Source organism: Schistocerca nitens, chromosome 7, assembly GCF_023898315.1.
Source record: "Schistocerca nitens isolate TAMUIC-IGC-003100 chromosome 7, iqSchNite1.1, whole genome shotgun sequence".
Lineage (NCBI taxonomy): Eukaryota > Metazoa > Arthropoda > Insecta > Orthoptera > Acrididae > Schistocerca > Schistocerca nitens.
Window position 1 is genome coordinate 20,929,177 of NC_064620.1, and position 72,089 is coordinate 21,001,265.

The window sequence follows — 72,089 nt, forward strand, 5'->3', positions numbered from 1 at the left end:
AACACGATCGAGCACCTGTCCATAATTCACGGCCTGTGGCGGAGTGGTTACACAACAATAACGTCCTTGTAATGGACTGGCCTGCACAGAGTCCTGACCGGAATCCTACAGAACACCTTTGGGGTGTTCTGGAACGCCGACTTCGTGCCAGGCCCCACCGATCGGCAGCGATACCTCTCCTCAATGCAGCACTCCGTGAAGAATGGGCTGCCATTCTCCAAGAAACCTTCCAGCACCTGACTGAATGTATGCCTGCGAGAGTGGAAGCTGTCACCAACGCTAAGGGTGGGCCAACACCATAGTGAATGCCAGAAGTACCGGTGGAGGGCGCCACGAACCTGTAAGTCATTTTCAGCCAGGTGTCCGGATACTTCTGATCATATAGTGTATATTCTGTCCGATCACGTACATCAGCTTATTCTGCAGCAACCCTTGAGCCGTCTGTAGCTTCTGCTAGGCGATCGACCGTGAGTCTTAACCGTGTATTAATCGTTTAAGGGAAACTGAATATGGACCTATGGATGTTTCTGTCGTCCATGTCTCAATCTGAAAGGGAAAATTTTGAATGCCATTAAGCAATCTGTGCGTGGCTTTGAGCCAACTCAGATCTATGTTCGTGTAATTTGGGCAGCGGCGGAGACGTCGTGAAGCAAGGGTGTTGACAACAGTTTCGTCGTCTCATAGGTACCATAAGAAATGATGTCGCCACAGCCATCATGAAAAAGGGGTGTCCATAATTCATTTGTTTCTTCTTGAATATGATACAATTATATTGTTTTCTCCGCTATTTTTGTCAACAGATCAGTTGTATGCAATCCGTTTGGTCGCGAAATGGAAACCAAAGTGAAAATCTGCTGAAACTTTACCCAAATGTGATGGGCAGTGTCTCTAGTATGCCCATCGACTGTGTCACGTGACTGTTTGCACTTCGTAGTGTACTACGAGCACCTAAAGGTGCGTAGAAAATAGCGCCTCCTGCCACTCATGAGACTTCGCTTGATTTCATGCAACCCCACACAAAGGAACTGTCGAGCGTTTCCAATGCAGTGAAGACGCTCTCGCAGCTTTCTCAATGGGAAGTGTCTGATCGCCCACTTCGTAGCCCGGATGTGGCTCCCTCAAATATTCATCTCTGCTCAGATGTACCTATAGTTATGGAGACAGGAGACATCATTATGACACAGACAACGAGCTACAGACCAACGTGGATAATTGGCGTTTACTCATTCCCGGCTGCCTTCTATGACGAGGGTACTGGAAAATTTGACACAACACTATGACCACTGTGAAAGTCGTAGCGGCGATGACGTTGAGAAGTACGTGGCTGAAAATTATTAGCTAACTGTCGCAAATAAAATATTGCTGATTTTCATTGTGGTTTCGCTACTAATCGGAACTTACTACCTGGACGAGCCTTGTAGATACAGTCATTATCTTCAGGCAGAAATCACTTTGTTCATCATAATATAAATTTTGAGGTAAAACAGCTGGTTCTGATGCAACGTAGCAAACGGTTTCAGCTACAACCTTAAATAGCTTCACTTTTCAATCCTTTTTCAGACCAGCTATTTTACTTACACACTGGTTGACAAAGAATGTGGTGCACATACAAGATACGGTCGGAAATGAATGTAACTCCGTACACCTTGTAAGTAGGCTGTTTATGTTTTTATGTTGGTAACGCCATGTAGCGCTCTATATGAAAATCACTGACTGTGCTGTGTGAAGGCTGTGGTTGGTTTGCATTGTTGGAGTATATGCTATTGTAGTGTTGGGCAGTTGGCTGTTAACAGCGCGTAGTGTTGCGCAGTTGGAGGTGAGCCGTCAGCAGTGGTAGATGTGGGGAGAGAGATGGCGGAGTTTTGAGAGCGGATGATCTGGACGTGTGTCCATCAGAGACAGTAAATTTGTGAGACTGGATGTCATGAACTGATATATATATATATATATATATATATATATATATATATATATATATATATATATATATATATATATATATAATGACCTTTGAACACTATTAAGGTAAATACATCTTTTGTTCTCTATCAAAATCTTTCATTTGCTAACTATGCCTATCAGTAGTTAGTGCCTTCAGTAGTTTGAATCTTTTATTTAGCTGGCAGTAGTGGCGCTCGCTGTATTGCAGTAGTTCGAGTAACGAACATTTTTGTGAGGTAAGTGATTTGTCAAAGGTATAGTTTAATGTTAGTCAGGGCCATTCTTTTGTAGGGATTATTGAAAGTCAGACTGCGTTGCGCTGAAAATATTGTGTGTCAGTTTAGTGTTGATCAGAATAGGTAAAGAGCGAAATGTGTGAGTACGTTAAGTTCTGCTCAGCTGTTTGAAAATCAAATAATGTAAGAGGTTTATCAGCACAATAATTCAATAATTTTTCTAAGGGGACGTTTCATAACCATTACATCCTCGGCGGATACGCGAATGAATGATTTAGAGTCACAGTTGTTTGTGACGGAGGACGGCCTCAAGAGTGCATTATTATTGTTCGTGTTTAGTGTCGTTACTAGGTTGGTAGAGTATATGGTTCAAATGGTTCTAAGCACTATGGGACTTAACATCTGTGGTCATCAAATGGTTCAAATGGCTCTAAGCACTACGGGACTTAACATCTGAGGTCATCAGTCCCCTATTAGAACTACTTAAACCTCACTAATGTAACGACATCACACACATCCATGCCCGAGGCAGGATTCGAAACTGCGACCGTAGCAGCAGCGAGGTTCCGGACTGAAGCATCTGGAACCGCTCAGCCGAAACGGCCGGCGGTAGAGTATATAAGAGGCGTGAACGGCATCACATCTCGAATGATCGTTGTGAAGGACACAGAGGTATCGCAGTGTACGGAGTTTGATGGGGACCTCATTGTGGATCTCATGTTGGCTAGCGGGTCCAATTGGCCAATATCCAGTTTTATGGGTCATTCGGAAGTGACAGCGGGCCCTTGTTGGACTGCATGTGAACGTGAGGGCAATCATACTGGTCACCAGGTTTAGGGTGAACCGCATCTCACCACCACAAGGGCCGATATCCGTGTTGTTCACCAAGCCCAGTATAACTCATTTACATCTGTGCCTACCATCCGAGAACAACGCGTGGACTCCCTGCAACATTCTGTGTCACCCCGCAACATTGGACCATCGTCACCGAGTGTAGCGGCGACCTGGGGAGAGGTCCCATTCTTTCAGGCACAGCGATGACGTCATGGTGTAGGAAGGCGTCGTGTTTGACGTCAGGTCACGGCTGATTGTAACTGATGCAGCCCTGACGACACAACGGTGTTTCACGGACATCCTTCGTTCTCATGTGCTACCTCTCACGTGACAGTATCGTGATGCATTTTTCAACAGTCCAATGCTCGTCAACGTGTGGTACGTGTCGCTACGAAATGTCTGCGTGATGTTGAGTTACTCTTGTGACAAGCAAGATTCCCAGATCTCTTCCAGATGGAACGTGTGCAGGATCAGCTAGGACTTCAGTTCTGTCCCAGTGCCAACAGCCAGGATATCAAGGACTACCTACAACTGTTGTGGACCGACTTGCATCAGGAGGGGATACAAACCTTCCAAACGAAATCACTACATGTATCCTGAACATTGTGGTTCACTGTCTTACTGGTAAGTGGACTCATAAAGCCAAGTTCTTTGTAATATTATGAGAAGGAAAGTTGCTACTCACCATATAGTGGAGATTCCGAGTCGCAGATATGCACAACAAAAAGACTCTCACAGTTATAGCTTTCGGCCGTTAAGGCAGTGTAGTTTCAGTTGCCTGTGATTGCAGTCGTGAGTGTGAGTTGCGTTTGCATCTGTGTGTGTGTGTGTGTGTGTGTGTGTGTGTGAGCCTATGTCTGTCTATTGTTGACGAAGCTATAATTGTGAGAGTCCTTTTGTTGTGCCTATCTGCGACTCAGCATCTCCGCTATATGGTGAGTAGCAACTTTCCTTCTCATAATAATATTACATTCCGTCCTGGATTTTCCATTCAAGTTCTTTGTAAGTTTGACTTAGTTTTGGAATCACTGAAGTTATATTTCGTTTTCTTCTGGGTGTTTCATTTTCTAGTCAGGCAGTATATTTTCTCTACCAGCTTTCATGCCTGATTTTAGTTTTCATTCTTTCCTTACAAATTATTCCTAACATTTTGTTTTTAAAAAATATTATGGTCACAACACTAACAGGAGCCATATTAATGAGATCCATATATATGTTTGCACTTTCTACGTTAAGAACACACAAAAATACCTATGAAGATTTTTGCTGTCGTTAAAATTATAGTATAACAACAGACATCAAATAATGCCGTGGATCTGTAACTCTGGTCAATGCAACATCAATAAGAATAAGAATTTTGGTGGTAACTGGGTCCACAGCTTACGTGATAATTTGAAATGAAATGGTTCAAATGGTTCAAATGGCTCTGAGCACTATGGGACTTAACATCTGTGGTCATCAGTCCCCTAGAACTTAGAACTACTTAAACCTAACTAACCTAAGGACCCCACACACATCCATGCCCGAGGCAGGATTCGAACCTGCGACCGTAGCAGTCGCGCGGCTCCGGACTGAGCGCCTAGAACCGCGAGACCACCGCGGCCGGCAAAATGAAATGATTGTGCTTTTGGCTGCTAAAATATTTATTGTGATAGCAATTTCGACATGTGTTCATTTTCAAGCATAGTAGGAATAAAAATCTGTGACATGCTGTGTAAGAGCTATTGCATGAGATTTTTTGAATTTATGTGCTGTTTCATGTACCATATACGTTGTAGAGCTGGTGAAATAATGATGTAAATACGGAAGTGTAAATTTCATGGTGTAGGCGTAGAAACTGGACAACAAAAGCAGCAAAAATGCCGCTTTCGTGAGCTTAAGTTTCATGTAGTTGACGTAGAAACTGGATCATAAAAGAGGTTGAGATGCCGCTTCTTGTGGTCCGTTTACCACGAATACTATATGAAATTTAAACTTCAGTGATTACATTGTTTTTTCACCAGCTCTACAACGTATATGGTTTATGGAACAGCATATAGATTCACAAAACCTCACACAACTGCTCTTACACAGCGTGTCACGTCTTTATATTATCGAGGGGGTTACAAAATCCCACAATACTTGAACATGACCACATGGTGAAACTCCAGTCACAATTAGTAACGTTTTAGCAACCAGAAATGGAGTGGTTTCATTACAAAAAAAAAAAAAAAAGAGTACTCACGAGAGTGGTGAATTTGGGTCTCCACTACTGGGGGGCGGTTAAATACCTGAAAACAAACGTGGTTAGATCTCAACAGAATTTCAAAAAATCCTTCGCTGATTAGCGGAGAAATTTTGGAGAATAGATGCCTTCAGATGTCACAGATACTGATTCGTTAACATTTTATTTTACTTCAGCAGTAACATTTTTACCTCGGGTAATGCAGAATGGTAGCGCATTTAGAGCCAGCGGCCTTGCCACAGTGGTAACACCGGTTCCCGTCAGTTCACCGAAGATAAGCGCTGTCGGGCTGGGCTAGCACTTGGATGGGCTGCTGGTCTCGGCGGAGGTTCGAGCCCTCCATCGGGCATGGGTGTGTTTGTCCTTAGGATAATTTAGGTTAAGTAGTGTGTAAGCTTAGGGACTAATGACCTTAGCAGTTAAGTCCCATAAGATTTCACACGCATTTTGAACTTGGATGGGTGACCATCCGGTCTGCCGACCGCTGTTGGCAAGCGGGGTGCACTCAGCCCTTGTGAGGCAAAGTGAGGAGCTACTTGACTGAGAAGTAGCGGCTCCGGTCTCGGAAACTGACATACGGCCGGGAGAGCGGTGTGCTGACCACATGCCCCTCCATACCCGCATCAACTGACGCCAGTGGGCTGAGGATGACACGGCGGCCGGTCGGTGCTGTTGGGCCTCCATGGCCTGTTCGGAAGGAGTTTAGTTAGTTTTTAGGACACTTATAGAGGCTGACATTGCTGATTTTAACGATGTTGTTAATGTCTATGCATGTAATGATTTCCGATATTCAAGTGTCAAATGGAGCATTTGTCTCTGTTATTTTAGCTGCAGTACAACGTTGTTTCGGAAGTGTTACAAATACAAATACAAGTAGCGATTGTGGAATCACTGTAAATCCTTCAAAGAAAATATACCTCTGTATTTGATGTACTTAATTATTTCAATGAAATATGGTATTCCTCAGATGAATCAACGTTAACGGAATGATATAAAAATATTTTATAGCCATAGATAATTTTATTTCACTTTACTAATACCGGCCGAGATGAATGTCTATAACTGGTTGAAATTAGTAATCGAATACCCAAAATCAAAATTCTACAATTTAAAACATTTGATGTTGTGCTTTCCGTAATGAACATGTTACTCATCAACATGTTGCAGTAATTTCATGCCGCACATCAACAAGTTGCAGTAATTTTTCCGACAACTGTTTTAAACGGCGCAGAGCAGTTCATCTCATTTTCTGATCTTTTAAACTTGAGGCGAAACAAACTTTGAAAGTAAATCCCTTGTTCCTTTCAGTTGCTTCCTCGTACCTAGTGGGTTACCATGGCCCTGACAATACTAACCTCTAACAAACAAAAAATAAACATCTTTAATACCCACGTCAGCTCTCGCCAGCATTAATTATTGTTTTCGTTTAAGTGAGTCCAAAGAGGCAACTAGTCATGGTAACTGTCGCAGGTACTGGTGCAAGCCGATTTGTATTCCCGAATATGTGGCTGCCCTCATTTCTTCTGGTTGATTGAGAGAGGAACGTGTAGATTGCAGATTACCTAGAGCGCTGATTATAGGCACCTGAACTTAACTCTTACGCATCCGAAATAAACTGATCTGAGCTGAACACAGGTCAAAGAAAATATGTTCATCATCATAATATGTTTTGTTTCGACGCTGCAGAGGTGAAAGACACTGAAAACTTCCTGCTCCTTTGAACTGATCTCAGCGTTATGTTCGCGAAGAAAGGGCGGACGTAGAAATACCTCTTTCGGAAAAACCCTTACGTTTCCACCTCTCCGGAGACCGAACTTCTTCCCGAGCATCGGGATAAATCAGGAAAGCGTGTGTGATGAGTCGGAAACGAAACGAGTAATCGAGCTATCGGTTGAACGGTTCCCTTGGCGCTATCAGACAGACCGTAATTACGCCGAGAAGGGAGTCTGGCGGAGTGAGATGAAGCGTTCCGGAAGGGCCAGAGGGTGACGGGGAGTGGGAAGTTCCAACCCGCGAGGGCGAGTTCTGATTGGCAGCGAGGGCGTACAAGAAAGGTCGCCGTCGGAGTTCCTCGCCACTGGACGGAATGATGCGTAAAATAAGCTAATAACGCGGCAGCGTTTCCAACGCGATTACATCTGGTGTTGCGTACTCACAGCGAATCTTCTGAGCGTAAAGGAGCCACTGAGCTCTTTCAGTTGTTGGAAAGATGTGGAGGAACAGCCGACAAATTATTTACTGTCCTGATATGCACCTGCCTCAATACGACGAATAGGTTTATTAGATTTTCATATAATCGTGTTGTATGAACGGTAGTCATGTGGAAATGCATGAGACAAACCAGTCTCAATTAGGCACCCTCTGAAACCACAAAGAAGGACGAAACCAAATCTAATATGTAAAGCAATTGATGACATTACACAGAAACAAACACAGTTGTTGTTCTTTTGATTCTAGGATTTGGCCCTCTGACTCATAGCCAAAAATATGTGGTAATGATACTGACGTGTTCAAAACCCTTACTAGCATTTTGTTACGTCAAATCCCAAATATTATGCATTTGTTGTTGTTGTTGTTGTTGTTGTGGTCTTCAGTCCTGAGACTGGTTTGATGCAGCTCTCCATGCTACTCTATCCTGTGCAAGCTTCTTCATCTCCCAGTACCTACTGCAACCTACATCCTTCTGAATCTGCTTAATCTCTGGTCTCCGTCTACGATTTTTACCCTCCACGCTGTCCTCCAGTACTAAATAGGCGATCCCTTGATGCCTCAGAACATGTCCTACCAACCGATCCCTTCTTCTAGTCAAGTTGTGCCTCAAACTCCTCCCCAACTCTATCCAATACCTCCTCATTAGCTATGTGATCTACCCATCTAATCTTCAGCATTCTTCTGTAGCACCACATTTCGAAAGCTTCTATTCTCTTCTGGTCTATACTACTTATCGTCCATGTTTCACTTCCATACATGGCTACACTCCATAAAAATACGTTCAGAAACGACTTCCTGGCACTTAAATCAATACTCGATGTTAACAAATTTCTCTTCTTCAGAAACGCTTTCCTTGCCATTGCCATCTACATTTTATATCCTCTCTACTTCGACCATCTCAGTTATTTTGCTCCCCAAATAGCAAAACTCCTTTACTGCTTTAAGTGTCTCATTTCCTAATCTAATTCCCTCGTCATCACCCGACTTAACTCGACTACATTCCATTATCCTGGTTTTGCTTTTGTTGATGTTCATCTTATACCCTCCTTTCAAGACACTGTCCATTCCGTTCAACTCCTCTTCCAAGTCCTTTGCTGTCTCTGACAGAATTGCAATGTCATCGGAGAACCTCAAAGTTTTTATTTCTTCTCCATGGATTTTAATACCTACTCCGAACCTTTCTTTTGTTTCCTTTACTGCTTGCCCAATATACAGATTGAATAGCATCGGGGAGAGGTCCCTCGACTCTTATAACTGCCATCTGGTTTCTGTACAAATTGTAAACAGCATTTCGCTCCCTGTATTTTACCCCTGCCACCTTCAGAATTCGAAAGAGAGTATTCCAGTTAACATTGTCAAAATCTTTCTCTAAGTCTACAAACACTAGAAACGTAGGTTTGCTTTCCTTAATCATTATATTATGCATTAAATAATTAAAATTATAGAAAAACACTAAAAACCAACCTTAATCCACTTAAAAAGTCTTATTTGTTTAGAAAGTGATATTTTCTTTTTTTATGGCATTAGATACACAACAATTGCCAGTCGAAATCACCTATAACCTTGTCTTATGAATGACTGAAATACTACAGATTATCGGCAGCAGTTGATGTTTCATTTATTAATCAGTCTACTTTGACCACCCACTTTGTATTTTTATTCAATCACCAGGGGTTTCACGATGCGTTTTGATTACAGTGATCAGATCTCTAGTTAAACACAAAGTGCAAAAGTACGTTCGAAGCGGCTCCCTTTAAATTAAACTGGAATGTAGCTGTTTAAAAGTAATCATTTGAGACCAACAAACTTAGCAAAATAAGAAAAGTACACATTAGTTGTCACATACAGTGCTTCACTGCGCATGAGTGTACGTCACAGACAGATACAAACAGCATACGAATATAAAGAAACAACTGGTACCATTAAACTGCGTTGCAACGAATCGTAGAAAACCGAACACTGCTAAAGAATGTACGGTTTCGTACAGGACAAAATAAACATGATGGGTATGAGTAACTCTCACTATTGCCAGAGGCACAAACACTGACTATATTGCTTGCGAAGAGTTCTCGGGCTTCCAGCCGGGTGGCGGTGTCTTCAAACTGCGACGCTTCGACGAGTGACATACTCATCATCTTGTGGCGACGATGATGAGTATGTCATTCGTGGAAACGTCGCAGTTTGAAGACACCGCCACCCGGCTGGAAGCCCGAGAACTGTTCGCCAGCTGTATACGCCGGGAAAGCATACATTCACATTTACTGACTATATTGTTACTAACACATTGATTGTAAAGTAAGAAAAAAGTTAATTACACTCAATATTCAAGAAAGTGGTGAAAGAGAAATGCGTCACATATGTTATGGATAACAAATATAGACATCGAACAAGTTACCGAATTTAGTCTGTTGTGCACACTAACACACATGGATCCTAGCGCAAACATTAGGAATCGGTATTTTATCTAGAACGTACTGTCCTACCAGGGAACTGAAAACAGGTCTAAGCTCCCTGTTCTGACGAAGGTTTCCTGGATGCTTTCCTTAGTTGTAAAGTGAGTGTCGGGTCTGCGAATCCACTTTCAAATATTTTCAGTTGCGAACCCCTCTACTCCACAACCAGCTCGTGGGGGATATGTCTGGAAAAGAAGAAAGAGATCCGGGTTCTACAATGGGCAGCGTTGTTTTCCGGAAACGATATTACACCGAGTGACGCGTAATTTTCTTACGTACTTAATAACGTTAGCCCTTGCATGAGCTCGGATACCGAAGCAAGTTGTGGTTCTTTTTATAATTTTAGGTATTGGGATGGTATATTTGAAAACTTTAGAAAGGACGAGTACGACGGTGTAAGGCAAGGCTTGATAGCGTTATCGTTGAAACACTTCGTTGCAGTATCTGAGACAGGTTCTGCTCTCACATTTCTTCTGATACTCAGAAAGCTGGCATAGAATACGATTTGCAAAAAAAAAAAAAAAAAAAAAAAAAAAAAAAAAAAAAAAAAGGATGCTGACTGTGTATTCTCTGTGGTATAAAGCAAGGTCACCAGGAAATAAGTTTTATCTAAGTACCCTGGTTTCTTTCACTGTCGCATATAACGACGGTAACTGGCATAGAAGTCCCGCTTGGCGATGTTTACACAGTAATAGCGAATTCCTAACGCTTTGCATCCAAATTTCACAACATTTCTCAGACGTCTGCGAAATGTAGGCACCAGAATGTTGATAGAAGAGCTTGTAGTAGAAACAAAAGAAATTTCATCGGGCCATCATTTGTCTAAAATCATGTTACAATATCTTGATCTGTTGCCGATCGGGAAGGCGCAGTGGTTAGCACACGGGACTGGGATTCGGGAGGACGACGGTTCGGATCCCCGACCGGCCATCGAGAATTCGGTTTTCCAAGATTTCTGTAAATATTCAGGGTTGAATAACACTTAGGAGGTTTTTTGTTCTACTGATTTTTATTTGTATGAACTAGTTTTCGGCTTATTAGGCCATCTTCAGATAACTACTGGCTATTGTTTACAAGGAGCTTGTGTTCTTACTAACCAAACATTCTGGACTAAGATGCAACGCACTTACGATCTTTAGTTGTGGTATTATCTTTGGAATTGTCAAACAGGTCTTTTGACTTTTTTGTTCTGTAAAACTGTTCTTTAACATAAGAAATCACATTTTATGGTTTGTCAGTACCATGTATGACAGCATTTAGAATTATTTACAATACACATTATTACAAAGTTACAAGTTTTTGGTATTTGTTGTGAACAGTTGCACTGGACATTAATTGTTGGTTGTACAATAGCAATGTTTTCTTGGGCCGTTACATTTTGTTATTAGAAAATTGTGCATTAATATATACCAAATATTACATTGTTACAGGTGAGTTGCAGTTAGGAATGTAAACACATAAGGGATATTACGTTATATTGAGGTGTGAATTTGTTTACTATTGGGACACTTTGTGGTTAGTAACAGGTTTACTTTATTGTGTAAAGTTTAAAAGTGGTCATGTGCTCAGTTGCAGTTGGTCATTTAGGACAAGCTGGGGATTTAGGGCTAAGTGTTTGTTAATTTCAAATGATTCTAGTAGGCTGCGTTTTCTGCCTTTGTTGGCTATATGTAGCACTTCTGTGTGTGTTAAATATTTGTGTACTTCTTTGAGCACATGTTCAGCAAAGGTGAAGTCTGATTTATTTAATCTTCAGCTGCGTTCATGTTCTGTCAGCCTTGTTGATATGGCCCGGCCAGTTTGACCAATGTACAGTTTATTGCCGTCAGTGCAGGCTATTTTGTAGACTCCAATGTTGCTTAGTATATCGGTTTTGTCCTTGCTGTTGAATGGTAGATTAGCTGTAGTATCTCTTGCATAAAATGATGTTTCATAGTTTAGGGCTTTCAGTATTTTGGCTTGTTTGTCTGATAGCTTACCTAGATATGGTATAATACACCAGTTGGTTTTTGGAGTAGTTGTTATTGCAGAGGGGACATAAATGTAGGGCAAGATCTCCCTTCTTTGTTTCTTGTGCAGGATTTTGTCTACTAATTCAGGGTTATAGCCAGCGTTATATGCAATATATTTAATGGTGTCTACTTCGCTTTGGAAATTCTGTTTTGACATTGGTATGGATGTGAGGCGATGTACCATGGAATGGGAGGCTGCACGCTAGTGTGTTGTTGGGTGTTGGGAACATGAGGGTATTACTGTGTCTGTTGTTGTGGGTTTTCTGTAAATTTTGAAAGTATGTGTATTTGTGGTGATATCTATTTTAAGATCTAAAATGTTAATGGATTTTTCACCTAGCCCCATGGAGAATTTTATGTTTTTGTGTTCTGAATTTAGATGTTCTAGGAATGTGTTCTGTTGTCTGTTGGTACCTGTCCACATACACAGTACATCATCTAGATATCTGTACCAGTATTTAATATTATTACTGAGGGCTCATTCTCTAGGAACTGTTTTTCGAAATTGTCCTTGAATATTTCAGTTAAGAGGGGACTGAGAGGAGACCCCATTGCCAATCCTTCTATCTGTTTGTAATGGCTACCTTCAATTTGGAAATAATTTTGTTTCAGACATGTTTGGGTAGCAAAATACACTCAACTAAAAATCGTATGTAAGTGCGTTGTATCTCAGTCCAGAATGTTTGGCTCGTAAGAACACAAGCTCCTTGTAAACAATAGCCAGTAGTTATCTGAAGATGGCCTGATAAGCCGAAAACTAGTTCATACAAATAAACATCAGTAGAACAAGAAACCGCCCAAGTGTTATTCAACCCTCAATACGGAATTGTTGTATCAAGAAGCGACGGAAGAATTCGGAAATATTTCTGTAAATCGCACCAGACAGATACCGGGATTGTTCATTAAAAAAAAGACATGACCGATTTTCTTCCCCCATCCTTTGGTAATCCGAGCTTGTGCTCCATCTGTAATGAGCACTCCAGTCTTCATTCCTTACTTCCTACTGGAACTGTTAGTGAATGAAAAGGATTCTTACGTCTTACATGACTCACTCTCTGTACGTTTGGAAAGCATAGAAGGGACAATCTGTTGTATACCACTTCATATACAGTGGTAAGGAGAGGTGGGGTATAGAGTGGTGGGGCAACTGTAGTCGGAGGAAAGCTGGACAGGAGCAGAACTGATTAGCGAACAAGTTAACGCACCAAACAGAAATTTACTTGTATTTCTCCAAGCGTGTGAAGACTCATTACAAATACTGCAGCAAGAAACAGAGCCCAGCTATCACAAAGTCCTCTAGAATGAGGCTCGTTGTGCTAAGCACGACCGATGGTGTCATAGCGAAGGCTCAAGCACAAGTGGCTGAGCAACTACCGCCGGCCATCCCACGAGGGTTGTCCAGGAAGTAAGATCCAATCGGTCGCGAAATGGAAACCACTGGGAAAATCTGGTAAAGCTTTGCACAGATGTGTTGGGCAGTGTCTCTAGTATGTCCATCGATCGTGTTGCGCCGCTCTTTTCTGTTTTGAGTGAACAGTGAGCACGTAAAGATGCGTAGGGAATAGCGTCTTCCGCCAGGTATGAGGGCCTGGTTAGAGATTTCGCCTGTGTCATGCAACCCACATAACACAACTGTCTAGCAGCTCCTTCTTCATACCAATTCTCGGCCGCACACTGCAGGGGCAATGAAGACGCTCCTGCAGCGCTTCCGATGAGAAGTGTTTGATCACCCACAATAAAGTCAGTAATTGGCTCTCCCTGAGTCTCATCTCTGCTCACAAGAACCGCTGACTATGAAGACAAAATTTTTCCACAGACAACGAGCTGCAGACCAGTGCAGATAACTGGCCGAAAGCGCAGGCGGCTGCTTTCTATGTCGAGGAAATTGGAAATTTGATACAACGCTACGAGAAAACTCGAAGTTGGAACGGCGACTATGTAGAGAAGTAGGTGGAAGATGTACCTAACTGTTGCAAACAAAACGTTTCTAGTTTTCACTGTCGTTTCCATTTCGCGACCGATCGGAACTTACTTTCTGGACAACCATCGTATGTCGCGGCAGCAGGGGCGCAGCTCGGCGGGCGCGCACCACTGGGTCCGCCAGATATTGCGCGACCGCTATCGACATCAGATGGACACTTGCCATTCCGTTACCAACCTTGCTACGCCGTGGGGTGGTGTCGGTATGATATACACGATAATGATAAAATGTAGCAGTTAACGCCAAAGCGAATACAGATATCTGTCTCTGTCGTTATTAGAAACTGATTTACAGTTAAAATGTAGTAGTGGCTAGTACTAGCATATAAGCTGGTCAACTGGTGTGGAAAATGGAAATGAACGTTTGGCGTCATTGGCCGGGAGGGCCCTTGCAGGGCAGGTCCGGTCGCGTTGGTGCAGGTCTTATTACATTCGACGCCAAATTCGGTGACCTGCGCGACGGATGGGGATGAAATGACGATAAATACAAGACACAGTCCCTGAGCGGAGAAAAATCTCCGACCCAGCCTGGAATCGAATCCAGGCCCGTAGGACGGCTATCGGTCATGCTGACGCTATCGGGGCGGACACTGGTGTGTAAGACAGCTACTCAGCCTTGTTTCGTATTACACTCACACCTGTTTCCGCAGTGCATCTCAGTCGCTGCCAAATTCGTCTGCAAGCGAGGTGTGTCTCCGCGCGCCACATCCAGGCATTTCTCGGGCCGTCACAAAGTTTCGCCCTGTGGCAGCAAATCAGGAGACTGGCCACTAAAATTTAGTTAGGTGGAAGAATGTTGTACAACAAAGCAGCAGTCGTGCTTCGAGTTCTGTTACAGGCGCTGGCTGCAGTTTCTTCGCCGAATGGGCTTGATGAAGACGCTTCCCTTGTGTGTTTCCACATGTGGTTCATTCAACACACTATTTAAAAGCATTGGCTATATAGCTGCATGACTGGTGCATTCGGATTTCATTTGCGTTGCTGGGAATTAACGTATGGCTTAAGCTATGCTACATCGAACTGTCTTTTCATGTCACGTTCGATTTACTGAGGGAACCAAGAATTATTTTGTGGTCTATCCGATTTCAGTCGTGCACGTGGAAGCCAGTACCAGGTTGTAGTACGTACAGTGTACTTCGTCTATCAGCTGTGGCTATAAATCTGGGACAAAGATGAAAAAAATAAGGAAAATACCAAGATATGAAGAAATTTTAATGTATTTTTAACCATGACATTAGGCTCAGCTTTAAAAAAAGTAGTATGTACGCCAGCAATCTGGCTGGTCAACAAACCAAACAGGTGGGTTCCTACCTACATCCCGGCCGGTGTGGCCGTGCGGTTCTAGGCGCTTCAGTCTGGAACCGCGTGCCCGCTACGGTCGCAGGTTCGAAACCTGCCTCGGGCATGGATGTGTGTGATGTCCTTAGGTTAGTTAGGTTTACGTAGTTCTAATTTCTAGGGGACTGATGGCCTAAGATGTTAAGTCCCGTAGTGCTCAGAGCCATTTTTTTCGTGTCAGTGTTTTCCACATATTCCTTTCCTCTCCGATTCTGCACAGATCCTCCTCATTCCTTACCTAATGAGTCCACCGTGCTTTCAATACTCGTATCTAGCACCACATCTAAAATGCTTCGATTCTCTTCTTTTCTGGTTATCCCACAGCCCATATTTCAATATCCTACAATGCTGTGCTCCAGACATACATTCTCAGAAATTCCTTCCTCAAACTAAGGCGTATGTTTAATACTAGTACTCTTCTCTTGGACAGGAATGCCCTTTTCGCCAGTGTGATTTGATGTCCTCCTTGCTTCTCCAGTCATTGGTTATTTTGCTAGCCCTAGGTACCAGATTTCCTTAACTTCATGGACGTCGTGACCGTCATCCTCGTGTCAAGTTTCTCGCTTTTCTCATTTCTGCTACTTCTCATTACTTTCGTCTTTCTTCGATTTACTCTCACTCCAAATTATCTACTCATTAGACTGTTCATTTCATTCATCAGCTCATGTAATTCTTCTTCACTTTCACTCAGGATAGCAATATCGTCAGCGAATCGTGTCACTGATATCCATTCACCATGAATTATAATTCCACTTCTTAACTTTCTTTTATTTCCATCATTGCTTCTTCGAAGTACAGATTGAACATTATGGGTGAAAGACTACATCCATATCTTACACCCATTTTAATCCGAGCACTTCGTTCCTGGTCGTCCACTCTTATTATCCCACTTGGCTCTTGTACATATTGCATGTTACCCGTGTATCACTACAGCGTACCCCTACTTTGCTCAGAATTTCGAACATCTTGCACCGTTGCACATTGTCAAACAATTTTTCTAGCTCGACGAAACCTATGTACGTGTCTTAATTTTTCTGTAGTCTTGCTTCCATTATCAACAGTAACATCAGAATTGTCTCCTTTGTGCCTTTACCTTTCATAAAGCCAAACTGATCGTCATGTAACAGAAGATCTATTTTCTTTTCCATTCTTCTCTATAATATTCTTGTCAGCAATTTGGGTGCACGAGCTGTTACGCTAATCACGCGATAATTCTCGCACGTGTCAGCTCTTGCCGAATGTCAGATGGTACGTCGCCAGACTCATACACTCCTGGAAATGGAAAAAATAACACATTGACACCGGTGTGTCAGACCCACCATACTTGCTCCGGACACTGCGAGAGGGCTGTACAAGCAATGATCACACGCAAGGCACAGCGGACACACCAGGAACCGCGGTGTTGGCCGTCGAATGGCGCTAGCTGCGCAGCATTTGTGCACCGCCGCCGTCAGTGTCAGCCAGTTTGCCGTGGCATACGGAGCTCCATCGCAGTCTTTAACACTGGTAGCATGCCGCGACAGCGTGGACGTGAACCGTATGTGCAGTTGACGGACTTTGAGCGAGGGCGTATAGTGGGCATGCGGGAGGCCGGGTGGACGTACCGCCGAATTGCTCAACACGTGGGGCGCGAGGTCTCCACAGTACATCGATGTTGTCGCCAGTGGTCGGCGGAAGGTGCACGTGCCCGTCGACCTGGGACCGGACCGCAGCGACGCACGGATGCACGCCAAGACCGTAGGATCCTACGCAGTGCCGTAGGGGACCGCACCGCCACTTCCCAGCAAATTAGGGACACTGTTGCTCCTGGGGTATCGGCGAGGACCATTCGCAACCGTCTCCATGAAGCTGGGCTACGGTCCCGCACACCGTTAGGCCGTCTTCCGCTCACGCCCCAACATCGTGCAGCCCGCCTCCAGTGGTGTCGCGACAGGCGTGAATGGAGGGACGAATGGAGACGTGTCGTCTTCAGCGATGAGAGTCGCTTCTGCCTTGGTGCCAATGATGGTCGTATGCGTGTTTGGCGCCGTGCAGGTGAGCGCCACAATCAGGACTGCATACGACCGAGGCACACAGGGCCAACACCCGGCATCATGGTGTGAGGAGCGATCTCCTACACTGGCCGTACACCACTGGTGATCGTCGAGGGGACACTGAATAGTGCACGGTACATCCAAACCGTCATCGAACCCATCGTTCTACCATTCCTAGACCGGCAAGGGAACTTGCTGTTCCAACAGGACAATGCACGTCCGCATGTATCCCGTGCCACCCAACGTGCTCTAGAAGGTGTAAGTCAACTACCCTGGCCAGCAAGATCTCCGGATCTGTCCCCCATTGAGCATGTTTGGGACTGGATGAAGCGTCGTCTCACGCGGTCTGCACGTCCAGCACGAACGCTGGTCCAACTGAGGCGCCAGATGGGAATGGCATGGCAAGCCGTTCCACAGGACTACATCCAGCATCTCTACGATCGTCTCCATGGGAGAATAGCAGCCTGCATTGCTGCGAAAGGTGGATATACACTGTACTAGTGCCGACATTGTGCATGCTCTGTTGCCTGTGTCTATGTGCCTGTGGTTCTGTCAGTGTGATCATGTGATGTATCTGACCCCAGGAATGTGTCAATAAAGTTTCCCCTTCCTGGGACAATGAATTCACGGTGTTCTTATTTCAATTTCCAGGAGTGTACATTCTACACACCAACGTGAATAGTCGTTTGGCTGCTACTCCCAACAATGATTTTAGAAGTTCTGATGGAATGTTATCTATTCCTTTTGCCTTATTTGATCGTAAGTCCTCCAAAGTTTTCTTAAATTCTGATTCTAATACTGCATTCCCTGTCTCATACAAATCGCCTCCTGTTTATTCTTCTATCACATGAGACACATCTTCTCCCTCATAGAGGCCTTCAACGTACTCTTTCCACCTATCCGCTCTCTCTTATGCATTTAACAGCGGAATTCCGTTTGCTCTCTTAATGTTATCTCCCTTGCTTTTAATTTCAGCGAATGTTATTTTTACTTTCCTGTATGCTGAGTCAGTCCTTCCGACATTTCTTTTTCTGTTTCTTCACGCTTCTCCTGCAGCCATTTCATCTTATCTTCCCTGCACTTCCTTTTTATTTCATTCCTCAGTAACTTGTATTTTTGTATTCCTATAATTCCCTTACCGTTTCTGTACTTCCTTCTTTCATCGATCAACTGATTCAAAATGGTTCAAATGGCTCTGAGCACTATGGGACTTAACATATTAGGTCATCAGTCCCCTACAACTTAGAACTACTTAAACCTAACTAACCTAAGGACATCAACACATCCATGCCCGAGGCAGGATTCGAACCTGCGACCATAGCGGTCGCGCGGTTCCAGACTGAAGCGCCTAGAACCGCGCAGACCCAGCGGCCGGTCTCGATCAACTGAAGTATTTCTTCTCCTACCCACGCTTTCTTCGTAGTAACTTTGTTTTTCTTTCCAACTTCTGTGATTGCCCTTTTTAGAGATGTCCATTCCTCTTCTACTGTACTGCCTACTGAGCTATTCCTTATTGCTATATCTATGGCCTTAGAGAGTTTGAAGCATATCTCGTCATTCCTTAGTACTTGGGTATCCCACTTCTTTGCGTATTTATTCTTCCTGACTACTCTCTTAAACTAAAGACTAGTCTTCATCACTACCTCATTTTGTTCTGAGTCAATACCTGCTCCTGTCTACGCCTTAGCATTCTATTTCGGAATCTCTGTCTGACCATGACGTAATGTAACTGAAATCTTCCCGTATCACCCGGCCTTTTCCAAGCATGCTTCTTCCACTTGTGACTCTTGAACAGGGTATTTTCTGGTATCAGTTAAAATTTATTACAGATCTCAATTAGACTTTCTCCAATCTCATTCCCTGTCCCAAGCCCATATTCTTCTGTAATGTTTTCTTCTACTCCTTCCCTCACAACTGCATACAGCCAGAATTTGCGTAGATTTCTTGCGACAGACATTTCCCGGTAGTTTCCCGTTTTGGTGACATTTTCTGGCCGCCTCCTTCACCTGACCTTTCTTGTGCAGACTTTTTCCTTTGTGGCTACCTCAAGAAAGAAGTGTTCCGAACACGTTGTGCCACCATTCCTGAGTTGAAGGACTGCATCAGAACTACCGTCGACAATGTCTACCTTTAACTATTAATTGACATAAGCGGTAATAAATAACTTACAGTTACTGCCTGATGGTGTGTTTTTAATATCCTACAATGAACGCTGCCGCACTCTATTATCATTTTAGTTACTTACTGAGACGTGTGTACAGCTTACATTTTATGTTTGCATGCGGTCATATTCCTCTGTTAGGTTTTTCACCTGTGATCAGTGCAATGTGTGTTCATGGTATGTTCGTTTAGATAAGTGACTTTGCGAGTATCGAAGTATGTGACATATATTACGGAATCTTTTAGTTTCAGTGCCATAGAAGCTTAATTTTTTTACATCGTCAAGGCACGATACACTTCAGTACGTAACATAAATTTGAATTTTATACGCCATCCTGTTCCAGAGAGAAATGGGTCGTAATGGTCGGCCAGACAGTCAGACCGACAGACGGATAAAAAATGACAAATTTTTTTTCATGTGGTAAATATGCAGTATAAGGCTGTAGAAGCATATGCCATCAGGGGTATAGTACTTACTGACTACAGGAAAAATAAAGGGAGCTTTGGAGAAAAGAGAACCACCTGTATGAATATCAAGAGCTCAGATGGAAAAAAAAAAAACTAGTCCTAAGCAAAGGAGGGAAAGCATAAAGTTGGAAGGAGTATATAGAGGGTCTATACAGGGCCGATGTACTTGAGGACAATATTATGGAAATGGAAGAGAATGTATATGAAGATGAAATGGGAGATATGATACTGCGAATCTGACCGAGCACTGAAAAAGCTAAGTCGAAACAAGGCCCCTGGAGTAGACAACATTCCATTAGAACTACTGATAGCCTCGGGTGAGCCAGCCATGACAAAACTCTTCCATTTGGTGTATGAGACAGGCGAAATACCCTCAGACTCCTAGAAGAATATAATAATTACAATCCCAAAGAAAGCATGTGTTGAATAGGTGCGAAATTTCCGAACTATCTGTTAATAAGTCACGGCTGCAAAATACTAACGCGAATTCTTTACAGACGGATGGAAAAACTTGTAGAAGTGGACCTCGGGGAAGATCAGTTTGGATTCCGTAGAAATGTTGGCAAACTTGAGGCAATACGGACCCTACGACTTATCTTAGAAGATAGATTAAGGAGGAGCAAATCTACGTTTCTAGCATCTGAAGACTTAGAGAAAGCTGACTGGAATACCATTTAAAATTCTGAACATGTCAGGTTCAAATACAGTGAGCGGAAGGCTATTTACAATTTATACAGAAACCAGATGGTAGTTGTAAGATTCGAGGGGCACAAGAGGGAAGCAGTGCTTGAGAAGGGAGAGAGACAGGGTTGTAGCCTATCCAGAATGTTATTCAATTTGTATATTGAGCAAGCAGTAAAGGAAACAAAAGAAAAATTTGGAGTAGGAATTAAAATCCATGGAGAAGAAATAAAAACTCTGAGGTTTGCCAACGACACTGTAATCCTGTCACAGACAGCAAAGGACCTGGAAGAGCAAGTGAACGGAATGGACAGTATCTTGAAAGAAGGATATATGATAAACATCAACAGAAGCAAAACGAGGATAATGGAATGTAATCGAATTAATCAGTTGATGATGAGGGAATTAGATTAGGAAATGAGACACTTAAAGTAGTAGATGAATTCTGCTATCTGGGAAGCAAAATAACTGATTATGGTCGAAGTAGAGAAGATATAAAATGTAGACTTGCAGTGGCAAGGAAAGCGTTTCCGAAAAAGAGAAGTTTGTTAACATCGAGTATAGATTAAAGTGTCAGGAAGTCTTTTCTGAAAGTATTTGTATGGAATGTAGCCATGTATGAATGTGAAACATGGAGTATAAACAGTTTAAACAAGATGAGAATAGAAGCTTTTGAAATGTGGTGCTACAGAAGAACGCTGAAGATTAGATGGGTGGATCACGTAACTGAAGATTAGGTACTGAATGCAATTGGGGAGAAGAGGAATTTGTGGCACACCTTGACTAGAAGAAGGGATCAGTTGGTCGGACACGATCTGAGACATCAAGAGATCACCAATTCAGTACTGGAAGAAAGCGTGGAGGGTAAAAATCATAGAGTGAGGCCAAGAGATGAATACACTTATCAGATTCAGAGGGATGTAGTTTGGAATAGTTACTCGGAGATGAAGAGGCTTGCACTGGATAGAGTGGCATGGAGATCTGTATCATACCAGAATCCGAACTGAAGACCGCAACAACGACATAGCCTATTTGCAAAATAGCTGTACTTGGATTTTACCTTTACTTATTCTACAAAATTTGCTTCTTGTCGAATGTAGTGATTGTAGGCCAAAGGGGACCACCCTTTAGGTTTTGATGAGGGAATATTCGGGTATCAAAATATGGATGTAAATGGGGGTATCCTTTGATTAAAGAGACTAAGAAGCTTAAAATTTTGTACATCTCCAACGTGCCATAGTCCTTAATATGTAACATAAATTTCAACTTGTTCCTGAGGAAAAGGAATTCTTAACAATCGGAGAGACAAACGAGCAACAAAACGACCCTATAAGGACTCTGTTTTTACAGACTGAGTCAGGGAACCCTAAAAAAGTATCCTCATCTGAGGATCGCTCTCTCGTAAAATCGTGGTAACCAGCTTTGTGATAGTATTTTTAAGATCTCTTGTGTGACGGATGTTGAATGCTACTGATCGGATGTGTGGTATTTGTCCTTTAGGGATAATTCGTTCCATGTCATCATCTGGATCATTACAACGCTTATTCACCACTTTTAGCGTTTGTGAATCCATTACTTCCCTTTGTGTACGCTTCCGACAACATGTCTCTCACCTGATCATATTTGTGTCTGAACTGCTTCATGGAAAGGGGTCAGATTTTCCTAGATTATGTTATTAGTATGGGCAAAAACAATTAATCATAGAGCACATTTTCACTGCTGTCTACCGTAGAATCTTGAGAGTATTGCGAGTGAGGCAACACCTTCCGAGAGATAGAGTTCTCGAAACAGTGTCACCGGAATTCGGTCTCTCCACCACGAAGCTCACAGATCACAAGATTTTTCATACTTCAGATGTTACTGGTGGCAATGAAACGTGCCGTACAAGAGTGGAGCGTGTATGGCAAGACGACGGCAGTCATGCAGCGTCTGCAGTCAGCACTTAAACCTAAATTACGAAAGATCTGCCACATCGAAAACATTGCTGTTTGTGTCATGAAGCGTTTCAAGCGTCCTCGTTCAATAATTTTGGGGTAAATTTGATGGCAAGATAAGATCCAAATTTTTCAAGTTCAAATTTTCAAGATGTAGTAGGCTTTCAAGTGTAAGTGACAGAAATCAGGCAGTGGGCTACACCAGTGCCTCAAGCATAGGCATGCATTACAAAACAGGTGGCGCATGAGTCAGTAGGAAGAGATCACCACTACTTGATTTGCATCAAATGCCGGCCGCTGTGGCCGTGCGGTTCTAGGCTCTTCAGTCCGGAAACGCGCTGCTGCTACGGTCGCAGGTTCGAATCCTGTCTCAGGCATGGATGAGTGTGATGACCTTAGGTTAGTTAGGTTTAAGTAGTTCTAAATTATAGGGGGCTGATGACCTCAGAAGTTAAGTCCCATAGTGCTCAGAGCCATTTGAACCATTTTTGCATCAAATTCTATTCTACAGATGTTTACAGTTGAAAAATTCCTGTTGTGTACTACTGAATTCGTTTCATCCTTTCAGTAAACGGAGTGACTTCTTTAATCCAACCGAGGAATTGCAGTAGTAGGGGAATTTCTAATTACTCAGTGGATAAACGTAAGGACCTGTATGTAACACTCTACTGTCATCACGTCAGAGACCCAGTACACGTGTATAGATGGGGCACAGGCCCCATTTATTACTCCTGTACGTGCGCTCCCCGAATATAGGCCGAGCGTCTTTTAGCAGTGGTAAGACTCTAGTCTAGTGATCAGGGAGGGTGGTTAAATTCCCTTCCGACTATCCAAATTTAGATGTTCTGATGTTTCTATAAATCACACCATGTAAATTCCGGAAGGACCCGGTCGGTTTTCGTCGCCATTCAATGCCAGATTGTGCTTGTACTCAGTCTCTAAGACCCTTGTGAGCGTGTGGTTGATTTCTATTGTGTTATTCTGCGCAACGGATCAATCTGAGATGTACCCTTTACCCTGTGGCTCCTGCAAGATGCAATTTCCACCCCCACACTATTACAGAAGTCAGACAGACGCTCCTAACGTTCTAAAGAGAAATGCCTGAAAAACTTTCAGCAATAAATATCTTCTGGAGTCGTCCGCTGTAAGGAAATGACACAAAAAATCACAATTTCTTACGTAAGTAGTGGGATACTTGGGTACTGGAGTAGTGCTAGTTAGTGTAAGAATTTATTTTGCAAAAATTCTGAGAAATCGCAATGGCACTTTTAGTTATGAATTGAACAAGTTATATCCCGGTTCTTTTCGGAATGTGAAGTTACCTCTCAAGGGTAGGATTCGCTAATGAAATTTCTATACAAAGTTTAACATTGTTATTGACTTGGCAGAATGGCTGAGAGGCGCGCCTACTCAACTTGAATAATTATCCTTTAGAATGTTGCTAGGTACGGTCGAGGCTATCACGTGTGAAATGCAGTAAAGTGTACTGTTGTGGAGGAAATATGGGGCTCGCAATGGCTGTAGCGCACAATACCTTAAGCTGCGATGACTGCTGTCTGCGCCACTCGCTGCTGACAAATAACACAACTATCTCATTCTATCTGGTTGGACCTTGCCAGTCAAACTCTCCCTACGCCTTGATGAAGTCAAGGATTCCTATTCGGCCCTAGTCTAACTATTGGCGTGGTACACCGGTCAGATAACCAGTACACCGTGATACTACTCAAGAATTCGCTCGCAGGCGTTTAACTATAAGTCTGTCTGTTCATATCGCACTATAAGTGTGTCGGCCAACACAGTGAACAATGCTTAATCGTACTTCGATTCGCTCTCGACAGAGGTGCTCTCCCAGTGAAGTACTGAGGAGAGACTTGTTCCTGACTCCAAGAGCGACAACGGAATGGCGCCTCTCCATGCCAGACGTGAAGGGGTATATCTTTCGGTCTCTTCCAATACTCCTTCATCTCAAGGCGTCAGGAGTATCGTCTGCCAATCAGCATAGCTCTTCTAAAACGGGAGAATGACGTTTCGTTTAAGGCGACCAATCCAGAAATCTGTAGTATCAGCATTTGGCGTTTCCTGTCTCCATGTGAAAATCTCTGCAGCTGCGTCCTATGTGTAAAGAATGTGTAGGTTGGACACTCCCACATAATGTAGCGGAATTTACTTTTAAGGCGAACACGGGGTCGTTCCCCTTTTCACTCAGACACACGCTGTCTACTCCACCGGTGGCCGAGGTTGACTCGTCGTCTGAAGGGACCGGCCTCCCGGTGTGTGCCTCTCTCGAACTAAAAGCTCCTGTGACCGTCGTGTACGCCAGCAAAAAAAAAAAATGGTTCAAATGGCTCTGAGCACTATGCGACACAACTTCTGAGGTCATCAGTCGCCTAGAACTTAGAACTAATTAAACCTAACTAACCTAAGGACATCACACACATCCATGCCCGAGGCAGGATTCGAACCTGCGACCGTAGCGGTCACGCGGTTCCAGACTGAAGCGCCTTTAACTGCATGGCCACACCGGCCGGTTGTACGCCAGCCTCGAGTATTTCAACCCCAGTGCGCACTTCTTATTTGCATATTGTTTACATGAATTCATACAACATTGACTTTATCTTATCGAGTTCGAGTTCGAATGAAACGTCTTGATGTGCAGAATATGATTGTGAGGGCAGAATATGTAAGCAATGAATATTAGGAGAGCATGACGTCTTACACCCTCGGTAAACCCTGATCTTCCTTTCTTTCTGGAATATAGTAGCGTAGTTTTTCTCCTTTTAGCGGATACGATAGTGACAACCGATTCTGTTGGCCAGCAGCTGTAGTGAATCGCGGCACACGCTGGTCCACGCTGATGGCTTGGTGCAAGGACGGCGCCATACTTGTACGTACGCTCTTCCTTCTTGAACGTAACGCGCTGCTCAGACCATTTCTAACGAGCGGGCAGTTATTCAGTTTAGTCGATTTCGGCAGCCTTTAAACATAACTTACCAAATTTTTTGCTATGGCTGATACGCACAAGCGGAAAAAAAACGTAAAACCCTCAAGGACAAGTTTATGTTGTAACAATCAGGTAATTAAGCATTGTAGGAATATATGATAACAAATACAGACCAAATGAAACGCACATGTCGCAGTAAAGCATACACAAGCAATGACATCAATTCAGTGTAACCACCCCCACCCCCAACCACCCTCACCTCTGTGGCAGCAGAGCAGACGTGTATTTTCGCAGCAAACCGTCATAAAGCTGCCGAAAGCTAGCCTGCAGTAGAGGGTCCCAAGCTTCCTGCACTATTTGTTACCATACCGCAATGGTTCTTGCTTCACGTCCCATAAGTTTTCAATTGGCTGGAGATTTATTCATCTCCAAGCCAGGACAGTTGTTCTACACCACGAAGAGCACGTTGCTTGGCAGCAGCAATACGTGAAAGTGCATTGTCGTGCTGAAAAACTACATCACATCCCTGCCGAAGAAGTGGCACTGGTACGGGAATTACACAGTCTGGGAAATGTAGCGGGCACTGGTTGCTTCACCCTGCAGACATACCAGATCTGACAGCGGGGTTAGCCTCCACATCATGAAGCTTGGAATGGGACCTTCGTGTAGGGGACGAATGCCTGGAATAGGAAACTTCCCTGGTCTGCGACATGCTCCTGTACGTCCATCACTCGCAGTCAGACATGAAGTACTCTCACCACGGAAGACAACACAACTACCTAAAGACAGTGCACCGAGTCAATACAACAGTGTTTGCTCATTTAAAACCAAGCTCTGTGTCAGTGCAGTTTGCTAATTAATTTGTAAGACTTGACATAGAATCATTAATATATCATTCTTAGACCTCTTACACTGTAAAAACACCCATTTTGTACAATCTTTCACGGCATTCAAAGATACCTTAATGACTCTTCCAGAAGCTGGATCGTGGCCCTCGGTCTTACGAAAGTGTTATCAAAGATCTTTGAAAGTGTAACGAGCCCTTTATCTCTACACACAATATTGCACACATATGGATGGTTTATATTCAGAATATACTCATAAAAGAAGATGCAGGTTTAAATAGTGCCCATCTCCTCAAACACAGCAGTTTGCCTGAATACTGTAAGCACTGATTTGTTCTATTCGGTAGTACCCATCTTCTAGGGGTAGCGTTTATTCTTTTTTTTTTTTTTTTTTTACAGATTGCCGGCCGGAGTGGCCGACCGGTTCTAGGCGCTACAGTCTGGAACCGCGCGACCGCTACGGTCGCAGGTTCGAATCCTGCCTCGGGCATGGATGTGGGTGATGTCCTTAGGTCAGTTAGGTTCAAGTAGTTCTAAGTTCTAGGGGACTGATGACCACAGCAGTTAAGTCCCATAGTGTTCAGAGCCATTGGAGCCATTTTTAGAGGTTCCGGGTTCGAACCAAGCCACTGCTTAAATTTGAATAGAACCCTTTAGCAACGGTGGCTGAAGACTTGTGGTATAATGAGTCATCCCCACCTGCCTCGTCAAAGACAGAAGAGGAGTAAATAGTGTTTCAGGGCATCATATTTTCCTTGGCGTGGAAAATAACGCTTAAAGGTGGAAGAGTTATCCACGATCAACGGTATGAGGATACAGAAGGCAAAGGAAACCACTACGTTAAAAACTTAATGTGTTTCCACATAATATGTAGCCTATAATCAAAAAAGTGTCATTTTGATTTCTCCATTGCCAAAAGAGTCGAATTAGTCCCTGATTAGGATCTTCGGGAGGGGACTGCCAAGAAGAGGTGACCATGAGAAAAAGACTGAATTACCAGCGAAAGGTAATGTTCTATGAATCGGAGCGACGATTGTAAGAAGTTTTAATGTGATAGGAAAACTCGGCAAATCTGAAAAGAGAAATTCAAAAGCTCAATCTAGGTACATCGGGCATTACTGAAGTCAAGTGGAAATACTATAAGGATTCTTGATCAGTCGAATACAGGGTAATATTAACAGAAGCAATAAATGTGATATCAGGGGTAGCATTCGTTACGAATAGGAAGATACTGCAAGGAATGGGTTACCGTGAACAGTTCGTTAATAGACTTATTCTCATTAAGATCGACAGCAAACCAACGCCAACAACAACAGTTCAGGTATACATACTAATCTCACATCCAGAAGATGAAGATGAAGAAGTAGAGAATCTATAAGAAGAAATTATCGGTAATTGGGGGAGATGACAATCTAATAATCATGAGCGATTGGAAAACTGTCAGAAGAATGAATAGACGAAAACGTTAGGGCCAATATGGACTTCGTAGCAGGACTGAGAGAGGAAAAGAAACTGAGTTCTACAGCAAATTTCAGTTCCTAACAGTGAATGCGCTGTTCAAGTATTATAAGAGAAGGAGGTATACTTGACAACGGCCTAGAGACACAGGAGGGTACCAGATGGTTTACATCATAGCCAAAAATACGTCCCGAAATCAGATATTGGTTTGTAAAGCATACCCAGCAGCAGATATATACTCAGAACAAAATCATGAGAAGCAGACACCGGTTTAAGAGAAGAGTACTGAAGAATAATTTTGGAAAGAAGTTGGAAGTTACTAAAACGACTGAGGAAAAACGAATGGCATCTGAACTCTCAAGGCTTTACATATTGCGATAATGAATACGAAAAGGCAGTGCAGTTGAAGAGGAATGGAAATCTCTAAAAAGGACAATCACAGATATTGGGCAGACAATTATGGGTACAAGGAAGGTAAACGCGAAGAAACCTTGGTTAATAGAGGAAATATTTTTATTTATCATCGAGAGAATAACAAAAAACTTCAGGGGATGTTCGTTTCGACCCATAATTGCGTGGTAGTGTATCGTGGACTGTAGGGACACCGAATATGACTAGAATCGAAGCGTTTGTGGCGCTATCGAAATATGTCACTAACAGTGAGAAGAAGGTTAATAGATGTCAAGCTACCTGCAGAACAACTGGAAGAACTTTGGGACGAAAAGCAAGGAAGGTAATACAAGTGAAATTCTATGAAGTCGTAGCTGTACCTACTCTTGTATGTAGTTCCGAATGAAATTCTAATGAAATTCCCACAAAATGAAATTCTAAGAAGTCATAGCTGTACCTGCTCTTGTATGTGGTTCCGAATCGTGGGTAGTAACAAAAAACGAAAAATCAAATACACAGCAGCAGAGATAAAGTTCATGAGATATGTAAAGGGCTGTAATTAAATTGATAAAATAAGGAATGAAATGATAAGACCAGATTTGAAAATCTTTTCAGGTAATGACAAGATACCTGAAAACAGAATGAAATGGAAGGATAATGTTGATAGAATGATAGAAGATGGATCGCCAAAGAGATAATGAATTATCAGTCGACTGGAAACAGGGAACTTGGTAATCGTTGTAAGAGATGGATGGGCGGATGAATGAGACCGTAACAGGTGACTACAACACCTAATCCTTGGAAGAAGAAGACGAAGAAGCAGAAAAAGAAGAAGAAGAAAAAGAAGAAGACACGAGGATGTCGAGAATTAGGTGGACTGATAACGAGGACGGTCTCCGCAGAAACTGTGAAGAGAGAAACATATTAAAAGAACTGAGAATAGGAAAGGATAGAACGAGAGTATATTATGTTAGGACATCATGGAATAATTCGGCAGTACGAGAGGGAACTGAAAAGGCTCTAAAAGCGTCCAGAATATGTAGCTACTGGTAATAAAAGTGGGTGATATTTTCAAGAATTTAGACTTTTGGCAAGAATCTGCGAAATATCAGATAGTTTCATTCAAGGGACGAACCAAAAGTACACTTTTGAGAGCGTTGCTTAGCGAATATGCAACATAGCGCGAGTTTGATGGGGGTATATAAGCGTTGACGTGTGGACAAGGGATCAGAATGGCAATCCTGTCTTTTCGACGTTCTTGCGGTAAACGCAGAAAAGTGAACTACGGCGAAGTTACTACCAAATGCGTCGAAATAGGAGAAATGTGCTGTTACTCTTTTCTTGGCTGCCGAAGGTCAAGCCCTGGTACAGATCAGTCGGAGAATGAAGAATGCACGGAGCAGTGGTGTCATCCATCTTCCCTTCGTCCTAAAAGCTGAAAAGCCAGCAATTTGCTGGGAAGGTGATGTTCACCCGGTTCTCTGATTACCGGAGCACGTGGTTTACTGATTTCAAGGAACCTAGTGTTACCATCACTGGGAAAGTTACCCATGCGATCATACACCTTCCGTATCTTAACCCGTTCAATGCTACAGACATGCTGTCTGTATTCCATGCTGTACCACTCGCCAAATACTGGTACTTATGGTAACAGAGTGCTTTCCGACCGATGTGAAATACTTTGACCTGACTTTTTGAAGACTATTAAGCAAAAAAATTTGAGTTTTGCGGATCTTACAGTCTGATACCTTTGGTGTACAAAGGACAATTTATTTTCGTTACGCACCCTAGATTCAGCCCTGCATCAAATGAAGTAAAACGTGTGAAATTTAAAGGCTTAGCAGAGGTAAAAACGCAGTGTGCAAACTTTGCAAGTGATTGATTTTAGCTCATAGACTGCAGAAAATGATGTAAGGAAGATATCGAAATTTTATTTAAAACTGAGTGCAGAAGCCGGCCGGTGTTGCCGAGCGGTTCTAGGCGCTTCTGACTGGAACCGCGCGACCGCTACGGTCGCAGGTTCGAATCCTGCCTCGGGCATGGATGTGTGTGATGTCCTTAGGTTAGTTAGGTTTAAGTAGTTCTAAGTTCTAGGGGACTGATGACCTCAGATGTTAAATCCGATAGTGCTCAGAGCTACACTGCTGGAAATTGAAATAAGAACACCGTGAATTCATTGTCCCAGGAAGGGGAAACTTTATTGACACATTCCTGGGGTCAGATACATCACATGATCACACCGACAGAACCACAGGCACATAGACACAGGCAACAGAGCATGCACAATGTCGGCACCAGTACAGTGTATATCCACCTTTCGCAGCAATGCAGGCTGCTATTCTCCCATGGAGACGATCGTAGAGATGCTGGATGTAGTCCTGTGGAACGGCTTGCCATGCCATTTCCACCTGGCGCCTCAGTTGGACCAGCGTTCGTGCTGGACGTGCAGACCGCGTGAGACGACGCTTCATCCAGTCCCAAACATGCCCAATGGGGGACAGATCCGGAGATCTTACTGGCCAGGGTAGTTGACTTACACCTTCTAGAGCACGTTGGGTGGCACGGGATACATGCGGACGTGCATTGTCCTGTTGGAACAGCAAGTTCCCTTGCCGGTCTGGGAATGGTACAACGATGGGTTCGATGACGGTTTGGATGTACCGTGCACTATTCAGTGTCCCCTCGACGATCACCAGTGGTGTACGGCCAGTGTAGGAGATCGCTCCCCACACCATGATGCCGGGTGTTGGCCCTGTGTGCCTCGGTCGTATGCAGTCCTGATTGTGGCGCTCACCTGCACGGCGCCAAAAACGCATACGACCATCATTGGCACCAAGGCAGAAGCGACTCTCATCGCTGAAGACGACACGTCTCCATTCGTCCCTCCATTCACGCCTGTCGCGACACCACTGGAGGCGGGCTGCACGATGTTGGGGCGTGAGCGGAAGACGGCCTAACGGTGTGCGGGACCGTAGCCCAGCTTCATGGAGACGGTTACGAATGGTCCTCGCCGATACCCCAGGAGCAACAGTGTCCCTAATTTGCTGGGAAGTGGCGGTGCGGTCCCCTACGGCACTGCGTAGGATCCTACGGTCTTGGCGTGCATCCGTGCGTCGCTGCGGTCCGGTCCCAGGTCGACGGGCACGTGCACCTTCCGCCGACCACTGGCGACAACATCGATGTACTGTGGAGACCTCACGCCCCACGTGTTGAGCAATTCGGCGGTACGTCCACCCGGCCTCCCGCATGCCCACTGTACGCCCTCGCTCAAAGTCCGTCAACTGCACATACGGTTCACGTCCACGCTGTCGCGGCATGCTACCAGTGTTAAAGACTGCGATGGAGCTCCGTATGCCACGGCAAAATGGCTGACACTGACGGCGGCGGTGCACAAATGCTGCGCAGCTAGCGCCATTCGACGGCCAACACCGCGGGTCCTGGTGTGTCCGCTGTGCCGTGCGTGTGATCATTGCTTGTACAGCCCTCTCACAGTGTCCAGAGCAAGTATGGTGGGTCTGACACACCGGTGTCAATGTGTTCTTTTTTCATTTCCAGGAGTGTATTTGAACCATTTGATTTGAGTGCACAATGTTACCTCACTTTATTCTCGAGTTATTGGGATTTATATCCATAGGATGGTCACGCACGAAACAGCCATTCACTCCCTTTGCGCATAGCGAATCGTGTGATCATAACAGTCATCGTTTCTCATAAACGATACAAGATATCGAAATGAGCTTTGTATGCAAATTATAGCACGGAAGGAGGCACATATGTTGTATGATAAATATTCAGAACTTCTTTATTCCCTGAGATATGGAAGTAACTCGTCCACAGCAGTGAGAGGTCGTCAGCTGAGGACGCATACAGACTTACGTAGCACTGTAGGAAATGCGAAGGAGCGCGCTTATACACGTCCACAGCACATGAGGAACGGTGTACCGGGACGTGTACAGATGTCCACACCAAGCAGAGGTTTAAAAATGGCGCTGAAGTGTCGATGACTCCTGCCACACGAGGATGTGCAGCAAGCGGTCATAAACGTTATCGAGCAGCAGGATATAGTGTTTTACCAAATGGGTATTTTTAACCTGGTTCGATTGCCTCAATACTCACGGCGATTTTGTCTCATTAGCATACCAGCTCTGGACTGTCGGCTGCGAATGGGAACTGTATGATCGCGGCATAGACTGCAGGTGCTTGGTGTAACGGAACTTGTCCACCTGCTGGAGTTGGCAGCAAACAAACGAAACAGAAGGGAAATATGATATTTTTTGTGCCGTCTTTCAGAAAAAAATTGTTTCACAACAAAAACGGGGGAGACGATACTGAATGGATTTAAAGCAAGGTAGCATTGAAATATCGCTTAGTTCGTATAGCACTCCAATTCTAGCTACGCTGAAGAAAAATGATTCCATTCTGCTTGTGTCGGACTCCCATAAAATACACAGAGTCGTCGGATGCCTCCTAATATCGTAGTGCACCAACTCGATGTGGTATTGACTCAACAAGTCGTTGGAAGCCCCCCCCCACCCGTAGAAATATTGAGCCATGCTGGTTTTACAGCCGACCATAATTGCGGAAGTTTTGCCGGTGCAGAGTTTTCTGTACGAACTGACTTTTCGATTATGTCTGATAATTGTGAGAACAACTGTGGCCGGTGACATGGCTCATTGTCATCCATAAAAATTCCATGTTGTTTGAGATCGTGAAGTCCATAAATGGCTCCAAATGGTCTCCAAGTAGCCGAACCCAGCCATTTCTGGTCAACGATTAGCTCACCTGGTTCAAAGGACCCAGTCCGTTCCATGTAAACACAGCCCACACATTATGGACCCACCACCAGTTTGCACAGTGCATTTTTGGCAACCTGGGTCCATCGCTTCGTGAGGTCTGCGCGAAAGAACTTGCCCCTCTTCTAACAGCGGTGTACAGCAAGTCTCTAGAGGAACGGAAGGTTCCAAATGATTGGGAAAGAGCACAGGTAGTTTCCAGTCTCCAAGAAGGGTCGTCGAGCAGGTGCGCAAAACTATAGGCCTATATCTCTGACATCGATCTGTTGTAGCATTTTAGAACATGTTTTTTGCCCGCGTATCATGTCATTTATGGAAACTCAGAATCTACTCTGTAGGAATCAACATGGATTCCGGAAACAGCGATCGTGTGAGACCCAACTTGCTTTATTTGTTCATGAGACCCAGAAAATATTAGATATAGGCTCCCAGGTAGATGCCAATTTCCTTGACTTCCGGAAGGCGTTCGATACAGTTCCGCACTGTCGCCTGATAAACAAAGTAAGAGCCTACGGAATATCAGACCAGCTGTGTGGCTGGATTGAAGAGTTTTTAGCAAACAGAACACAGCATGACATCTTGGGTTGTCGGGTGTTCTGCCGGATATCAGCGTCGTACTTGCACGATATTTCGGTCCCGTAGCTCGTGACCTTCATCAGGACCTCCATCGCACCTGATGAAGGTCACGAGCTGCGGGTCCGAAATATCGTGCAAGTACGACGCTGATATCCGGCAGAACACCCGACAACCCAAGATGTCCTTAGATCGCCGAGAAAGCCTGAAGAGTTACAGAACACAGCATGTTGTTCTCAATGGAGAGACGTCTACAGACGTTAAAGTAACCTCTGGCGTGCCAAAGGGGAGTGTCATGGGACCATTACTTTTCACAATATCTATAAATGACCTAATAGATAGTGTTTGAAGTTCCATGCGGCTTTTCGCGGATGATACTGTAGTATACAGAGAAGATGCAGCATTAGAAAATTGCAGCGAAAAACAGGAAGATCTGCTGCGGATAAGCACTTGGTGCAGGGAGTGGCAACTGACACTTAACATAGACAAATGTAATGTATTGCGAATACATAGAAAGAAGGATCCTTTATTGTATGATTATATGATAGCGTAACGAACACTGGTAGCAGTTACTTCTGTAAAATATCTGGGAGTATGCGTACGGAACGTACTAAATAGTGCATATCATGCCGACAAATGCCACACAGAAAATAGTAACAACTACTCTTCAAATAATAACTGCTTTATCTATCAAGTCCAGACGTCATTAATGAGACAGTAAATGCACACAAAAAACTCTTATATAATTATAATAATGTTATGTAAATACGAGGAGGAGAGGGAGAAAGGTAAATAAAGGGAAGGAACGAAAGATATCAGCTGCATCGGTGCTTTGCGCGGAATCAGCAGCAATGAATGAAAGTGTGTGCGGGACTGGGACTCGAACACGGGATCTCCTGCTTACTTTTCTTTCTTTCTTTTTTATCAAATTCCTGTGAATATTAGTTAGGGAGGTAGAAACGTTCAAAGTATCAGGGGTTAATTCAGTATATCATATATAACTGACTGTGTTTGGATGGATGGCGTTGGAACGTTCATTTACATCGTGTGTTCAAACGAAAGCCCATTTTTCAGAATGTACAACTCACCTTCGGGAGAGACGTAAATTGGTTAGTAGGTAAAATATTGATTCCCCTACTTTGTGAAGATGAAGCCATCCAAGAAATATTTGTTGTTTGCGATTCATGGTGTTTAGGAAAACTTTCGAAAAACACAACAGTCGTTAGGAGATACTGACGCCCCTGGCGGCCATTATCTTTCATAGTGACGTGGTATGTTCTCTCTGCTGGTGTTCTGCGCATTAATGCTATTCGGCATCATTCCAGAGAAAAAGCTGTTAAAGTGTCTAGGAGAATTCTTGTTGACGACTGATATACGTAACTCGTCTCCCGACTGTATGCCAGAGATAAATCACGATATGCAGCCTTTGTTTGACGTGCTTCATTGTATCCCACGATTCTCTATAAATTCAAATTACAGTCCAGATAACGTCTTTGTAGCATTCCGTTGTACATGTAAACAAAATGTAGTAAGAGGTAGGATAGGGAATTGATGGGTGGGAAATCATAATGGTCAGCCGCACAGGGTATTATGGTAATGCGATGACGAAAGCTGAAAATTTGTGCGGGACTGGGCCTCGAACCCAGATTTACTGCTCTCATGAGCAGCTGCCATAACCGCCTTCTTTTGTTTACTCGAACCCGGATTTCCTACTTATGGCGAGCGGCCGCCGTACCATTTTTTTCGATCGGCTTTCCATTTCTTAAGCAAATAAAAACTTCTGTTGTGTGAAAATAAGACGATGTTCTTTATGAAATAAAATATTTCTGGAAAACGTAAATAAACAGAGTTTCCTTCAGTACTAACAATAATGGACCACGTCCCTCTTCTTGGCCTCGTTCCTCGCCGACCCCGTTGTACCTCGATTGGGTGCCGGGTACATCTTCACGTATGGTGGCGGATCCTCTTCTCCACTGTCCTGGTCCTTATATGCAATAATTACATTCTCCTATCCGGTACACTCCAACTGGATAGTGGATCAAGCAAGGCAATCCATAGAAAATTAGCGTAATATGTTCGATATCTCGGATTTTGCATAATCTGTGAATGACGTGCTTGTAATAAGGCCCAAAAATCTAGCACATTCTTACTGCCCCCTCGGAAAAGGTAAAGTACAGTCAGACCCCGAATCGAAGTCACTGCGTCAGTCTTCGTTCGGGGAAAACATTTCATATCTCGGAGAAGCAGTATGCGTGGTTCTATTGGTTGCGGCACCACCCGACGGAGGAAGGCGATCATTTTTCTGAACCAAACACCACACTGCCGCCGAAGACCCACATGTCAGCCGATGTTCGACTGTGTCTGTAACATTCTACTGTCGACGGAGTCGCGAGACAGTGGCACCATGTGAACTGTATGGAATCTGGAACGAGTCACGTATTTCCCATTTACTACCTGATATCACGCGCGCGCGTACCCGTGTCAAGGCGTAGGTGGTGCACCTGACCGTTTCACCGTTGGTTGTCGCCTCTCTAAGGCATTACTCGGCCGTCCTTGAGTCAAGATGCGGTGTATAGCACGTGCCATTGCCGTCCTGGTAGCTGATAGTTCCGTACGTAAATAACTGAGCTTCACAAAATAGATTCGTATGTGGGCAAGCCACGGTGAGATATGAGCCACTGCTACCTGTGCCAGACAACAAGGTGTCCACGCCTTGATAATCGTGCTTACCGCAACTGCTCGGTCACGGACGTGGACTAGCCCAAGGCCTACACGACTTATAGGGAGGGTGAGGGTTTCATATCCGACCTTGAAAAGCATCCCTACGTTCACAAAATATCCTAATGCCGCCATGATTTGGCGGACCATTGGCATAGGAAGAACTTGTACCGCCGGCCGAAGTGGCCGTGCGGTTAAAGACGCTGCAGTCTGGAACCGCAAGACCGCTCCGGTCGCAGGTTCGAATCCTGCCTCGGGCATGGTTGTTTGTGATGTCCTTAGGTTAGTTAGGTTTACCTAGTTCTAAGTTCTAGGGGACTAATGACCTCAGCAGTTGAGTCCCATAGTGCTCAGAGCCATTTGGACCATTTGAACTTGTACCGGGAGGGGGATACGAGAAATTAGATAAATGTTGGCAAAGATGAGCCTTCGTAGCATGTCTAGAGCCCTTAACCTGTGACTGCGAACACTCGCACGGATTGTTTGCAGAATAAGTTTGTAGCTGAGTGCCGCCGTGCGTCGAACATCTGTAATTTCCAAGCATTTCATCTCGTCTATCGGCTCTAAAGGTGCCACAGTTCCCGTTCGGAGTCCTCTCCCGATATTCATCGCTCCCGACTTTGCCATTTGATACGACTTTCCGTAGCCATACCATACAAGTTAATCCTACGCAAAACCGCTGTTGCCTCGTCACCCGACCGTGCTAAAAACACTTGGTCATCTACTTATGTTCTGCAAAAAAAAACTTGTGGTGCCTTATCGTCAATCCTTGGTGTCGGTCCCGGAGCCCGCAGAGCAGTGGCTCGAGAGCGATGGAGCAAAGTATCGTTGACAGTGGGCGCCATTGTCTGATTGACAGTGAGACGGACATGCGTCCATTGATGATCACTCTGGATGACGCGCCGTGGAGTAGTTGCATCGCACCGGTGACAAAACCCTATGGAAACTTCATTTGCGTCATCACTTCCACAAGATGGGCGTGGCTCAGCCTGTCAAAGGTGCAATCGAAATCTATCGATACCAGTGCGCCCCGGAGGCGACATGTTGTTGCCAGCGCGATCACATCGCGGTAGTCGCTGGGTGCCGCTCGTATATTGCTACCCCCTCCTAAAGTGCGCGTCATATATCTTGGCGGCCGAGTTTAGGTTCGTTCTGCGCATCTGACGTCGAAACATACAGTCAGCCAATGAACAGAGAACGACGTTGCCAGATCTCAACTGTAGTACAGAGCACGGACGAGTGTCTTCAGTTTTAGAAACGTTCAGTCATAAATAAAGTAATAGAACAAAAGCAATGTCTTGATAGCAGACTTTGTATTTTGAAAGTTTGGAAAAACCATTCTTTATGCCAATTGCTTCATTTTCTATTAATTAATTAAACCAAACAAGCAATAAGACTCTTAATTCAGGCGATAGCAAGGAAAGGTGTTTGTATCAATTTCACGAACCGCTTTTTCGCAATAAAGAACAGCGGTAATTGTTTATTTCCTATTGTACTTCGTCGAAGTGCGAGTAATTCATAGGCATACCAACAGTGTTTGTCAGAATTTTGCGTGACATGTTAGACTCCTTATGCAGAAGTATTGCAAGACGAGCTGCGTTAGCGTAATGGATAAGGTGTTGGATTAGAAGGCGATAGGTAACGAGTTCAGTCCTGGTGCGATGCTAAATAATTTGTTTATTTTAAAACAATATCGAAGTGTCTTACTTCACGAATTTTATTCGTTTGAATGTAGTTTTTTGAAATTTCTAGTGCTTTGTCTCTTCATTAACCCTTTCGCTGCTGCAGTCACGTGATCCCCGCATTCCGCGCTGTCCGCGATTTTGTCATCACTGCACTGCTCGCCTGTGCAGACACATGGTGTTTCCGCTTCTTTGACACACTTATCATTCGATTTCACAAAAACTATTTGGCCCAAAAATTAGATTTTTACACATCTTCTTGACTGATACCTTCCCCCCATAAATGACTTAATTTTGTTTCGATGTTCAACCCAGTTATTGTGCAGCATTAAATGTAGTAAACCATTGCACGAAATTTTGAAGAGTTTGCAGAGGTAAAAGTCCATAGCGTATACTTTTCGTATGGTCGATTTTAGTCGCCACAATGTTGAGAATGAAATGTGGACAAGGTACCTAAATTTCATATAAAATTTACTGTATAACAATATCTCATTTAATTTAAGTACCATATAGGTGTCGTATGTAATATTGAGAAATATTCCGTCTTTCGCGACTGTAATAAAAGTTTTATTTACACCGGGCGCGTTTGGCTTTATTTTAAAGCACTGCAGTCAGTCAAAGGAAGTGGGGGGAAGGTATCAGTCAATAAGATGTATAAAAATCTAATTTTTGGGCGAAATAGTTGTTGTGGAATCGAATGATAAGTGTGTCAAAGCAGTCGGAAACACCATGTGTCAGCACAGGCGATCAGTGCAGTGACAAAATCGCGCACAGCGCGGAATGCGGGGAGCACGTCTCTGTAGCAGCGAAAGGGTTAATGCGGCCGTGGTGGCTTTATTTCATAAACTGCGCGCTCCCCCCTAAACGTAAGCTTGCGAACTATACTGTACTATGGCGCTGTTTCTCTTGGCGCGTGCGTCGTGTGCAACTGGCAACGCAGCAATCTCCCGCGTCTGGGCGGGCATGCGCGAGCCGCCAAGATAAAAGAATTCAACTTTAGCTGGGTATGATCGTGTGATATCACTTGGGGCAGTACGCGTTTGAAACGTGCCACTAGTATCCTGTTACAGGTCTTGTAGTCGCAGTTCAGGACAGTCTGTGGCCATTAGACCTGTATCCTCGTGTCGCCGGATGTTTTATGGTTAGGGATAATCATTCCTTCTTCAAAGCGGGCGGAAGAGGCACATTGGGAGACATCAATTCGCGTGACATGGCGGGCCACCGCGGAGCCATGAGATCTTTAAATGTCAGATAAAAATCTAACGGAAACTTGTCGGGTCCCGGCGACTTGTTAGACGCTGCCTTACCGAGCACATCTATTACGTAGTCATCTACATCTACATCTATACTCCGCGAGCCACCTTACGGTGTGTGGCGGAGGGTACTTATTGTACCACTATCTGATCCCCCCTTCCCTGTTCCATTCACGAATTGTGCGTGGGAAGAACGACTGCTTGTAAGTCTCCGTATTTGCTCTAATTTCTCGGATCTTTTCGTTGTCATCATTACGCGAGTTATATGTGGGCGGTAGTAATATGTTGGCCATCTCTTCCCGGAATGTGCTCTCTCGTAATTTCGATAATAAACCTCTCCGTATTGCGTAACGCCTTTCTTGAAGTGTCCGCCACTGGAGCTTGTTCAGCATCTCCGTAACGCTCTCGCGCTGACTAAATATCCCCATGACGAATCGCGCTGCTTTTCGCTGGATCATGTCTATCTCTTCTATTAATCCAACCTGGTAAGGGTCCCATACTGATGAGCAATACTCAAGAATCGGACGAACAAGCGTTTTGTAAGCTACTTCTTTCGTCGATGAGTCACATTTTCTTAGAATTCTTCCTATGAATCTCAACCTGGCGCCTGCTTTTCCCACTATTTGTTTTATGTGATCATTCCACTTCAGATCGCTCCGGATAGTAACTCCTAAGTATTTTACGGTCGTTACCGCTTCCAATGATTTACCACCTATGGCATAATCGTACTGGAATGGATTTCTGCCCCTGTGTATGCGCATTATATTACATTTATCTACGTTTAGGGAAAGCTGCCAGCTGTCGCACCATTCATTAATCCTCTGCAGGTCTTCCTGGAGTACGTACGAGTCTTCTGATGTTGCTACTTTCTTGTAGACAACCGTGTCATCTGCAAATAGCCTCACGGAGCTACCGATGTTGTCAACTAAGTCATTTATGTATATTGTAAACAATAAAGGTCCTATCACGCTTCCTTGCGGTACTCCCGAAATTACCTCTACATCTGCAGATTTTGAACCGTTAAGAATGACATGTTGTGTTCTTTCTTCTAGGAAATCCTGAATCCAATCACAAACCTGGTCCGATATTCCGTAAGCTCGTATTTTTTTCACTAAACGTAAGTGCGGAACCGTATCAAAAGTCCAGGAATACGGCATCAATCTGCTCGCCAGTGTCTACGGCACTGTGAATTTCTTGTGACCTCCCCAGTTAAGTATCGCTCGGCCGTCGCGTCGAGGAACGCGGATAGCGTTCGTGGAACATTATGGAAGGCTACCTCATTGTCTTGAATGACATCAACGTTTACGCCAATGACTGTAAAACTTTTTATTTCCACTATTACAATTTCCGACTTAGGCCATTATCAAGTGCAGATGTTTTGGCTTTAAGCCATGTCTACTTTATACAAGCTGACACATTTATATGTCGTTGTCATTTGCTGTTATATAATTCGTAACGCTGCTAGCACACATGTTCATACATCGCACTACTTACAAGGGAACCTCCCCATCGCACCCCCCCCCCCCCCCCCCCTCAGATTTAGTTATAAGTTGGCGCAATGGATAGGCCTTGAAAAACTGAATTCAGATCAATCGAGAAAATAGGAAGAAGTTGTGTGGAACTATGAAAAAAGCAAAATATACAAACTGAGTAGTCCAAACGAAACATAGGTAGCATCAAGGATAATGTGAGCTCAGGAGTGCCGTGGCCCCGTGGTTAGCAGTGAGCAACTGCGGAACGAGAGGTCCTTGGTTCAAGTCTTCCCTCGAGTCAAATGTTTAATTTTTTATTTTCAGATTCCCGGCGGGGTCAGGGATTTTCTCTGCCTCGTGATGACTGGGTGTTGTGTGATGTCCTTAGGTTAGTTAGGTTTAAGTAGTTCTAAGTTCTAGCGGACTGATGACCATAGATTTTAAGTCCCATAGTGCTCAGAGTCATTTGAACCATTTTATTTTATTTTCAGACACTTATCAAACTTCAGGCACTCACACATAATCAACTTCGCTCTCCAAAATTCCAGGACATGTTCAGATTTGCTTGGACATATACAGGATTCGAGGGTCTACATACGGAAAAATTTGAAAACGTTAAAAAACATATGTTTTGACAGAGTACAGGGAAAACTGTGTGACTGTGAAACTGTTGCATTCATTTGTTCCAGTTTATGTGACAAACTCTTATGTTTTCATCACTTTTTTGAGAGTGATTATCACATCCACAAGGAAACCTAAATCGGGCAAGTTATAAGATTCTTTTTACCCATTCGCCAAGTGTACAAGTTAGGTGGGTCGACAACATATTCCTGTCATGTGACGCACATGCTGTCACCAGTGTCGTATAGAATATATCAGACGTGTTTTCCTGTGGAGGAATCGGTTGACCTATGACCTTGCGATCAAATGTTTTCGGTTCCCGTTGGAGAGGCACGTCGTTTCGTCTACTAATCGCACGGTTTTGCGGTGCGGTCGCAGAATACAGACACTAAACTTGTTACAGTGAACAGAGACGTCAATGAACGAACGGACAGATGATAACTTTGCGAAAATAAAGAAAGTAAACTTTCCACTCAAGGGGATACTTGAACCAAGGACCTCTCGTTCCGCAGCTGCTCACGTTAACCACGGGATCACGGCGCTCCTGAGCTTACACTATCCTTGATGTTGCCTATCTTGCGCATGGACTACTCAGTTTGTATGGTATGGGTTGTTTTGAGACAGGGGACCAGACAGCGAGGTCATCGGTCTCATTAGGGAAGGACGGGAAAAGAAATCTGCCGTGCCCTTTCAAAGGAACCATCCCGGCGTTTGCCTGAAGCGATTTAGGGAAATCACGGAAAACCTAAATCAGGACGGCCGGACGCGGGATTGAACCGTCGTCCTCCCGAATGCGACTCCAGTGTGCTAACTACTCAGTTTGTATATTTTGCTTATTTTTTTTTCATAGTTCCACACAACTTCTTCCTGTTTTCTCGATTGATCTGTGTTCAGTTTTTCAAGGCCTATCCACTGTGCCAACTTACGGCTAAAGCTGAGGGGGTTGCGATGGGGAGGTTCCCTTGTTAGCAGCGTTACGAATGTATATAACAGCAAATGACAACGACATACAAATGTGTCAGATTCTATAAAGTAGACATGGCTTAAAGCCAAAACATCTGCACTTCATAATGCCGTAAGGCTGATATTGCAATAGTGGAAATAAAAAGTTTAACAGTCACTGGCGTAAACATGATCTCTTTTATGAAATTTCACATGACTGTGAATCCCAGTTATAAAATGCTACCTCATTCTGCTCCGTTTCTTCATAGAGGTGACTATATTGATCCACAAAGGCGAACGACCGTATGTATTAAGATTCTGCGGCTACGATGTTTTTCTCTGATAACGTGATATACATCGACGGCGATTCTCCACGGACTCGTTCAAAGCGTCTTGAGCGGATTGCGACCTCCTCCAGATTGCGTCGCGTTATGGAAATCAATTTAGCCTGCCCTCCTTTTATGGCAGCACTCCGGTCCCGTAAATGCGCTTGTACAGAAAGTTCGCTGGGCAGCGTGAAATAAAATTCCGTCGTGTGGCGCCTCCAAATCATATGCTCTATTCCGTACGCAATCAGCGTTCGGCACTATGAAGGCTTAAGTCATTCTAGCCACCATTGCAATGTCGTCGGATATGTCGTAAGGCATCATTCACACATGTGCCTTGTGTCTTCGATTAAGCATCTGCTGTATTCAATTTCCAAACGCCACGACTCCTCCTCATTGACGACGTAGGGAGACGCTGCATTTGTATGGTATGCGATCTGAAAAGTCGACCGGCCATAATTCTGCATCGAGGATCACAGATTCGAGACGACGCGTTACTTAAATTCCATCAAGGCGACTTGCAGACTGACTTCTGTCACATGTCTGTAGCGATGTATTTTCTCCCATGTATCGATTAGATTCAGCTCCTGTATCAGTTGCCGCAGCTCCTGGCATGGATTATAGTGCGGGTGCTGATCCTTTAGTGCGAACACGCTGTTAAAGTCGCCATAGAATAAGATACGTTCCGGTATGTAACCTCCTCTGCGTAAAATCGGGACCGTTCGCACCTTCTGTCGGACCCCGACGGTGCGTAGATGTTGACGATCCGTACTCCTAACACTGTGAGCTCCAGTCCACGCACTTACGGCAGGTACTCCTCATCCTCGGCTACTATGCCTTCACGTAGGAGTATCGCTGTTCCGCTGCCGCCGTGTGTAGTGAGTGTAACATATGTATTGTACTCATAGAGATCTGTGAAGCTCCCGACACATTCTTGCTTGCAGAAGGACGACGTCGACGTCTGACGCAAGCAGCATGTCTTGTAATAATCGCAATTCGACCAGCGTTCTAATTGTATTAATGTTAATAGAGGCTGTTCGATACGCCTCCCACTGTTCCTCAGCTCGTAAAGCGCACATGAACTCTTTTATGTTCGGTATCGAATTCATCGGCCCAGTTCCTGTGCTGGAGGTGCGATCGAAGCAAAGGCGTTGCTCCGTTGGATGGAAGGGCTCCTAGCAGCCGATCACCGTCTGGTGGGCCTGTGTTCAACCCCTGTCGCGTGTGATTCACGTCGTACTGATCTGTGGGAGGGAGACCACCCTGTTGTGCAGTCGGATTCACTGCGTCGTCTTTACACGCAACTCCGTCTGCCGTGGAGTGCATTAAGCAGGAGTTCGACGGCGCTAGCCGTCGTGTCTTTCGGCGCTTCGGCGATCGTTGTGTGCGCGTGTGCGTCGTGTCCGAGTGCGGAAGTGACTCCCGGTGCTCAGGGACGAAAGCAGCTGACGGCACAACCGTAGGATCAATTTCCATCCCTCCTACAGATCCTTTCCTGTATGTAATTCTGAAGGCTTTCGTGGCTGTTGTCACTGAAGTTAGAATCTTCTGGGTTATTAGGCCGCGTCGTATTTCTACTAAAGTGATCGACGTTTCGACCCCTCTGCTGGGATCTTCCTCAGGATCTTATGGTGTCCACTACTGGTAGGACACTGTCAGAGACGAGGTTGCGCCCTCTTATAAAAGGGGAGTTTTCTCGCGTTCATGCTGGAGAAGTGATAGTACTGGTTAAACTTCATATGGCTACCATTGGTGGGCAATAGTCATAGGCTAAAAGTCCCGCTCTGATGATGAAGAAGGGGAATTGTTGGCTAATCTCCCGTGGATACCACTGCCGGCCCATCGTCTTTGTATAGAGAGGCACTATTCCACACATACACTGGAAAAGTGGGGTATTGGTTGAAATTCTTGCTACTGCTATTGGTTGGTCGTCATCATTGGCTAGATTCGAAACGGACAGAGCAACAGAGGGGGAATGTTTACTCAAAATATTATGGTCCGGCGAGGCGAGTTGCAGCGCGTTGTTTACACCGCGGCCGCGTATTCACTTCCTTGATGGCGGGGTGCCACGATGCCGGAAGCCTATAGCCGTCCTCTCTACTGGAATTACATGCATTCTTGGAAATTTCAAACGCTTTTCGGACTTTCCTTCTATAAATGTTTGTTTCCTTAGCCAGTACACGTAAGTTCTTAAAACCGATACCAGAGCCACAGATCTCATGGTGCTCCGCTACTGCCGATTTTGCACTTTGGTTTAGCCGCATCTGCCGTTCGTGTTCCTTAATGCGTTCCTTAATTCTTACCGTTTCGCCTATATACACTTTGCCGCAGCCTCGTGTCACTTGATAGACGCCTGAATTGTGGAGACAATTAGGTGCATCCGTTTTCCGTCGGAAAAAAATCTTTTATTTTGTTTTGATTAAAGAAAGATGTCTGAATACCATTTTTCTTTAGCAGTAGCAAGAATTTCAACCAATACCCCCCTTTTCCAGTGTAAGTGTGGAATAGTGCCTATCTGTCCAATGATGATGGGCCGCCAATGGTATCCAGACAAGATTAGCCAACAACGCCCACTCTTCTGCATCAGAGCGGGAATATTAACCCATGACTATGTCCCACCAATGGTAGCCATATGGAGTTTAACCGATACTATCACTTCTCCAGCACGAAGGCCAGAAAATTCCCCCTTTATAAGTGGACGCGACGCTCGTCTCTGACAGTGTTCCAGCAGTAGTGGACACCATAAGATCCTGAGGAAGATCCCAGCAGAGGGATCGAAACGTCTATCACTTTAATAGCAATATTGCGCGGCCTAATAACCCAGAAGATTTTAAATTCAGATCCTTTCCCGTCCGTTTACGCCGTCGCCGGCGCCGGAGTGGCAGAAATACACGTCGTTTCTTCACCGATGGCGGTCTCTGCTGCAGGCGGTTGCCATAAACTGTCAGTGTGGTGAAATCTGCCATTGTACGGCATGGGATGAGTTCGAAACGCGACCACATACGTCAGTGTCAGCGGCGTGGCCGTGGACGTCGGCACGGGATCGCCAGTTGTAACTCGTCCAATCCTCCTCCGCACACATTCTGAACAGATGTGGTCTTCTTTCCCGCATCCAGAGCATGTTTTGGATTGTCCATCGCAGATGACTATACCTCTGCATCCACCGATGAACAAGTATGACGGTACACGTTGTGTAGCTCTATCCTCATCTGTCACACCCCATCGAGAACTGGGTAGGTCGCGAAGTTGGAACATTTTCCCTACACGTGGCTAAGCATTCTTCCATATGGGCGTAGGTCATCAACTGCGAAGTCAGACGAACCTCGAAGGGAAGTTCGAAAATGGGTATGCTTCGTAATCCCAGTACAATGCCCTCAGTGGCATTGTAGCGAGAAGGAAGCGACTCTGCCTTAGTTCTCTCGTTTCTGTAACACTAAACCGGTGTCTTGCTGCTTCGGTAGTCCGTCTCTCGTCACACATTAGTAGCGCTCAGGTTCAATGTAGGTGATCCTGCTGAAGTAGAGTGTTTCGGGATGCCAGTTGTTAAATGTCAACAACTATTTGTACTATACTGGTTTTAATAAAGAAAAATACTTTGACACACACTTCACAGAATTTCCAATATGGCGGCTCTTGGCTAAGCCGTTAGTCGACCCTTTACAACATATTGACACCTTTCTGACTTTCCATAACCGTCATACACACAGCCCACGACACGTGGCTTTCACTGATAACTAACCTTCACTTTCTCTCATGTTTCACAGCTGGAATATTTACTCGCGACCCTTCTTTTTGAGTCGGCCCCATTTACTCGACCGTGCTTTTTGAGTGACGCCTCGTTTCGCTACTGATTCGCGCTCTCTTCCCGACGGTCAAGAGAAACCCTGAAAAATGGTTCAAATGGCTCTGAGCACTATGGGACTCAACTGCTGTGGTCATAAGTCCCCTAGAACTTAGAACTACTTAAACCTAACTAACCTAAGGACAGCACACAACACCCAGCCATCACGAGGCAGAGAAAATCCCTGACCCCGCCGGGAATCGAACCCGGGAACCCGGGCGTGGGAAGCGAGAACGCTACCGCACGACCACGAGATGCGGGCAGAAACCCTGACTTTTTCCCTCAGCCAATAAGGACTCTTCGCTCGTTTCCTACTCACACACACACACACACACACACATATATATATATATATATATATATATATATATATATATATATATATAGGGTGAGTCACCTAACATTACCTCTAGATATATTTCGTAAACCACATCAAATACTGACGAACCGATTCCACAGACCGAACGTGAGGAGAGGGGCTAGTGTAATTGTTTAATACAAACCATACTAAAATGCACGGAAGTATGTTTTTTAACACAAACCTACGTTTTATTAAATGGAACCTCGTTAGTTTTGTTAGCACATCTGAACATATAAACAAATACGTAATCAGTGCCGTTTGTTGCATTGTAAAATGTTAATTACATCCGGAGCTATTGTAACCTAAAGTTGACGCTTGAGTACCACTCCTCCGCTGTTCGATCGTGTGTATCGGAGAGCACCGAATTACGTAGGGATCCAAAGGGAACGGTGATGGACCTTAGGTACAGAAGAGACTGGAACAGCACATTACGTCCACATGCTAACACTTGTATGTATGGCGCGGAATCATTGGCGATCACCTCATTGGTCCTCACTTCATTGCAGGGGCCCAAACAGCTGCAACATACATCGCGTTTCTACAGAATGACCTGCCAACGTTGCTCGAAAAATGTCCCACTGGAAACGCGTCGACGTATGTGGTATCAGCATGATGGTGCACATGCACATTCCGCAATTAACACTAGGCTGACCATTGACAGGATGTTCGAGTGGCGTTTCATAGGAGGTGGAGGACGCATAAATTGGCCAGCCCGTTCTCCTGATCTTACACCTCTGGACTTCTTTCTGTGGGGTACGTTAAAGGAGAATGTGTACCGTGATGTGCCTACAACCGCAGGGGATATGAAACAACGTATTGTGGCAGCCTGCGGCGACATTCCACCAGATGTACTGCGGTGTGTACGACATTCATTACGCCAGAGATTGCAATTGTGTGCAAGAAATGATGGCCACCACATTGAACATCTATTTGCCTGACATGTCGGGACACACACTATTCTTGCCTGACATGTCGGGACACACACTATTCCACTCCGTAATTGAAAACGGCAACCACGTGCGTCAGTGAAAAAGACCAATAAAAAGGAGTTAGCATGTGGACGTAATGTGCTGTTCCAGTCTCTTCTGTACCTAAGGTCCATCACCGTTCCCTTTGGATCCCTACGTAATTCGGTGCTCTCCGATACACACGATCGAACAGCGGAGGAGTGGTACTCAAGCGTCAACTTTAGGTTACAATATCTCCGGATGTAATTAACATTTTACAATGCAACAAACGGCACTGATTACGTATTTGTTTATATGTTCAGATGTGCTAACAAAACTAACGAGGTTCCATTTAAAAAAACGTAGGTTTCTGATAAAAAACATACTTCCGTGCATTTTTTTATGGTTTGTATTAACCAATTACACTAGCCCCTCTCCTCACGTTCGGTCTGTGGAATCGATTCGCCAGTATTTGATGTGGTTTACGAAATATATCCAGCGGTAATGTTAGGTGACTCACCCTGTATATATATCCAAACTTTCAGCCAATGGACGTTCAGATCGCTGTTTCCAGGCGGATCTGACCTCATGTTTGCGGACATTGTGACTGAAGTCTGTCTCGGAATACTGTCTCAGATTGTAAGGTCCTATTCCCGAATAGTCGGCCCTTGTCCCTACTAAGGCTGCACAACATTGCCTCCTACGATTTCATCACTAATGCTCCTTGCTGACGCTTTATTGTCAAATGCACATGTAGCCTGGCTGCTACTGAGCCATCCCGATCGCGTAAATGTGCGTAATACCTGGCTTAAAAAATGGTTCAAATGGCTCTGAGCACTATGGGACTTAACTGCTGAGGTCATCAGTCCCCTAGAACTTAGAACTACTTAAACCTAACTAACCTAAGGACACCACACACATCCATGCCCGAGGCAGGATTCGAACCTGCGACCGAAGCGGAGCGCGGTTCCAGACTGTAGCGCCTAGAACCGCTCGGCCACACTGGCCGGCACCTGGCTTAAACTCGTGAAGGGAAGGCACGTATGCATTACACCAGTCCTGGATGATCAATAGTTACCTCTCCAACATGTCCATCGGAGTGACGAAATTTGAGTCCATATTTAGTATCTCGAATGATTTTGTCGCTGACTGCATCATTAATCAGTTTGACGTAGACGACATTGTTCACTTTGGAGAGGTGTATTCTAATAAGTTCGTTGTAATCAAGTTTAACTTCATCTCGTACGAATCCTTCAATTACTTAGGGTTTTGGTCGCGCATGTTCATCCGAAGAACAAATGGCTGGCTCTGAGCACTATGGGACTCAACTGCTGAGGTCATTAGTCCCCTAGAACTTAGAACTAGTTAAACCTAACTAACCTAAGGACATCACAAACATCCATGCCCGAGGCAGGATTTGAACCTGCGACCGTAGCGGTCTTGCGGTTCCAGACTGCAGCGCCTTTAACCGCACGGCCACTTCGGCCGGCGAAGAACAAATGTTGAGAGTCTACTTTCGGTATACATGAGCCATTCTATATCGGTGGCTTCGAAACCTGCGAGTATGCATCATAGGTAAACAACGGCGCGTGAGTGAACTTCAGCGACAGGGACATAAACAGACGTCCGAGCCGCAGCACCGCAGAAGGCAGATGTTTACAAGGCTGCGACACTTGGGCACAGTGTTCATAGCGCTTGCGCGGGCTGTCTCGGCACACCTCTCTGCCGATCTACATTCCCACCCGGAGCCGCCTATCCACAGTCCCATCCATATCCTCCATGCTCGCTAATTTTAGATTCCCACTGGAGATCGAACGTAACATCCGAAAGAACAGGCACCACGCATTCATGTAATTGATTCGCCTCGATAGGCAATGAATCCAAAACCTTGCGTGCGGATGCACATTTAAGTTTGACCTCCAGTGGAAAACTAAAATTAGCGAGACGGGGGGTATAGACGGGGACTCCTGATAGGTGACGCTGAGTAGGAACGTCACTCGGCGGTTAGCGTGACGAGGCAATCCGAGAAATTGTGGCGAACACTGTCTCGGGGTGATGGAGTGATTAACGCATCTGTCTAGTGAGCAAAAGATACCAGATTCGAGTCCCGCTGTGGTAGAGAGTTTCACTCGTCACCGTTGATACCACAAAAAGTCCCCATGCAGCTGAAATACTTAATTCCTTTCGTTTCTCTCTTCTCCTCCGTCAATTTACATATATGTGTCACAGCTGTGTGTGCCGGACGCGGTGGTCTAGCGGTTCTGGCGCTGCAGTCCGGAACCGCGGGACTGCTACGGTCGCAGGTTCGAATCCTGCCTCGGGCATGGGTGTGTGTGATGTCCTTAGGTTAGTTAGGTTTAAGTAGTTCTAAGTTCTAGGGGACTTATGACCTAAGATGTTGAGTCCCATAGTGCTCAGAGCCATTTGAACCATTTTTGTCACAGCTGTGGATCCCGTGTGGTTCTGTTCTTTCGGACATACCCGAAAGACACCGTTCGTTCATATAACAACATTTAGGTCCTATTGTTAATTACATATTTTATACACATGTGTCAGTCGTATCACGCTTCTCCTATATTAACGGTAGACCGGATTTTGTCGCAGTACCAATACACATACGAGGTGCATTCAAGTTCTAAGGCCTCCGATTTTTTTTCTAATTAACTAATCACCCGAAATCGATGAAACTGGCGTTACTTCTCGACGTAATCGCCCTGCAGACGTACACATTTTTCACAACGCTGACGCCATGATTCCATGGCAGCGGCGAAGGCTTCTTTAGGAGTCTGTTTTGACCACTGGAAAATCGCTGAGGCAATAGCAGCATGGCTGGTGAATGTGCGGCCACGGAGAGTGTCTTTCATTGTTGGAAAAAGCCAAAAGTCACTAGGAGCCAGGTCAGGCGAGTAGGGAGCTTGAGGAATCACTTCAAAGTTGTTATCACGAAGAAAGTGTTGCGTAACGTTAGCTCGATGTGCGGGTGCGTTGTCTTGGTGAAACAGCACACGCGCAGCTCTTCCCGGACGTTTTTGTTGCAGTTCAGGAAGGAATTTGTTCTCAAAACATTTTCGTAGGATGCACCTGTTACCGTAGTACCATTTGGAACGCAATGGATAAGGATTACGCCCTCGCTGTCCCAGAACATGGACACCATCATTTTTTCAGCACTGGCGGTTACCCGAAATTTGTTTGGTGGCGGTGAATCTGTGTGCTTCCATTGAGCTGACTGGCGCTTTGTTTCTGGATTGTTAAATGGCATCCACGTCTCATCCATTGTCACAACCGACGAAAAGAAAGTCCCATTCATGCTGTCGTTGCGCATCAACATTGCTTGGCAACATGCCACACGGGCAGCCATGTGGTCGTCCATTTGCATTCTTGGCACCCACCTGGATGACACTTTCCGCATTTTCAGGTCGTCATGCAGGATTGTGTGCACAGAACCCACAGAAATATCAACCCTGGAGGCGATCTGTTCAACAGTCATTCGGCGATCCCCCAAAACAATTCTCTCCACTTTCTCGATCATGTCGTCAGACTGGCTTGTGCGAGCCCGAGGTTGTTTCGGTTTGTTGTCACACGATGTTCTGCCTTCATTAAACTGTAGCACCCACGAATGCACTTTCGACACATCCATAACTCCATCACCACATGTCTCCTTCAACTGTCGATGAATTTCAATTGGTTTCACACCACGCAAATTCAGAAAACGAATGATTGCACACTGTTCAAGTAAGGAAAACGTCGCCATTTTAAGTATTTAAAACAGTTCTCATTCTAGCCGCTGGCGGTAAAATTCCATCTGCCATACGGTGCTGCCATTTCTGGGACGTATTGACAATGAACGCGGCCTCATTTTAAAACAATGCGCATCTTTCTATCTCTTTCCAGTCCGGAGAAAAGAAATCGGAGGCCTTAGAACTTGAATGCAACTCATAAATCACATTTTCGCTGTCTTTCCTAGAAATCGTTCTCAATAATGAGCCTTGCGTGGCTCGTGTTCGTCCCATCTCTTATTTAACAACCTGTTATTGCCGTACTGCCACCTCGTTATGTTAGTTCCAATTACTTGTGTCGCTGAGTTGCTGCTTTGCCTGCCCGTGAGCAGCAGCAGCAGCGTTTATCGATACAAGCCCTGCCGTATTATCTTTGCGCCACTGCTATTACTTCCCGGTCGTCGTCTGTGGTGAAGCAGGTTGGAACGTGCCAGCAGTTAGTTAGGACCTGGTAGTGTTTGAGTTGGCACGCGGCACAAGTTCAGTCGGGGCGAGGCAGCAGTGAGGTCCAGACCGCCATGACTCGCCCGACGGTTGCCGACACACATGGCTGGAGTGGCGACGACTTTGGTTGGCCGTCGGTCGGTCGTCTTGCCGGACGACGTGTATTTGACCGGTGATCGCTTATTGGTTGGCTTTGTGTGCCGACTCCTGATTCGTGCCTGTTATTGTACAGGCACTGCCGTTAGCATTGTATTTTTCTTCGTCCAAGTGTTCGTGAAACAGTGAGTAGTTTAATTTCTTAGACTTTCCCGGCGATTTGGTGACATCTCGTGGAAATCGGGTTTTCTGCCGGATATCAGCGTCTTCCAAAACACGATATTTCGACGTCATTACTTGACGTCTTCATCAGGTGTTCCCCAGTCTCAGGGAACACCTGATGAAGACGTCAAGTAATGACGTTGAAATATCGTGTTTCGAAGACGCTGATATCCGGCAGAAAACCCGATTTCCGCGAGATGTCAGTGAGTACTTTGTTTGATTTTGACTGACAAGTTATTTTAGATGTGGTCGGCGTGCTGGCTCTGAGCAGTCAGACGGTAGGCGTGGAGCAGCGAGGAATTCTTGGCGGGGCGTACTTTGAAACATCCCCTTAGAAAAATTTATGAATTACTGTGCTGATAAACCTATTACATTATTTGATTTTCAAACAGCTGAGCTGAACTGAACGTACTCAGACATTTCGCTCTTTACCTATTCTGATCAACACTAAACTGACACACAATGTTTTTAGCGCAACGCAATCAGACTTTCAAAAATCCCTACAAAAGAATGGCCCTGAGTAACAATAACGTATACCTTTCATGAATCACTTACCTCACAAAAATCTACGTTACTCGAACTATTGCAATACAGTGAGCGCCAATACTGCCAGCTAAATGAAAGATTCTAACTACTGAAGGCACTAACAACTGGTAGGCATACTTAGCAAACGAAAGTTTTTGATAGAGAACAAACAATGTATTTACCTTAATAGTGTTCAAAAGTCATAATATATCAATTCATGACATCCAGTCTTACAAATTTACTGTCTCTGATGGACACACGTCCAGATCATCCGCTCTCAAAACTCCGCCATCTCTCTCCCCACATCCACCACCGCTGGCGGCTCACCTCCAACTGCGCAACGCTACGCGCTGTTCACATCCAACTGCCGAACACTACAATAGCGAATATTGCAACAATGCCAACCAGCCACAGACTGCAAACAGCACAGTGAGTGATTTTCATACAGAGCGCTATGTGGCGTTACCAACATAAAAACCTAAACAGCCTACTTACATCTTTGGCCGGGGCCCGCTGGCGGTCTCTACGCGGTGGCGGAGTGTGTGGCGCTGTTCCCATTGCTACGAGGTCCGTGGCTCACCGACCCCGGGCACGAAAGTTCAGTTTTGATTTAACCTACCAGCAAGTCAAGGCTGTTAACTGTGCCGTTTGGAGTTCCTCGTCGGCCGTTGACGTAAATTTCAGGCAGTGTTGTTTCCTCATCGTTTTTGTTGCTGTCCAGTACAGTGTGTAGTTTGACAGCTCCGTGTATCATTGGTAGTGGGCGACAATATGTTCTATGTTGCTCCATTGAACTCCCTGTTGTGCTCTGGTTGTGTGAAGTGGGAGTTATCTTGTCGGTGGGTCCGTTGACTGTAGGTCTGTTGGCTTGTCGTCGGATTGTGAATGGTTGGCGCGACTGCCTGTTCAAATGGCTCTGAGCACTATGGGACTTAACATCTGAGGTCATCAGTCCCCTAGAACTACTTAAACCTAACTAACCTAAGGACATCACACACATCCATGCCCGAGGCAGGATTCGAACCTGCGACCGTAGCAGTAGCGCGGTTCCGGATTGAAGCGCCTAGAATCGCTCGGCCACCACGGCCGGCCGACTGCCTGTCTCACCTAAGTGAGCATTAGTGTTTGAATTACAGACCGACCCTCGAACATCTGAGCGCCCTTGGGTGTACTGCTCTATTTTTTTAATTTGTTGTTGTTTGTACTTGTATGGCTGCTAGCCGATTTTTTTTAAAAATTAGAGTTGTTTTGATATTAAGGCTTTCAGCCTAGTTTAAGATACTGTTTCACATATGCCCTTTGGCATTTTAAAAATTTTAATGTTGTTGAATGTTAATTCTTGGGCCTTCAGCCGATTTTGAGTTTGAGTTCTTTGACTCTTAAGGCCTTCATTCTAACTTAAAGAACTGTTTCACGTAAGACCTTTATCTTTTTTTTTTTTTAAGTTAATGCTATGGAGTATTCAGTATTAGGCCTTCAGTCGATTTGAATTTAACTTGTTTACTTGAGCCTAACTAAAGAATTTTTTTTAAGATAAGGTTTGCCTTTTAAGTTTCTGCTTCTGCTTGCGTTTTAAGTTATTGGCATTCAGCCGTTTTTACATTAAGGTGGCTTTCAGCCGGTAATTAAGTCCCAAGGGATCGGTTGGTAGAACATGTTCTGAGGCATCAAGGGATCACCAATTTATTACTGGAGGGCAGCGTGGAGGGTAAAAATCGTAGAGGAAGACCAAGAGATGAATACACTAAGCAGATTCAGAAGGATGTAGGCTGCAGTAGGTATTGGGAGAGGAAGAAGCTTGCACAGGATAGGGTAGCATGGAGAGCTGCATCAAACCAGTCTCAGGACTGAAGACCACAACAACAACAGGATTAAAGCTGTGTGGTTTTTTTTTTTTAATTTGTTGGGATCTTGTAATGTTTGATCAAATAATAAACTCGTATGTTCGAGTGTAACTGGCAGCCCTTAATTTGGCCCCTTTCCACAATTTATACTATCTGTCCCATCCTGCGGGATTAGCAGGGCGCCTCAAATAACGAAGTGAATGTTTGTACGCATTTACTGTCACATTAACGTTTTCTGCATTCTGAAGGTAAAACAACTGTTGAATGTAGAGTAATCATTACCAGATTGGGCTTGAAAGAGAAACACGAAACAAAGTAATCAAGTATGCGCCACTTAACTCGTTCACTGAGCTGCGTTATTCACTGTTGGAATTGCAGTAGCCCTTGTTTCTATCAACTCACGTTTTTACGGCTTCATTTCGCTCTCAGTGAACCACAGGAGACGCAGATTGTGTTTGAGTAGAAAGTGAAATAATGATGATATAAAAGGCAGAGCAGAAATCCAATTTCCGTTATAATCAACTTGCGGCACAGCGAGTAAACTGGAACAGATTTTTTGGCAGAAAGTGTCAAGCAAACAATGAAATATGACCATTCCACACGCTGCGAATATTCTCACACGATACATCTAGAACAGAAAACTATACACTCTGCTGTTAAAATCTCAAATGGCTATCTACATACACAAAGGTCAAAAAATATGAGACGATATACGGTACAGTGTGCTAAAATAAACTTTCACTCACACTTATGACTGTATTTCACCACATGAAAGATCAATTTAAGTTGGCTGCGTAAACGTGGCTTATGGCTAGATTCTCATTCAAATGTGCAATAAATAGGCAAAGTTTGGAAATTTTTTTGAGACAATGAAAAGATACACAAATGATCTGTTTCAGGATTATGATTGATCATACTTTGAACTTTATTTTGGATTAAAAAAATATCAAAATGGCGCCCATAATCGTGGTTTGATCAAGGGCCTGCGAGTTTGAAGTATGCAGACTGCGTGCATTGTTGCCCCTCAAGAAAATGGATAACATCAGCCGATACTGCATTAAATTTATGGCAGCTTGTACCTAACCACAATGAAATAACCTTAAATGTAACGATATCGTGCTAAGTCGAACTCTGAGTTCGAGTTTTGGAGGTTTGTGTGAGTCTTTATTGTTTTACAAAAATAGTTAATATTAACAAATTTCATATAGGTATAAGCTCGCAAGAAAAGGTAAAAGGTTGAAATTAATAGGTCGAATCGCTTTTATTTTTGGCTGCATGAAGTTTTAAAAAATATTTTCTCGAGAAAAACCTGTTGAAAGTTTAAGGAAAACTTTTATATGTATTATATGTTCAATTTGTAAAAAAACTACATGTCAATATATACTTTTGATGTCGAACATAAATCGGAAGATCTTTAAAATTCCGAATGGCTAATCCAACATGACGGACCAAAACTGTTTTTTGACTAACTTTGACAAAAAACAGTGTTTTCGTTACTTCCATGTAGTATGCAATTCTAGAACCGTATATTACCTTTCCTCTAACTCAGATTGTTCCTGGAGGGCAATTCCGTCGCTCTTCTTCGCGAGAGATGCTGATCTGGCTGAGGTGGATATGCTGCGTTTGACAGTCTGCACGCGTTGTTCGTCAGCTTTTGCGGCGAATATGTTTGCCTGCATACTGCAGTATAAATCATTTTGTGAATATGCGTCATGGCACGACAAATATTCTGCCTGAGCCTGGCGTGTCTGGTTGAGAGCGTCCCACTGCGTCAAACAATGGGCTGTGGGAACATCTGTAACGCACGGATTACAAAAAACCTCTTCGTCCCAACGTTGTAGACACAAACACATCTCAAGAAACGCAATGAAAAATCGAACTGACAGGGTTGTTGCAGCGATATCGAATATTGCGACCCCCAAATCCTACAAAAATAAACTAAAAATTTACCTATTGGAAAAAGCAGATAAAAACCCACTTCACGCCTTCCTGAGAGGCAGTCTGCACTCCATCCAAATTAACAATATAAGTGTAGACCAGATGTGGCTTGAATTCAGAGAAATAGTAGCGGCAGCAATTAAAACATTTATACCAAATAAATTAACAAAAGATGGAGCTGATCCTCCTTGGTACACAAAACGGCCAACACTGTTGCGGAAATAACTAAAAAAAAAAAAAAAAACATGCCAAATTTAAACTGAAACAAAATCTCCAAGATTGGAGATTTTTAGAGATACTCGAAATTTAGCGCGGACTTCAATGCGAGATTCTTGTAGTAGTTTCCACAACGGAAATTTGTCTCGAAACCTGGCAGAAAATCCAAAGAGATTCTAATCGTATGTGAAGTATGCTAGCGGCAAGACACAATCAATGGCCGGCCGGGGTGGCCGAGAGGTTCTAGGCCCTTCAGTCTGGAATCGCGCGACCGCTACGGTCGCAGGTTCGAATCCTGCCTCCGGCACGGATGTTTGTGATGTCCTTAGGTTAATTAGGTTTAAGTAGTTCTAAGTTCTAGCGGACTGATGACCTCAGAAGTTAAGTCCCATAGTGCTCAGAGCCATCTGAACTATTTTGAACCACAATCAATGCCTTCTCTCCACGATAGCAATGGGCAGTGCTGCCAAAGCAAAGTTACTAAACACAGCCTTCAGCTGCCAACATGAGTAACGTAGAAGTAGGTATCCTCGGTGTAGTGGAGCAACTTAAATCACTTAATAAAAGCAAGTTTTCAGGTTCACATTGTACACCAATTAGGTTCCTTTAGGAGTATGCTGATGCAATAGCTCCGTACTTAACAATCATATACAACCTTTGGCCCAACGAAAGACCCGTACCCAAAGAATGGAAAGCTGCAGAGGTCACGTCATTATTGAAGAAAAGTAGCAGGACTAATCCACTAAATAACAGGCCCATATCATTAACGTCGATATGCAGCAAGATTTTGGAACATATATCGTGTTCGAACATTGTGAACTACATTAAAGAAAATGTTCTACCGACACCTAGTAAACACAGATGTAGACAACATCGTTCTTGTGAAACACAACTAGCTCTTTAAAGGTGACTGCTAAAAGGCATCCGTTAAACTTCGGTAACACGATAAATCAATCAAAGACAAGGGCCGCAAATTCAACTACATACTCAGGAATTACAACTGTGAACAACTGAAATTGAAGGAATACATAGAAAATGTTGTGGGGAAGGCTAACCAAAGACTGCGTTTTATTAGCAGCGCACTTAGAAAATGTAACAGACCTTCTAAGGAGACTACGTACAGGACGCGTGTCCGTCCTCTTTTTGAATACTGCTGCGCGGTGTGGGATCCTGACCTGATGGGATTGATGGTGTACAGATGACAAATTTTTGTATTATCGCGAAATAGAGGTGAGAGAGTCACGGAAATGATGCTGGATTTCGGATGGACATCACTAAAACAAAGGCGTTTTTCGTTGCGGAAGAATCTTCTCACGAAATTCCAATCACCGACTTCCTCCGAATGCGAAAATATTGTGTTGACGCCGACTTACGTAGGGAGAAACGATCACTATGATAAAAAAGGTAAATCAGAGCTCGTACGGAAAAATATAGTTGTTCGTTCTTTCCGCGCGCCATACGAGATGGAATAATAGAGAATTGTGAAGGTGGTTCTATGAACCCTGTGCCAGGCACTCAAATGCGGTTTGCAGAGTGTCCATGTAGATGTAGATGTAGATGCAGATACCGCTGTCAGCAACTTCCCTAACTCTGATTTACCTGTTCTATATTACAGTGCCTGTGTTATTTCGATGTAGTCTGCAATGTTTTTGAGATATATAGGCATGCCCGAAGGAACAGGCACTGCTATGGACGTAAGCTGTGTAGAATATAAGAATCATATTCGCATTTGTGAATATGGCGGAGCTCCAGCTGCACAGTGGTTCGGTGACAATGGCGTTTTGTGCAGTACCGGGACTTGAATCTCGATACCCTACTTTCCGCGAGCTGTCGCCTTAACCACTTCAGCTATTCGAGTACTCTCCTCGGAGACGCCAAGAATTCCTTATCTCACCGTTTTGTCTGCATCCTATATTCGCACGGATACTTTGATTATTATACAGGGAGAGATGCATGATTAAGGTCGCCGCCTTGTTTCAGGCATGAAATATCATATTGGAGTGCCTCTGTTGTTTCGATGTACTGTGTCATGTCCTCCAGGCATACGTCCGGGTTCGGGTACCTGTCTAGCACTGATTTTCATTATTACCAATGCATTGTGCATACAGGTGATGTTTGCAGGAGTGCCTGTTCCTTTAGACCAGGGGCGGGCAAACGTTGCACGCGGCTCATGAGCACACAGCGCTGCACGTGTGCTGCTCGCGTGCAATCGTCGAACGGAGCAGTGGCGACAGCCGGCAGGTTGCCGCAGTATAGTTCCAGGCTAAGCTGCGGACGTTGAAGCGAAGCGACCACTACGTAGTGAATTTCAATAACCGGAAAATGCAGCGTGAATCAAGGAAACAGAGAATTGGAGATTTGCTATCTTTTAAAAAGGAATGGGAGAATCATTTTTTCTCTGTGCAAAAACGTGAAAATTGGAAATGTAAATATGTGACAGTATTCTCGCTGGTCAGCGGAAGTTTAATATTGAACGCCATTATAATAAATTTCAGTATGTTGCCGTTCTTAGTGCAATAAAAGAGGAATTTCTCAAGCGATTTGGGGATATATCTTACTTATCCCAAGGTTTTGAATAGTTCTCGAGACAATCTGCTGTTTCTGTAGATGATATTCATCCCAGTTTGCAAATGGAATTAATAGGTGTACAGCGTAATTCTCGTCTGAGAGACAGGTTCCTTTCGGCAAGACGTGTGAGAGATTTTTATCACGACTTTCCACAGCAAGTTTCCTCGTCTCCATCGTGAAGCCGCGAAGATAATGTCAATGTTTGGCTCGACATACGTTTGTGAGAGATTTTTTTCTGTTATGAAAACTAATAAGTCTCGGTTAAGAGCAAACATCAGTAATGAAAATTTGCGTAACTGTTTGCGTTTGTCTGTATGTAGAAATTTTGTTCCAGACATTAAACGTATTGTAAACTCCACCTGTTATAATTACATAAAATGTATCGTAGGTAATAGGTACTCTTTCAAACGATGATTACTTTCAAGCACTCCTACTAACCTTATTCCTTCATTCAATAAAGCAGGCCAGGAAACAAAACGCATTACAGAGGAAGAAGCGGAGAGACGGTATGATGGGGAGGGGAGAGAAGCGGGTGGCCAGCTTGCCCCTGTGTGCACGCAGAACACCTGTTAACTGCACACGTGCATGTGCATCGCACACGTGCAGAATTCCTGCCCGCCCCTGCTTTAGACGTACAGTATGTCTGAAGGACTTTTTTCAGAGTACGTGGACATAAGCAGAGGGTCGTACTTCATTCCTAAAAACAAGATCATACGTCTCACCCTGTAAAGGAATCAGAGTATTTGTGCGAGTGTAGGATGTAGACAAAATAGTGACAAATGAAAATTTGGGTCTGTCCAGAGAGTTTACTCAGGTCGCCGAAGAGGTAGAGGAGATCGCGCGCCCAAAGCGGCAAATCCGGTTACCAGTCCTTGTCTGGCATAAAGTTTCACTGTCACCAAAAAAATTGTGCAGCCGGAGTTTCACCACATTTGCAAATTCCAATATGATTCTTGTACAACACTTTGTGTTTGACACTCACAGCATACTCCCTCCTGGTGCTTTTCTGTATTTTATACTCTGAAGCTCCAAAGAAACTGGTATAGTTATGTGTATTCAAATAGGGAGATACATAAATAGGCAGAATACGGCGCTGCGGTCGGCAATGCCTGGATAAGGAAACAAGTGTCTGGAGCAGTTGTTAGATAGGTTACTGCTGCTATAATCGCAGGTTATCAAGATTTAAGTGAATTCGAACGTGGTGTTATAGTCGGCGCACGAGCGATGGGTCATAGCATCTCCGAGGTAGCGATGAATTGGGGATTTTCCCGTACGACCATTTCAAGAATGCATGGTGAACATCAGGAATCCGCTAAAACATCAAATCTCCGACATCGCTGCGGCCGGAAATAGATCGTGCAAGGACGGGACCAGCGACGACGGAAGACAATCGCTCATCGTGACAGAAGTGCAACCCTTCCGCGAACTGCTGCAAATTTCAATGCTGGGCCATCAACAAGTGTCAGCGGGCGAACCATTCAACTTAAAATAATCGATATGGGCTTTTGGAGGCGAAGGCCCAATCGTGTACTCTTGATGACTGCACGACAGAAAGCCTTACGCCTCGCCTGGGCCCAGCAACACCGACATTGGACTGTTGATGACTGGAAACATGCTGCCTGGTCGGACGAGTCTTGTTTCAAATTGTATCGAGCGTATGGACGTTTACGGGTATGGAGGCAACCTCATGAATCCATGGACCCTGTATATCTGAAGAGGACTTTTCAAGCTGGTGGAGGCTCTGTAATGGTGTGGGGCGTGTGCAGCTGGAGCAGTATGGCACCGCTGATACCTCTAGATACGTTTCTAACAGGTGACACGTATGTAAGCATCCTGTCTGATCACCTGCACCAATTCATATCCATCATGCTTTCCGACGGACTTGGCTAATTCCAGCAGGACAATGCGACACCTCACACGTCCAGAATTGCTACAAAGTGGCTACAGGAACACTCTTCCGAGTTCAAACACTTCCGTTGGCAACCAAACTCCCCAGGCATGAACACTATGGAGCATATTTGGAATTCCTTGAAACGTACTGTTCAAAAATGGTTCAAATGGCTCTGAGCACTGTGGGACTAGTCTCCTAGTCCCCTAGAACTTAGAACTACTTAAACCTAACTAACCTAAGGACATCACACACATCCATGTCCGAGGCAGGATTCGAAGCTGCGACCGTAGCGGTCGCGTGGTTCCAGACTGTAGCGCGTAGAACTGTAAGTAGGCTGTTTAGGTTTTCTTATTGGTAACGCCACGTAGCGCTCTGTATGAAAATTACTGGCTGTGCTGTGTGCACTCTGTGGCTAGTTTGCATTGTTGTCTGCCATTGTAGTGTTGGGCAGCTGGATGTGAACAGCGCGTAGCGTTGCGCAGTTGGAGGCGAGCCGCCAGCAGTGGTGGATGTGGGGAAGTGAGAGGGCGGATTTCTGAGAATGGATAATCTGGAGGTGTGTGCATCAGAAATAGTACATTTGTACGAATGGATGTCATGAACTGCTATATATATTATGACTATTAAGGTAAATACATTGTTTGTTCTCTATTAAAATCTTTCATTTGCTAACTATGCCTATCAGTAGTTAGTGCCTTCAGTAGTTCGAATGTTTTATTTAGCTGGCAGTAGTGGCGCTCGCTGTATTGCTGTAGCTTGAGTAACGAAGATTTTTGTGAGGTAAGTGATTTGAGAAAGGTATAGGTTAATGTTAGTCAGGGCCATTCTTTTGTAGGGATTTTTGAAAGTCAGACTGCGTTTCCCTAAAAACATTGTGTGTCAGTTTAAGCACAGTCGTGTATAATTGTTCTAACGGGACGTTTCAGAACCGCTCGGTCACCTTGGCCGACGGTACTGTTCAGAAGAGATCTCCACCCCCTTACTCTTAGAGATTTATGTACAGCGCTGCAGGATTCATTGAGTCATTTCCCTCCTGCAGTACGTGAGACATCGGTCGACTCTATGTCGCATCGTGATGCGGCACTTCTGCGTGCTCGGATAGCCCTACACGATATTAGGCAGATGCACTAGTTTCTTTGGCTCCTCAGTGTAAAAATGCTGTAGTATCAGGTGATCTAAATTTAAATGGTCATATTTTGGCACATGAACGTAGTTACTGTCGTAGTTGATGCCAGAGGTTTGGCTATTGGAACACGATAACTGTTCCAATCATGAATTTGCAAAATTAATACTGTTTTGCAAAGAAGATTCGCTACACATTGTGCAACATAAGTGCTATCTATGCAGCTGGGTTAACTGTTTTCAGCATAGTTAGATTACATGAAAACATTAGGAAATTAAAGAAACATACGACAAGCTTTCAATAAATAACGCATTTTTTTCTGAAAGCAGGTCGGTTTTATTTAGGGTTTCAATACATCGTATTATTCCCCAGTCTTTTGCCTAAAGTGACCTATTTTTCAATGGAATTCTCCACTGAGTGCGTCGGCCTTACGCCACCTTACTGCCCTCTCGGTATAACTCTACAGGTCGGCGTCGGAGCCAACGCCTTACTGCATCAATAACTTCCTCGTCATCCAGGTACTGCTTCCCGCACAGTGCATCCTTGATTAGGCGAAACAGATGCTCGGTTAGGTGCCGAGGAGCCAAGCGAGCACACAACTTTCCAGACTAGCAGCGAAGTGTTTGATCGTGATCCATCGATCACCTCGAATGGGAGGATCTGCACCTTCCAGCACTGCAGGAGTCACAGCTGTGCGCGGCCGGCCGGCACGTCGGGGGTCGGACGGGTTTGCGCGACCTTCTTGCGATGATCACGGACGCCTCGCCCAACGACTCACCGTGCTTTTGTTCACTGCCAGGTTTCCGTAGCCATTCTGTCAGCGCCTGTGAATATCTCCGATTCTCTACTTTTTCACCAAAAGAAACCGAATGACAGCTCTCTGCTTAGAACGCACATCCGTTATAAATGCCATTTTGAAAGCTACTTATAGCACCACCACGTATCGGACTTCATGAAGCTATAGAGGCTAGGGAATATTCCTCAGTGTCGCACAACAGATTACACATTTTTCAACCGAAATTGGCAGAGAAAAAAATTTGTTTTACATTACTTACTGGACGCCCGTTGTAATTTAAACTTTGTGCTTTAAATTTCCACGCAAGAAATCTTGCTTGAAGTGATCTGTACATTTTTCACAGTACTAAGAAGTGTATTTGGTTCCTATGACAGTGAATGCAGTAGTAGCTAGTCACATAATTTTTTTTTAATGTATTGATTTTTTTACCATGACAAAGGTTTTAGGCATAAGACTGTATCTTACCCCATCTTACATCTCATTAAGGGGCTCCGGAAAGGCTCAAAATCATGAAAAGTTCAATTTTTACTTTTTTGCGTTTTCTGAATCTGCAGACTATTACCTTTTAATAGATATATACTTTATTCAATTCCGAAGACTACAACTATTTTTAAATTTTTTTTTGAAATGTGTTCTACATGGGCGTGACCCACTGTGGCGCTGTTAAACTGCTGTCAAATGGTGTTATTATTAACGTCCGTGTTCATCAGGTACATTTTAGTGATGTGAGATAAAGTATGTGTTGTGGCTAACCTGTGATGGTTCAATATATATCCCTGGTGTGATTGTCGATTGTTTCATGTTTATTTACTCTGTCGTTATCTCGAATATGTTCGTAATTAACTCTGTTTCTTGAGTCTCTGTTTTGTTGAAGTATAATAATGAGTAAAAGTAAAGTTATTAGAAATCCTCTGAAGGCTTTTAAGAAAAGGAGAAATGTTGAAAAGCCAAAGGTATGTGTTATTACTGTAAACAATAAAGACGATGAAAATCCCCAACATAGCTTGTGTCCCAAAGAAGAAGACAGTTGGTGTAAATATAACAAAGGATTGCTAACTGGTGAAGTGTACACTCATAAGCATAGTCTGCCTCATGCAATAATGGAGGTGATAAAACCTATTTTCAGAGACTTAGCAGCACCTGAACTGTTGAAAAAGTGTATTCACGGAAAAACTCAAAACCCCAATCAAAGTGTAAATAGTGTTATATGGTCGAGAATCCCCAAGACTGTATTTTTTGGAATAGAAACACTTCACTTTGGTGTGTATGATGCTGTTGCGACTTTCAATGATGGCAACATTGTAAGGTGCAAGGTATTTAGAAATATGGGAATGAAGATAGGTTCTAACATGGTACGAGCGATGCTTGCTTTAGACAAGGAACGCCTTCGGGCTGCAGACAGGGCTGTAAAGAGTCTAGAAATACAAGCAAGAGTAAACAGGAGGAGGAACAAGAGGAAGCTGGAGGAGGAGTTTGCAGAGGATGAAGATAATCCATCCTATGGACCTGGAATGCACTAAAAAGTTAATCCAATCTTTGTCGCTCGATTCCCAAAACTTTTATTTTCTCATACTAATTACATGTTTTCTAAGGATCTTCCAAACATATTTGTTTCAAACTTTCAGTAAATGTTACACAGTACCTTCTGCGTAATTTAACACAGCCTTTTTCCAAAAAACTGTATATTTTTGAATATATAAATAAAAAATTGCAAAAAAAATTTATGAATTTTCATTACAATTGAAAAAAAAATCATCTTTAATAACTGAAAAAAAATTTTGTAAAATCCCTGTGTTAAGTTGAAGCTCATATTCCAATAAATAATCTGTAAAAAGTTCAACTTCTTACCTCAAATACTTTGTGAGGAAAGATGTAATTTATAAGCGTTATTTTAACATTGCAAGTATAGGGCGTTCCGGAGCCCCTTAACCCTGGACGACTGGTGTGATGAAGCATGATATGTCCGTTGGCAGTACGATGAAAGGATTTGCGTTTGGCGAGTGCCTTGCAATCGTTTCTTGGCATCATGTGTAACGACTACAGTCAAGTACAGAAGATGTGGTGCTACAGTTTGGGGCTTTTCCCATTGTTAGGGTGTGGTCCCCTTGATTCTCCTGTGAAACCACCTAATGCTGAATGATAGAAACACATTTTGCATCACTGTGTACTGCGCGCAGTAGAGGAACGTTCGGGGACATTATTGTTTGGTTCAAATGGTTCAAATGTCTCTGAGCACTATGGGACTTAACACCTGTGGTCATTAGTCCCATAGAACTTAGACTACTTAAATCTAACTAACCTAAGGACATCACACACATCATGCCCGAGGCAGGATTCGAACCTGCGACCGCAGCAGCAGCGCGGTTCCGGACCGAAGCGCCTAGAACCGCTCGGCCACAGCGGCCGGCTGATTATTGTTTGCGTCACAATGAGAGTGCATGTTGCCACAATACTGCACCTGTGAGGCAATGGTTTGTGGACAATAACATTGCTGGAACGGCCTGGCTTTCCCCGAATCCCGACCTGAACTCAATGGAATACCTTTGGAGTATCTTAGAACGTCGACTTAGCTCCATACACCAGCGTACGACATCGCTGCCTCTTCTGGTTTCTGCTCTTGAGGAAGAATGGACCCCTTTACTTCAAAGACACTGAGAGACTTCAGTGAAAGTAATGTCATCAGAATTTGAACAGTCATGAATACGATGGCTGGATACACCCCATGTTAATGCCAAGTAATGGATACCCGGATACTTTCGATCATAATAGTGTAGAAATAGCTATGTTGTAAATAATGGAAATTACGGTAGCTATTTCAGGTAAAATCCAGTAATTTATATTCGTTCATTAAAGGTAGGAGTCAGTTTAAGCTAAATCTGCTGGCAGCATCGGATATGAGAGAAGGGATAGAAGAGGGAGATAAACTGGGATCTGATAGATCACAAGTAATGAAGAGAGAAGAAAAAAATTGCTTTACTGAATGATAAAGGAACGAAAAGCGGAGGAAACATAACTGGAGGAAGATGCGAACATTTGAATTACAGACCGACGGAGAAAACTGGCTGTATATGACAATTTATGGAGTAGATTATAAGGTTGTCGAAGGGGATGTTCTCGTATTTTCTGTAATGCAACGGATCACTGACTGTTGTGCAGAGTACACCGCGTGATGGTTGTAGAGACGGACAGCAGCATCAGACATGGAGGTTACGAATGTTCCTGTTTTGTGGATGGCGTTATATCCCTCTTCAATGCTGCATATTCAACACCCGCCTAGATAGCGGTGCGTCTTAAGGCACCACTTCCGAGACGGGGAAGTGCTCCGGCTTCAGATCGAATCTTCCTTGGCGGACAAATAACGAGGACCGGTCTGCCGACGAGCCTGAAAGTGGTTTTCAGCCGGTTTCCCACATTCCACTGGAAAAATACCGGGCTGGTACCCAAGTCTGGCGTCAGTATCACTAATTTCAAACCTTTATAAAACTTTCACTAACTAACACTATGCGCTGGCAGTTGTGGTACACGTATTCCGCTCTGGCGGTGTAACGGGATGGCGACAGCAAGGGCATCCTTAATAAACTTGTCGACCAAGCGCCGATGCGAGACAAAGACACAAGAAAAAGAAAAAGAATGCTGGATATTCAATGACTAGTACTCAGGCCGGACGTATGCCATTATTTTGAAGTGAGATGCATTAAAGGGCATATCTACATACAAAGTTTTTGCTTACTGTTAGCTGATTGTTTTGACGTCGGCTTTTTTTGTACTCTGTTGAGGTGTTCAGCCATAGAATCATAGAAGTTTCTCATTGCTCACTCATACGTTATTGGGATGCTGTCTATGTGAATTTTTGAGCAACTGTTAGCAGATTTGAAAAATAATTAATTTTTGAGGGTATCCTAAAATTACTCGAGACTTCTTGGCATAAGTTGCAAGTCTACATCTGTCTGGATTCTGAAGACAGATCGTCATTAATTTGTGCTGTGGCTGTACTGATATTTAAATGTCCAGCTCTGAAGTTGGAGGTCATCAGCATAGAAATGATTTTTACAAGAGGAGAGAACAGATGAGATGAGGTTCACGTACAAGTAAAACAATAGTGCATGGGATGGCGGGTATTTTAGTTCAGCTTAACACTTGTGTCAGTTCTCTATAAATGGAAGTTCAACTAAGCCATAAGGCACTGTGAATTGCTTAAATGAGCAGCAAGAAAGGAGTCCTCATCGTGGTACTCCCTATCTACAGTCCGTTTGTCCACATTTCTACTCGCCGCGGCTGGAAAATGAATTCCAGCTCACTGCTTTGAAGGGAGTGAGGAAGTAACGACATAAAATTATAATTTCACTGTTTGCAATAGCCATACATACACAAAACTTTATGGCTCTACACACACACACAAATCGCATTCTTCTTTAATGCTCTCACCTGCACTTGGCACAGTTCAGAATCTAAATCTTCTCAAAGCCCCCTTATCAATAAATTCCTTTTCTGAGACAAATTATGAGAATAATTGCAAGCACTGTTTAGCTGTGTTAAAAGTGTCATTAACACACAAGTACTGTAATGACTGATAATAGAAGGACGACCCACGACCTGCCATTATGGCTTTACTTCTGCCAGTACATGGTCGTGGAAACTTCACAGAAGTTCTTCTCCATATGCTGCGAGACTAGCTCTACTAGAATAATGGATAACACGCAGAAATGGCTTAGCCGCAGCCTAAAGGATGGTTTGTAGAGTTGAGTTTCCCTTTGCACCAGTGTGTGCTCTGACTGGAATCTTCCTGGCAGATTCAAAACTCTGTGCCGGAACGGGATTCGAGGCTAAACCCTTTAACTTTCGCAGGTAGGTGATCTACCTACTTTCAATCGAAACATGACTCATGATCTGCCCTTACAGATTTACTTCCGCGCTGGACGGCGTGAAGCACAACATAATTAGCTATGAAAAGTATATGTTTGTCTCCACAGTAGTAATTTCTTTATTTTGACTACATGCTACTAGTTTCGGTACACAGACCATCCTCATGCCACACTATGATCAAAAACTATGATTACATAGTTATCAGTACTGCAAGAGCAATTTACAAAAACATTATCCTTTCTGACAGAAAACGTAAGGTATACACTAAAATGTGTGGGTACTCTCTTTCCCCTTGCACTTAATCCCCACGCTTGCTTCCCAAGTAGGCGTGTCAAACACAAAAAGAAAAGGGCAGTGTTGAGCTTTAAATAGCTGTAAGCAACTGCCAGCAGTGATAAGAATGCCTCTTACAGATGGAGTTTATTTTATTTATTACAATTATTTACCTTTTTTATGTTTTACCTCTTAGAAAGTAATAGTGTAAAAGATATCTGAAAATAGCATAAAATTTTTGAAAATAAGAAATAACATAATAAAATAGTCCCCACCGTAACAGAAGATTAAAAGAAAAATCTTAAGTGTGTTTAGCCAGGTTTACATTTTACCATTATATACTATAAAACATCGATCTGACGGTGAATCTTTAAGCAAATTTCGTCTTAATAATAGCTTTACGTAATAAAAAATGGAAAATTAACTGTAGCTGAAAGGAAATCAAGTTTCCACAGGCAATAGTGACATACCTTGGCTCTGTATTGCTCTGCAACCACCAGTTGACAATCTTTAACCACATCTCCAGTTTCATGTTTGTCCAATCCAGACTCCATATCTCCAGTTTAATGTTTGTCCAAGCAGTGACCCGTGTACGCTGGGACTTTCAGCGGCGATGCAACGCGCGTTCTCCACGGCATGTCGCACAGCCACGGCCGCGGTAACCATCCCAAGTACGTAACGTGAAAGGGAGTACCTATCTATGGCTGTGATATTACGCGGCTACATAGGACCACAAACAAACGTGGTGTAGAATGAAAATTATCCTCTTGTGGCATTATAAGCTAATCATTATGTTCTCAACATGGCGGTGCTGTATGTATATAGGTAATGAGATTTAAATGGCTCTGAGCACTATGGGACTCAACTTCTGAGGTCATTAGTCCCCTAGAACTTAGAACTAGTTAAGTCTAACTAACCTAAGGACATCACACACATCCATGCCCGAGGCTGGATTCGAAGCTGCGACCGTAGCGGTCTCGCGGTTCCAGACTGCAGCGCCTAGAACCGCACGGCCACTTCGGCCGGCTAATGAGATTTACTTCGTGCATTATCAGTTGAAAACGCAAAGAGAAGTTCCTTAAAATATCCTGGTGCTAGGGTCTCTGTGTTGCATAGGTTGTGTCAGGGGTGGGGGAAGGAGGGGGGGGGGGGGAGAAGGGACGGAAGTCAAAAGAGAAGAAGCGACGTTATTGGCGTGGGGGGAGGCGAATCTGGTGCAACTTTGCAAGTTCATTCAAAAGTAAATGCTGCGGGAGCGTGGGGAGGGGGGTTTGATCTTAAAAACAAAGTCAGTAAACTGTGGATAGAAAGTATATCCAGGCAACCTAATATCCATATTCATATCGTTTCTCTCATGTGTCTGTTAATTTCCACTTCCTCCAAGATGTTCATCTGTGGGCCCTCAGAGGCAATATGCAAAATTTCAAGACCATTCCCTATATCTTGTATAGTCCTGCGGAATTTATCCAAAATGCAGCATAAATTTTTGAGAGGATGTGAGGCACATTACTTCTGCGGGTTAATATAAGGACGACCTTGAAATACTTCACCGTTTATTTCGGTATCTGGACTATGACAGAGTAGCACTACGCTTATATCACAGGATTATCATTTGAGAAACTGGTACAGAAATCGAAACAGAGATCGAGATTTATGGAACCGACGAAGATTTTAAAGTGACGATCGGTTCGAACGCAACCGCAGTGACCCAGTCAGAAACGTGTCGCCACACGGAGTAGGAATCAGGTCCGTCGATCCAAGACACATGAGAGAGAGAGAGAGAGCTGTCCGCCATCCACACAATGACAAATGACGGCCATACAGCAGTGTTTAGAAGCCGAGGTAGTGAACTTCGTTGACTTCACAAATTTTTTGAACACTGAAGACATACCAGTAATTGTATTAAAACAGGGAGCTAAGAGGGAAGTTTCTGTGGTACATTCTGGTTTGTTTATTTAATTTATTTATTTAGACTGATCTGGTAGGTTTATCAGGCTCTCTCTTAGATCGGACCTGACTTCATACATACAGTACCTTTTTCACATCATAATTTCCTAAAGGATAACAATAATGATAGTGTCAGAAAAAAAAACCAGTTTACTAGATTAATGTTTTCTGGTATAGCGAATTCTGTGGATAGGAAATTTAAGGAGGCTGCACCAGCTAAGAACACTGGGAAAAGAGGGAGATCTGGTTGGAAAGGAGGATGTGCAGGGTAGATGTACACGGTACGGTAACGAATCCGTACTGAGACAATGGGGCCAACGGTAATCCCTATTGTTGCTTTAGCAGATATGTCATTAATTGTCTTCTGAAGCTGGAGATATTATTCAGTTCTCTGATATAATGCGGGAGGTTATTCCAGAGTCTGGTTCCTGCTACTGAGAAGGATTTCGAGGAAGTAGCTGAACGATGGATTGGGACAGAGAGGATTTTGCTCTGACGGGAACGTGTGTTTCTTCCATGTTGTCCAGATAAGAGCGTTAACATCGATGAGCGATATGGGGGACACTGTTCGCTCGTAAGAAGGTAGATGTAAGTGTAGGTACAGCCGTGCTGTCATGTGTTTAGAGACAGAAAAGCTTATTACGGCGCTTAGTGATTCAGCTTTTAGGGAATATGAAGAGATGGCATTATGGACAGCATTGCCATTAGAAAGACTTAGGTGTAAAGACCGATTCTTGGGAAATGTCTAGAGGAACATTCGGACGTTAAGATTATGTTACAGAAGATTGAAGTCAAAGGAGCGAATTTGGGAATGGCTTAGAGATAAAAGCCGGATTATGTGTTCTCTTAGGTATTGAGTATATTTATTAAATGTGGATTTTGTTATTATAGCTTTATACATGACGGAAGTAATTTTGTAGTATAGATCTTTTGAATTTCTACCAAGCTGCTCTCTTTATTTGCGGATTGATGTCACTCCCGTGTCTTATAAGATTTATGAGTGCGTCCTGAAGGATGACGCAAATTCTAGTTACACTCCTGGAAATTGAAATAAGAACACCGTGAATTCATTGTCCCAGGAAGGGGAAACTTTATTGACACATTCCTGGGGTCAGATTCATCACATGATCACACTGACAGAACCACAGGCACATAGACACAGGCAACAGAGCATGCACAATGTCGGCACTAGTACAGTGTATATCCACCTTTCGCAGCAATGCAGGCTGCTATTCTCCCATGGAGACGATCGTAGAGATGCTGGATGTAGTCCTGTGGAACGGCTTGCCATGCCATTTCCACCTGGCGCCTCAGTTGGACCAGCGTTCGTGCTGGACGTGCAGACCGCGTGAGACGACGCTTCATCCAGTCCCAAACATGCTCAATGGGGGACAGATCCGGAGATCTTGCTGGCCAGGGTAGTTGACTTACACCTTATAGAGCACGTTGGGTGGCACGGGATACATGCGGACGTGCATTGTCCTGTTGCAACAGCAGGTGCCCTTGCCGGTCTAGCAATGGTAGAACGATGGGTTCGATGACGGTTTGGATGTACCGTGCACTATTCAGTGTCCCCTCGACGATCACCAGTGGTGTACGGCCAGTGTAGGAGATCGCTCCCCACACCATAATGCCGGGTGTTGGCCCTGTGTGCCTCGGTCGTATGCAGTCCTGATTGTGGCGCTCACCTGCACGGCGCCAAACACGCATACGACCATCATTGGCACCAAGGCAGAAGCGACTCTCATCGCTGAAGACGACACGTCTCCATTCGTCCCTCCATTCACGCCTGTCGCGACACCACTGGAGGCGGGCTGCACGATGTTGGGGCGTGAGCGGAAGACGGCCTAACGGTGTGCGGGACCGTAGCCCAGCTTCATGGAGACGGTTGCGAGTGGT